This window comes from Nycticebus coucang, chromosome 22 (assembly GCF_027406575.1).
Source record: "Nycticebus coucang isolate mNycCou1 chromosome 22, mNycCou1.pri, whole genome shotgun sequence".
Taxonomy (NCBI): domain Eukaryota; kingdom Metazoa; phylum Chordata; class Mammalia; order Primates; family Lorisidae; genus Nycticebus; species Nycticebus coucang.
In genome coordinates this window covers 20,946,420-21,015,631 of record NC_069801.1, presented here as the reverse complement: position 1 = coordinate 21,015,631, position 69,212 = coordinate 20,946,420, and the positions used below count along the sequence as shown (strand labels likewise).

Below are 69,212 nucleotides of genomic sequence, written 5' to 3'. Positions count from 1 at the left end.
AGATTATTTTCTTTTTATTTCTTTACATTTCAGCTGGATGTTGCTTTTTTTTTTTTCAAAATTAGGAGTATATAAGTAAGATATATTATCTATATCCTATAATGAATTGCATTCTATTACAGAAAAGAAGATTGCAAGGTATTTGTTATAAAGGAAGAATAAAATCTGCTAGGGCTAGGAGCCCACTGACAGCACCTACTCCTGTTTTCAGTCAGCAACATGGCTCTGAGGAGACACATGGTTGTTAGGCAGCACTCAAACCTGAGGAGCTTCAACTCTAGCAGGAGAGATGAGACAGAGACCAAATCACCTTCCTGAGCCTCAGTTTCCTCAAACATGAAATGCACTTGCTCACCACTCCAGGCAGAGTTGGATGGGTTGACGGGGCTTTTGGGCAGGCATGGCCTTTGTGAGCGACATCACACCTGAGGGAAGTGAGGTCAAAACACTTGTCCTGCGAGTATCACACAGCAGCAGGCAGCTCTGCCTTTGGTGCCTCTTCTGTCCTTCTGAGTCTAGCCTTCAGTCCTCCTGGTTTTCTCTCAGGGCCTTGTCTTCTCTGGTCTCCCTCTCTCTTCCTTACCCACACCCCTGCTCCCTAAAATACCCACACCTGTCTGAAGTTTGCACCAAGTTAGCAAATTGGCACTTGTCCCATGGAGGGCAAACAGGCCTTGAGTGCAGACCACATGCTGGACACTGCTCAAATCCTGGAGGTTTTATGCTAGCCTCGAGAGGTAGGTGATGATGTCCCAATGAACAGATGAAGACACCAAGGCTCAGCGAAGGAGAGAAATTTGCACCCAGGTCACCTAGCCAGGAAGAGGCCAAAATGGGAAAGAACCAGAGCTTTGGAGTCCCACTACACCAGCTTTCCTGGGCTGGGAAAACAGGAACCAACTTTCAATGATGTTGGGGAGGGCTTACTTCCAAGTCCCACCCCAGGAATCTAAGAGCACCCCTTCCTCTCTTCCTTAATCATCCCTTCACTCATCTTTTTTTATTTTTTGGAGACAGAGTCTCACTTTTTTGCCCTTAGTAGAGTGTCATGTTGTCATAGCTCACAGCAACCTCAAACTCTTGGGTTCAAGCGATCCTCTTGCCTCAGCCTCCCAAGGACCTAGGACTACAGGCACCCGCCTGGCTATTTTTAGAGATGGATCTCACTCTAGCTCAGGCTGGTCTCCAACTCCTGAGCTCAAGCAATCTACCCACCTTGGCCTCCCAGAGTGCTGGCATTATAGGTGTCAAGTAAATCACACACACCCCTTCACTCATTTTATGAATATTTATTGAGCAGCCACACATTTCACGGTGCTGGATTACACAGAAAACAAAAACAGACAAAATTGCTCCCCTCCTGGAACTTCTGTTCCAAGGTAGAAATAGGCAGTAAATGCGTAAATACTCAGCGTGGCAGAGGGTGTTAGGCACTATGGAAACAATAGAGAAGAGACTAGCTGCTGCCCTGGGAGTGGGGCTTCCCTGGAAGAGTGGCTGCCAGACAGAAGGCCTCCCCTGAGTATAGCACAGTGCTGAGAAAAAGACCTGGAGGAATGGAAGAAGCAGCCCTGAAGTGAAAGTGGGCCTGGCACATTTCAGGAACATCAGGGAGGCCAGTGTGACTGCCACCAGTAAGGGAGGGGAGTCTGGAGGTGACTGGAAGGACTTGGCTTCTACTCCAAGTGAGAGGGAGGCATTAAAAAATGGCATGATATGACTTGTGCTTTATAAGGATCTCTCTGGCTTGCAGGATTGAAAACAGACTGTAGGAGACATGCACAACAGCCAGGAGGCTTCAAAAATCCTAGAGAGATGGCCCCGGGCTCAGACCATGGAGGTGGCAGTAAGCTGGGGTTGGAGTGAGACCCAGTCAGATTCTATCTGTGTTCTGAAGGTAGAGCCCAAAGGTCTTGCTGACAAACCGGAAGGTGGAGCATGAGAGGAAAACAGAGTGGAAAGTGGCTTCAGGTTTTTGGCCCAAGATCTAGAAGTTGCTATTGCTAGGGGAGGAGTCATTGAGTTTGAGGAGTCAGCTTTGGAGACAACTATAAACAGGCAAGTAGAGAGGTTGAGTAAAATTAGATAAATGAGTCGAGCTTGGCGTTTGAGAGAGAGTTCTGGACTGGAATATATAAATTTGGGATTTGCCAGCACAGAGATGGTATTTAAAGCTTGAGACTGGATGAGATCACCAAGGGATAGAGCAAAGAGAAGGCAACCAGAGCGTGAATCCTGGAGCATTTCACTCTTGACAGGATCAGCAGATAAGTGGTAAACCACATAAAGCAGTCAATGAAATCAGAGAAAAACCAGGACGTGAGGTGTCTTAGCAACCAAGTGATTTAAGAATTTCTTTTCTTTCCTTTTTTTTTTTTTCTTTTTTCTTTTTTTGGTTCTCTGACCAGAAACAAACTCAGGCTGTGGCTGTAGCTGTGAGAACACCAAATCCTAACCACTAGACCACCAGGGAGAGAGTTTCAGAGAAAGAAGAGTCAGCTGTGTCACAGGCAATCTAGAGGTCAAGTAAAATATGAAGACTAAGAACTGCCATTTAGGACAGGAGAAAAATTTATAAATTGTATATCTGATAAGGGACTCATATCTAGAATATGTAAAGAACCCTTACGACTCAATAATAGTAAATAGCACAATTTTAAAATGGTAAAGGAGGCTGGGTGCGGTGGCTCATTCCTGTAATCCTAGTGCTCTGGGAGGCCAAGGTGAGAGGATCTCTTGAGCTCAGGAGTTCAAGAACATCACTAGCAAGAATGAGACCCCATCTCTACTAAAAATAGAAAAAAATTAGCCGGACGTCGTGGTACACACCTGGCTATTCAAGAGGCTGAGGTGGAAGGATTGCTTCAGCCCAAGAGTTTAAGGTTGCAGTGAGCTATGAAGACATTACTGCACTCTAGCTGGGGTGACAGACCAAAACTATGCCTAAAAAAAAAAATAAAAGTAAATAAATAATGCAAAATAGTCAAGAGATCTGAAGAGACATTTCTCCAAGGACATGAAAAGATATCAACATCATTAGTCCGCAGGAAAATGCAAGTCAGAAACCACAAGATACCATTTCACACCCACCAAGGTGGCTATAATCAAAAAGAACAGATAATAACGTGTGGTGAGGAGAAGCCGGAGTCTTCAAACACTGCTAGTCAGAATGTAAAATGGTGCAGCTTCATTGGGAAACTGTCTGACATTTCATCAAATGGTTAAACAAAAAATGTCCTAATGACCAGCAATTCTTCTCCTGAGTATATACCCTAGACAAATGAAAACATACATCCACACATAAATTTGCACATGAATGTTCACAGCAGCATTCTGCATAATAGCCAAAAAGTGGAAACAACCCAAACGTCCATCAGTTGGTGAATGGATAAAGTATGGTAATCATATACCCATAGACTATTATTTGGCAATAAAGAAAATAATGGCTCGATGCCTGTAACTCCGTGAAAAGGGCACATACATCGAAGGCGGCAGGTTCAAGCCAGGCCCAGGCTTGCTAAACAACAATGACAACTGCAACCAAAAAATAGCTGGGCATTGTGGCGGGCACCTATAGTCCCCGCTACTTGGGAGGCTGAGACAAAAGAATCGCTTAAGCCCAAGAGTTTCAAGTTGCTGTGAGCTGTGACGCCATAGCATTTTACTGAGGGTGACATAGTGAGACTCTGTCTCAAAAAAAAAAGAAGGCCACGTGTTGTATGATTTCATTTATATGAAATGCTCAGAATAGGGGCGGCGCCTGTGGCTCAGTCGGTAGGGCGCCGGCCCCATATACCGAGGGTGGCGGGTTCAAACCTGGCCCTGGCCAAACTGCAACCAAAAAAAATAGCCGGGCGTTGTGGCAGGCGCCTGTAGTCCCAGCTACTCAGGAGGCTGAGGCAAGAGAATCACTTAAGCCCTGGAGTTGGAGGTTGCTGTGAGCTGTGTGAGGCCACGGCACTCTACCGAGGGCCATAAAGTGAGACTCTGTCACTTAAATGGGTGAATTGTACGTTAGGTGAATGCTATCTCAGTAAAGGTGTTAAAAAGAATTGATAATTATATTTAGCAATGTGAAGGTCACTGGTGACCTTGACTAAAGCAGTTTTGGCAAAGTGGTGGGAACAGACGCTTCATTGAAGTTTGGGCAGGAGAGAGCAGGAGAGCTCTGAAGGCAGCAAGTGTAGGGAGTTTTGCTTTCAGAGAGTTTTGCTATGTCAGTGGTTCTCAACCTTCCTAATGCTGCGACCCTTTAATGGAATTCCTCATGTTGTGGTGACCCCCAACCATAAAATTATTTTCGTTACTACTTGGTAACTGTAATTTTGCTACTGTTATGAATCGCAATGTAAATATCCGATATGCAGGATGGTCTTAGGTGACCCCTGTGAAAGGGTCCTTAGACCCCCCAAAAGGGGTCTCGACCCCCAGGTTGAGAACCACTGTGCTATATAGACAAGTGGGGGAGGAGTGAATGGAGATTTGGGGTCAAGAGAGGCTTTTTGGTTTGTTGTTTTTTTTAAGAGTCCAGAGTCTCACTTTCTTGCCCCTGGTCGAGTGCTGTGATGTCATAGCTCACAGCAACCTCAAACTCATGGGCTCAAGCGACCCTCTTGCCTCAGCCTCCCAAGTAGCTGGGACTTTAGGCGCCCACCACAATGCCCAGCTATTTTTTTTAGAGACGGGAGTCTCACTCTGGCTCAGGCTGGTCTTGAAATTGTGAGCTCAAGGGATCCACCTGCTTCAGCCTCCCAGAGTATTGTGATTACAGACATGGGCTTGTTGGTTTTATTGTGTTTTTCTTGAGATCCAAGAAATGGTGGGGGGTTTTTTTGTTTTGTTTTGTTTTGTTTTTTGAGACAGAGTCTCACTCTGTCCCCCTGGGTAGAGTGCTGTGCTGTCATAGTTCACAGCAACCTCAAACTCTTGGGCTCAGGTGATCCTCTTGTCTCAGCCTCCCTTGTAGCTGGGACTACATGCACCTGCCACAACACCCAGCTAGTTTTTCAATTTTTCGTAGAGATGGGGTCCCATGCTTGCTCAGGCTGGTCTTGAACTCCTGAGCTCATGTAATCCACCCACCTTGGCCTCCCAGAATGCTAGGATTACAGGCGTGAGTCATTACGCCCAGCCCAAGAAATTATGTTTTAATGCTGATTAGAATGATCTAGTCAGTGAGAGAGGGAAACTTGCTGGAGTGAGGTCCTTGAACAGGTGAGGACAGGGTCTCTTGTATAAATGGAGGGGCAGCTCCAAAGAGGAACAAACAGGTTCATATCCAGTAACAGGAAGGGAGGCTGAAAATGGAGCCCAGGCCCAGGTAAATGGGTTGAGGGGGTCTTGAGATCCAAGGAAAAACCCTCCTGATGATTTATATTTGCTTGGTGAAGTAGGAAGCAGAGTCTTCAGCTGAGAGGATGGGAAAGAGCCATTGTGATGGAGGAAGGATTCATGCAGACATGGGAAGGTGAAAAGCCCGGGTCATAGGGTAGAACTGGGAGACAGCAAATACCAAGGGACCCTAGAGGCCAGGACGTTCAGGTGAGACCAGTCAGCAGGGCTGGGTCTATCTCCAGCCTCAGTCAGCCATGTGGGATTAACCAGAGCGTGGTTTCTACAGGTGCCTACAATTTAATGAGAGCAGCGCAAGGGGGTTAGTGAGCAAGGAAGTAATTATAGCAATGGTCCATGGAATCTAAGCTAGTTAAGGAGGAAAGTAAGGACTTGAAGGACACAAGGAACAGTGACCAAAAAAATGGAAAAATCAATTCTTAGTGGGTGAAAGAACTATTGGAATTGGGTCTACGAGACTGGGGTCATGTTAGGACAGGATACTTGGTATTGAAATTATGTGGGGTAGGGGTACAGTTATTGGTAATGACAAGCTCCATTACCTTAGTCGTGAGGACCTGAGGTGGGGTGGAGGACAAGAGCCATAGAAGGAGGGAATAGGTGATCCTCTGTGGAAGAGGATCATCTGTGTATAACTGAACTCACTAAGTCACCCTCAGAGGCAAGGCCTTCGATAGGGCATGGCCCTGGGATTCAGCCAGACCTGGGTATGAAGTCTCTCTTTCCAACTGTGGGGACTTGCACAAATTACTGACCTTCTCCGAGTCTGTTTCCACTCCTGCAAAGTAAAAGATCTTCCTTTGTCATAAGATTATGTTCTGAAAATTGAGAGATTGTGTGGACATGCCTAGGACAGTTCCAGGCATAGATAGAAGCCACTCAGTCACGTGGGCTGGTAGTATAGCTACACAGCAGTTCCCAGAATGCTCATCTGGGGTTCCCAAGCTGAGGAGGGGCCAGTGTAGGGACCAAGAGTCTCCCCAGGACCTCCTCTCCCTTCCCACCACCTCAAATAGGTGTGAATGGAAGAGTCTGACTTCAGTCCCATTTACATTATAGAAAACTGGGCTCTTGGCAGTGCCTGTGGCTCAAAGGGATAGTGCGTCAGCCCCATATGCCGGAGGTGGCAGGTTCAAACCCAGCCTCAGCCAAAAACTACCAAAAAAAAAGAAAACTGGGGTTCAGATAGAGAAAGTGACTATATCAGGAAGATTCAACTACCATAGACGCTAAGTTCCCTTTTTTCCCCTTGAATTTTGTATTTAATTGTCTTTTAGTTTGAAGTGTTTTTTTGTTTGTTTCTTTGGGGTTTTTTTTGAGACAGTCTCACTTTGGTGCCCTCGGTATAGTGCCATGACATCACAGCTCACAGCAACCTCCAACTCGTGGGCTCAAGTGATTCTCTTGCTTCAGCCTCCCAAGTAGCTGGGACTATAGGTGCCCACCACAACACCTGGCTTTTTTTTTTTTTTTTTTTAAGGTCTCTCTCTGGCTCAAGCTTGTCTCTAACTCCTGAGCTCAGGCAATCCGCCCACCTCGGCCTCCCAGAGTGCTGGGGTTACAGGTGTGAGCCACTGTGCCCCGCCTAAGTTTCCTTTTAAAACCAGTTGGATCTGTAATGAAAAAGGTGATTAAAGTAAAAAAAAAAAAAAAAAAGTAAAATCAGTTAGAGTCATAATTAAGATGGAAAACTTGTAGGACAGAGAGAAGAAAGCTCATATCTGAAAGCCAAATGGACCCTTCAGGATATATCCCAGTTGATGTTCCCCATTATTCACAGGACAATTATAGGCTGGTCTTGGGCCAGGCACAGTAGATTGTAATCCTAGCACTCTGGGAACCCAAGGCAGGTGTATGGCTTGAGCTCAGGAGTTGGAGACCAGGCTGAGCAAAAGTGAGACCCTGTCTTTATTTAAAAAACAGAAAAACTAGCTGGGTAACTCAGGAGGCTGAGCCCAAGGAACTCTTAAGCCAAGAGACTGAAGTTGCTGTGAGCTCTGACGCCATGGCATTCTACCCAGGGCACAGAGTAAGACATCATCTCAAAAAAAAAAAAAAGCAGGTCTTGGTGAAAATGAAAGACCCGACTGGGGGGTCTTTCCCTGCTATATCCCTGCTCTCTCTCAGGTTCCTACATCCCCAAGTCACAATGATGTTTAGGTCCTGGGATTGGGCAAACATTTAAACAATGGACTTTGGGAATGGAACTGTCAACAGTTGTGAAGAGTGATTCACAACTTGACAACCCATAAATTTTTTCATTGCTCTTCCTAACCCAGAGTAAGAAAGAAGGGAGGAAAAGGATCTCAGAGTTTCCTTTCTTAGAAAACTTGATTCAAATATAACATATGAGGACAGCACCAGTGGTCCCCATAAGACCCTGCCCCCTGCCAAATTTCCAGTCTATCAAGTGCTCCTGAGATAAATCCCTCTTACAATTTCCACATCTATAAGGTGCAAAGAGAGTGAATAAAATCATTGACAAAGGCTCTTCTAGCTTGGTCCTTCGGAATTCTAGGAATATGTGAACCCAGTACCTTCTCTGCTGCTCTGATCCATCTCTGGGGCAGAAATGGATCCCTGAGACTCAATAGAAATGTCACCTCATTAGGGAGGCTTTTCATAATCATACCATCTAACAATGTCCAACTGATATTTCTAGTCCTCCCTCTCTTGCTGTCTCTCTCTCACATTTGTACATATTGTTTTCTCTCCCATTACCCTATTATATTTACTTCTTAGCATAAACAGAAATGTCAAAATTTATTCATTTACTTGACTATTATCTTTCAACATTAGAAAGTTCTAGAAGGGTAGGAACTTTGCCTATTGTTTCTCAAGGCCTAGCCCAGCACCTGGTACACAGTAGGTGCTCAGTGTATATATGTTGGCTGATAAAGGAATGAATGGATGGATCTTATGGGTGGTGCCAGGGCTGTGCCAAGCATAACTGATGTGCCAACTCTTCTAAGAGAAGTGGTTGAAATATAGGAGTCTGGAGTCAGAAGACCTGGATTTGAGTCCCATACTGCCAATTAGTGGTTATATGACCTTAGGCATATCACTTGACCTCTCTAAACCTCAGTTTCTTCATCTGTAAATTGGGGATAATGATCCCCCATCTTCAAGTGTATCTTTAAGAATTAGAGGTTACGTATGTAAAGTGACTTAGTATTCAGTTAATGTTAGTTTCCTTTTTTCCCCTTCCTCTGCCAGGACATGGAGGTGTGGGTGAGACCCAGCCCTGTGGTTGAGCTTCAAGCTCTTTCATCAGCAGCTTTGGGGAGACTTTGTAGGTCAAGCATTTGGAGACTCTGGACTCAGTCTCTTTCTTATCTTTCAAGAGAAGGTAAAACAAAGCAAGCAACTGAACTGAGGACAGTGGAAGAGACTTGCCCAAGGTCACATGGCCAAAGAGTAGAACAAGGAATGGGGCTCCTCCCTGAGATCCAGAGGAAGCCCCTGATCCCAGACAAGATGGGGGAAGAGGACTCAGTCAAGTCTTATTTGGACTGGCCTCCAGAAAGAGGAAGTGGCTGCTATGTTCTGAGAGTAGGTTCCTGGGTTCTAGCCTCAGGTCTCTCAGAGTCAAGCTGGTGACCTTGGGATGTGGCTGACCATTTCTAGGTCTTGGTTTCTTCTTCTGTAAATTGGTATATTATCCTTCCCAGCCTGCCTTATGAGAGAACAGGAGAATGTTAGGAGAATTATATTTGAGATAAAATATTGCAGTGATAAATCAGACTCAATTCTGACCTTTTGCCATAGCACATATATTTAAAACCAGAAAAAAAATGAGTTTAAAATTAACAATAATAAGCTGCCTTCTCTAAGTTCTGTAAATGTGAGAGAAAAACATGTAAACATATCATCTATCCACTAGCCCCATAAAGAGTATGCCACACATTCTACAGCCCTGGTTTGGGACCAGGCTAGACTAGTTTGCTTTGTGATATTGGAACAATCACAACCCCTCTCTGAGAAGATTTTCTCCTTCCTAAATTGGTACATTAATGCTGGTCATAATGTGGTTTGCAAGGACCAATCAAGAGAGTGATCAGAAAGTATATACCTCAGTAAACAGTTTGCTACCCTTTCCTCAATTCTAGAAGCCAGCAGCGTATGAGCGCTGCGCAGAATTGAGCAGTTGCGCTATCACTTTGGGCTTCTGAAAATAACAGATTATCAAGACTAGAGCAGATAATTTCTTAATTTCTTTTAGCGCAAAACCACAACAACAAAAACAAACAAACAAAAGATCTAGAATTTCTCAGTGGTCTGACTCCGCTGCAAATTCCACAGGTCACTTCCCTCCCACCTGCCCTCGGAGGGCTCTGCGCCTTTAAGTTTAGGCCCGCTTGGGCCAATCACAGCGTGCAGAAGTTCTTCAAGGACCAAAGGTGGGAATTCAGCTAGAGGAGGAGGGCGGGGCAGGGGTGTGCGTTCCAGCCAATCGGAACCTTCCTAGAGAGCAAGGACTCACGTGCAAAGCTCTGCCGACCAATGGCAGGGGTGTTGAGAGGCGGGGCGGCTCCCGCTGTGTGACAGTTGCCTGGACCAATAGGCATGTCGCCCGCGGCCTATAAGAGTCTGCGGGACCCAGGGCTACAGGCTCTAGGGTCGGTTAGTCGTTGTCTTCAGTGGTGTGCCCTGGGTTTACCTCTCCGTCGCTGCCGTTCGGTCCTTGCATCAGCGCCCCCCTCCTTGGCTCCTGCCCAACCGCCCCTCTTGCCCTCCTCCCCTCAGCTACCCCCCCGGTTTCTGCCGTCGGGGCTCTGGGGTTCGGGCTAATGATGCGGTCGGAGAGCGGAGCTGAGCGCCGGGACCCGGCAGCTGCGCAAGTGGCGACGGCTGCGGCCTCGGCGGTGACCAGGGCCACCCCAGCGGGCGGCGGCCCCGACCCAGAGGCCTCGTCGGCCTTCCCCGGACGTCACCTGAGCGGGCTGAGCTGGCCACAGGTGAAGCGGCTGGACGCGCTGCTGAGCGAGCCGATTCCCATTCACGGGCGCGGCAACTTCCCCACGCTGAGCGTGCAACCCCAGCAGATTGTGCAGGTGACGGGCCGCTGGGCGGAAGATGTGGGGAAATCTGGAGGTCCTTGGAGCCTGTGATTCTCTGGACAGCTAGGGAAACTGAGGAACGGGATCAGGGATTGTAACAATTGCACAGCGCATTAATGTTACAACAGAACTCTTCCCCCTGCATCTAACAATCCGTCCCCACTTGGCTTTTCTTTTCTTTCCCCTTACCTGGGAAACCCTGACTCCCTGCGGACCACTCACCCAGATTCTGGCTGAGAGAGGGGAGGAGAATGGAGTAAGCTTCCTAGGAAAAACAGCCCTGCCTGCTAGGACAAAAGATGCTGTGCAGCCCCAGATAGATAGGTGTGCATCCTTGGGTCCAAAATAACTTTTTGGACTCATCCCCAACTTTTCATCCCTGGATTTCACCCCACCTCTCCTCTTTCAAGGTTCTAGGGGCAGTCTGTCCTTGTGCTCCCACAGCCTTTGGCTCAAGAACCTCCCTATACACCATCACCACCACACCAGGAAAAGCCCAGAAATCCTGGCAGGGACTCCCACTCCAAGATTGGAAATGAAGGCCAACCCAGGCCACAAGCTCCACCTCTCCCTGAGAAACAGAAGAGAATTCTAGCAGCCCCTCCCTCCTCCTTCAGCCTTCACCTCCTCCCTTTACCTAATCCTTAATGATCCCCAAAGTGCTCTTTCGTCAGTATAGCTCAGGTGCTGTCATTTTCTGAAATATTAGAAGATGGTAATGATTGTATATTTTCTAGCTGAAGAAGCTGAGGCCTCAAGAGGGACAGTAACTACCTAAGATTACCTAATAAGGTGAAAATCAAACCCAGGGAATCTTGGGTCTTCCCAGGAGCAAGTTACTACAGTAGGTTCAAGGTTTTCTTTCCCCTTCTCTGATTCCCAAGCTCAACTGATAGGTCTTTGGGGAGTCCCCAGATAAAAGAAATCAGTAAATCCAGGGACAAATCGTGTGGATTCCTGCCAACTGACGTATTTTCTTTCTGGGGAAGCAGGCCTTCCCCTGCCTCCTGCTACCTTAGCTTCCAGGAGAGGGGGAAGGGTGCTTGCTGAGGGATTACCTCTCCCTCCCTCCAGAGAAACAAGGAAGTTGGGGGGCAGGCAGATTCTCCTGGGCTGACTCACCCACAGCCCAATGCTATTCACTGAGGCATTCCTGGGCTGCTCTGCTCACTGTCAACTGGGTGATTAGGAAACTAGTTGAGGCTTTTCTCCCCAGGACAGTGAGGTCAACCCTGGGGTCCCAGCTGTCGCACCTCCAAGATGGTGGCCCCAAGCATGGGAAGAGGGGAAAGTGGGGCCAAGTATAGCAGCTCCCCTCTGCAGGGACAAGGGGTATCTTGGAGGAGAAGTCCTTGCCCCTGTCAAAAAGGTCCAAACTGCCTTTAGTGGTACCTGCCCTGTGCTAGGCCCTGTCAGAATACTAGGGACACAGATGTGACTAGGACCTAGCCTCCTTGCCTTCAGGTACTCCCAGCCAAGTGGGGTGACTAAAGTCAATAAGAGCTGTCTTTACAATGTGATGGTACTACCATGTCCTTCTAAGACCATCCTTGTTCTGAGATATCACAGAACAAGGATGGCTATGATGGGGAAGGGTGGCAGAGACTTCAGAGCTAGACTGAGTAGTTGGACATCTGGGTTCAGGGCCTGGACTGTTGTCTATTCCCTTTGCTGGACTTAATGTCCTCATTTGTTCAGTTGGGATAGATTGGGTTGCTCTCCAACACCCTTCTGGTTCAGAATCCAAAAGGAACAGGTGCCTTCACCCAGCCTGCACAGCTGCCTCCACGGGGAAGAGAGTCTTGGAGGGAATCTGCAGCAGGCAGCTTCAAAAGCTGTTGAAATAAGTGCCATTGTGGGGGGCTGGGAGGAGAAGGAGGGCAGTGCTGTTTGTTGCCTTTGGACTTTTCAACAGTGCTGAGTTGTCCTATGGCTCAAGAACTGGAACCTTTCTCTCTCTCCACCCCCACAAGGCTTTGCCTACAGCAATAATCAAGTAGCTGGAGATGTTCTTGTTTGTACCTTGACCCACCCTTTTTTTTTTTTTTTTGTAGAGACAGAGTCTCACTTTATGGCCCTCGGTAGAGTGCCGTGGCCTCACACAGCTCACAGCAACCTCCAACTCCTGGGCTTAAGCGATTCTCTTGCCTCAGCCTCCCGAGCAGCTGGGACCACAGGCACCCGCCACAACGCCCAGCTAGACCCACCCTTTTGTAGGCACCCCCCACTCCCTAGCCTGCAGCTCTTGGAGGGATGGTTCTAACTAAGCTCAGCCATATATTGGCTGTGTGACCTTGGACAAGTCCCTTGCCTTCTCTGGGCTGAGGGGATTGTCTAAAGCAGTGGTTCTCAACCTTCCTAATGCCATGACACTTTAATATAGTTCCTGTGGGTCACGACCCACAGGTTGAGAACTGCTGGTCTAAACAGTCTGATCTCTCCAACTGCAGCCAGAGGGCTTGCATTAGGTGGTGCTGGCTGACAGGTCCTATCAGTCTCCCTGCAGGTTGAGGTAACAACCTGGAGCAGATTGTTACTGGGGAAGGGCAGATACAGGAAAAAGGAGGGTGCAGTCACTGCCCCCTTCATGGCTGGAAAGTCTGATTCAGGAAACTTCAAGCTGCCCTGCAGTCCTTGGGTGTGGCAGTATCTGGAGACCGCCTGCCAAATTGGCTATAGTCACACCTGGGAAAGAGGCAACAGCCGCTGGCTGGCTGACACAGCTGGTCCCATGGCCCTGACACAGGGGATTAACAAGGGTACTGCTACCTACTCACCGAGCCAGATGCCATGCCCTGGGTTGGGCACCAGTCTGGAAGCAAGCTGATACTAAGTAAGGCTCAGTCAGCTCTAATGGGACTTGGAGAGGGGGCTGGTCTACACTGCAGATCTTCATCCCATGTAGGCACAGCTGCCAACTGACAGGGAGTGCATTGGTAATGCCACTCTGGCAACCAGCCCTCTCTGTCTGGCCAAGGCATCCCCGACCTTCACCTTCCTGCTCCCCAGCTACTCTGGCTCTAGGCTTCAGTGACTTGAGAGCTGCCCTCACTTTGAAATTTTGAAAGGGAAGGAGTATTAGTCTCTGGTCTCTGCTCCTTCTGAATCCTAGGGCTGTAATGTTGTAGAAAGAGGGCAGGCTTTGGAGTCAACCATACCTGGGCTTGAAGACACCTTTACATGATCTTGGGCAGGTGACTTCACTCCTGTGAGCCTTAGTCTCCCCATCTGTAGCATGGAGATCATAAGATCCATCCCTCATAGATTCTGGTGAGAAGGCCCAGTGCCTGCCACTCATTAGGTGCTTAACCTCCCCTACTCCTCACCCCCATCCCCTCCATGTTCCTAAGGGCCAGTTGCTTACCCCTATTGCCATGGCAATATCTTCTCCTGGTACAAGTCCTCCTCCCGGAAGTCTTCCTAGAGGGAGTCATCCACCTCCAATTGCCCCACCACGCTTGCCTCCTCAGCACTTAGTGCATTCTTTGCAGTAATTCCCTGGGAGGCAAGGACAGCCCAGCTAGTAGCTGGGTGCTGACTTAGCAGCAAGGTGGGGTAGCAGAAGCACTCAGGGCAGGAATGCTGCCTGGTCACTTTGGGGACAACTTTGGGTTGCTGAGAAAGCTGAATGTCTGACCCTCAGCTTCACTCTTCTCCCCCATCTGGTGCCTCAGCCCAGGGAGATGCCTCTATCTAAAAGAACAGGTCCAAGAAGACTTGTAGATTTACCTGCCATGTTTCTGTACCATCAGACCTGGGGGCTGTCTGCAGGCAGCCCTCAGACAGAGTCTTTCATCTCTTCCCTCTTGGCCTGGGTGGCTTCCTCAGATCTCAACCCATCCCCTCTCCTAACAGCACAAAGGGTCTGGCGTTTGACCTGTAGCCTTGCCACTTCTGAATGGCTTCTACCCTGAGCCTTAGTTATTTCCTCATTTGCAAAGTGAGTATATTTATTTGCCTCACTGGGTCCTTGTAAGAGTGAATTAGGATGACTGCATCACAGTCAGAAGGACATGTGTAGACTTGAATCCATCTAACCAGGGTTCTCGTCTCAACCTGGCTGTTCTCTGACCCTGGGCATGTTTCTTAACCTCTCAGTGCCTCAGGTCCCCCATCTGTCAATTGGAATAATAATACTACAACACAGAATTATTTTGAGGATTAATGTGGTAATTAATGTGAATTGCCAAATATATTCCTAACACATTTGAGCAGTTAGCACAATGCCTGGCACAAAACTATCATACTTGCAGTTTTAAGGAGGGAGAATAGCATAGTGGTTAAGATCTGGACTCTGAGTTTAATTCCCACCTCTGCATTCACCAGCTGGGTGCCTTTGGGCTCATTCCTCAGCCCTTCTGTACTTTCATCTGTAAAGTGGGAATAATAGGGTTACTGTAAGGAGGAAGTGTGTTTATATCTTTATGTCCTGATGCTTAGATCAGGACTTGGTGCTTAGAAAATTCTAGGCATGGGTTTGCTATTATTAATGCTGTTCTTTCTGAGTCATTGCTCCAGCTGGGTCATTGTCCAGATTAGGAAATCAAGGCTTAAAGAGTTAAATGACTTTCCAAAGGCTCAACAGCTGGTTAGTGGCCAACAGTGGTTGATGTTACTGTGATGACTGCAAGTCTTGAGTGGGCCTCCAGGCCCCAGGCTCCTGACATCACTCCCTCCACCCCTCCCCTCTGCAGGTAGTCCGCAGCAGCCTGGAAGAACAGGGACTACGTGTGCATAGTGTGAGGCTTCATGGCTCTGCTGCCAGCCACGTACTGCATCCTGAGAGCGGCCTGGGCTACAAGGACCTGGACCTGGTGTTCCAGGTGGACCTGCGTAGCGAGGAGTCCTTCCAGCTGACCAAGGCAGTGGTGCTGGCCTGCCTGTTAGACTTCCTGCCGGCCGGTGTGAACCGAGCCAAGATCACACCACTGACTCTCAAGGAGGCATATGTGCAGAAGCTGGTAAAAGTGTGCACAGACACAGACCGCTGGAGCCTCATCTCACTGTCTAACAAGAGCGGCAAGAATGTAGAGCTCAAGTTTGTGGACTCAGTGAGACGCCAGTTCGAGTTCAGCGTAGACTCCTTCCAGATTATCCTTGACTCCCTGCTGCTCTTTGGCCAATGCTCACCCACACCCATGTCTGAGGCCTTCCACCCAACAGTGACAGGTGAGAGCTTGTATGGGGACTTCAGTGAGGCCCTGGAACACCTGCAACACCGTGTCATCGCCACACGCAACCCCGAGGAGATCCGTGGTGGTGGCCTTCTCAAGTACTGCCACCTCCTGGTGCGGGGCTTCCGGCCACGGCCCAGCACTGATGTGAGTGCCCTGCAGCGCTACATGTGTTCCCGCTTCTTCATCGACTTCCCGGACCTGGTGGAGCAGCAGCGTACCCTGGAGCGCTACCTGGAGGCCCACTTCAGTGGGGCAGACACTGCCCGCCGTTATGCCTGTCTGGTGACGCTGCACCGGGTTGTCAACGAGAGCACCGTGTGCCTCATGAACCACGAGCGCCGCCAGACACTGGACCTCATTGCCACGATGGCACTCCAGGCACTCGCTGAGCAGGGTCCAGCCGCCACCGCTGCCCTGGCCTGGTGTCCTCTAGGCTCCGACCGGGTTGTGCCAGCCACTGTCAATTACTACGTGACCCCCGTGCAGCCTCTGCTGGCTCGGGCCCACTCCTATCCCACGTGGTTACCTTGTAACTGACTCAGACCCTGGCCAGAGGGGTGGGGACTGGGCCTCACAGGGTGGGGTAGGACCTCTAGGAGTGTGTGGAGGACATAACCAGAGATAGGCAGCCTGTGTCAGGTAGCCCAGCACTGCTGCAGGGTTGGGCCTTCAGTGGAACAGACCAGACCTCCCTGAGTGGGGCCCCTGTGGGATTAAGGGCAAGTTGGGATTCTTGACAAGAGATCCTTTGGTGGTTGCACCACACTTTTGGACCAGCATGATTATGGGGTACAGAGACATTTGAGGATCAATTGTGGAAACTTCAGTGCCCAACACCTTGGGTTGATTTCCATGGTCTGCAAGGGCCATGCACAGTGATCCCAGCAGCCTCTGAGGGCCTAAAGCCCACACACTGGCTAAAATATGGTATGTTATAGGGACTATTCACTTTGAGTCAGGCTGGACCACTAACAGGGCCTGGTGGTCCAACCTTGCTAGTCACTGGGAGGAGGGGAGTAGAGGCATGAGGCAGAGACCTGGGTTTGGGGAAGGATAGGTTTATTTAGCCTGGTCTCCTAAAACCCACATCACAAGCTGTGAAGCCTTCCTCTCAAGGGGTTAAGATATGCCATGTATAGGAGCCAAGCCCAGGCCCCTTCCAGTGTGTTGCTCCCTTCCTTATATTGTAGACAGCCCTCTTTCTGGGAGTTTGGAGGGTTCTGGGCCTAAATTTGCCACAGTAAAGTCAAGTGCTCCCACCATACTGGGCTGGTTACAAGCTCTCACATAAGGGAAGGGAGCCATCCCCCACCTCCTTCTCTATCCTTCTAGATGTGTTGCTATTTTGCACTCTTTAACACCTGCCAATAAAGATGGTCTACACTGGCACCTGCCTGGCACCATGCTTTCTCCCAGGAGAAGGACCTTCCATGGCTGTGGGAGCTGCAATTGCCTCCCCCAGTCTGAATATGTGGCTTGTATTGTAGGAGGGGACATTTGTGGAGGTGGGGGAGTGGCCCTCCTTCCCTCAATACTTAGCACCAACCTGACAACTGGGGCTTATGTCTACATGTGTGACCTGCACCTGCATGTTACCTCAGCAGGTCTAGGACTCTTGTCAAAGAGTAAATGCTTCAGTGTCTTCTACCTGGAGTCCTGTTAGGTCTGGACTTGGCCTCATTCTCCAGTACTCAGGGGTCTACCCCATCTCTGTCCAGGGGGTAGCTGGAGAACAAACTAGGTGAATCTGGACTGGAGGCCTTGCTAGTAATGACAGCTGAGACTTGGGGACTTCTAGGGTCCCCCAGAGCCTGAGCCCAGGTAGGGCCATTCTACCTGGCAGTAAGTCCCTCCCTCACCCACAAGCCAGGTGTTCTGTGGCTTAATCTAAGCCAGTGGTTCTCAACCAGTGGGTCGCGACCCCTTTGGGGGTCAAACAACCCTTTCACAGAGGTCGCCTAAGACCATCCTACATATCAGATATTTACATTATGATTCATAACAGTAGCAAAATTATAGTTATGAAGTAGCAATGAAAATAATTTTATGGTTGGGGTCACCACAACATGAGGAACTGTATTAAAGGGTCACCATATTAGGAAGGTTGAGAACCACTGCTCTAAACAGATCTCCTGGAGGGGCAAGGTCTCTTCAAACCCAGTTGGAGCCATGCTACTCCCAGGCTATCTGGGAGTGTCAGCTGCAGAGTTCCTAAGGAGCCGTTGCCTCAGGGCATCAGCCAGTCATGGCCTGGACGCTGCCCACTGTTTACCCAGTCTCTTTGATCCAGAGACTGCAAAGCCCTTAACAGATTCAGACTCATTAGGGTCCTCTGAAGTGGTGACTTTGATGGTTCCAGGCAGGGTGGAAAAAATGAGGCTGCAGAGCAGGCCCTAGGTCACCAGGGTGAATCCAGCCACTTCATCTGCTCTGTGGGTCCCTGCTGGGTGCTTCTGGTGCTGAGCTCACAATGGCTAGAAGGGCTGGTGGAAAGACTTCCTTTGCCTAGCGACTGAAAACAGCCTCCCACCCCATCTCAGCTATGCCCGCCCAACTAGGTCCTGAGAAGGACTAAGTCTGTCCTACAACCAGAGCTGACCATCCGAGCCTTGGCACGAGGGCATTCTCAACAGCATCAACACACAGTCTTAGCTATTGGGCTGGGGAGTGGGTTCACCTGGAAATGCTTGTTTTAGGGGGTGAAAAAGTCAGAAACCCATGTGGTACGTGTATACATACACTGCATTTAGTCCACCATGGGCCTGACACTATTCTGGGATTGGAAATACATCAACAAACAGAAGTCAACTGATCTCTTTCCTTGTGAAGATTACATTCCAGTGGGGTAGACAGAAAAACCAAAAGTTATAGTCTTAGAAGGTCAGTGATATGTACAAATATATACAGCAGGGTAAAAGAAGTGCTGGGCTTTGCACATTGAAAGAGAAATCAGAGTGCACCTCACTGAAAGGTGACATTTGATTGAACAAAGCCTTAGGGAAGTGAACCATGCAGGCATCTAGGGAAGGAGCTTGCCAGGCCTTGCCTGTGAATGTACACGTGCTCTGGCATGTGCACCTGAGGGTGCCCGGCTGGCCTTGTGTGTGGGTAAATGTGTTCGCTGCTGCTGGTACACAACACAGGCATGAGGAAGTAGGGGTATGTGAGACTGGAGCACACCATAACAGCCACCATTCCTGGAACGCTTAACTCCAGACCAGCCACCATGCCAAAGTCCCCTGGATCATGATCTCTCATTTCATTCCCACAACAACTCCATACGAGAGAAGCGTTATTTCCATCTTACATAGAAACAGTCCAGAGAGGTTGAAGAGATTTGTATAATCCCAGAGCCATTTGCTGTTGGCCTCTGAACTGTTCTGCCCCTACACTGATTTCACAGGATTGTGACAGTACCTCTCCTGTACACATATGAGACAACAGGGTATGTTTGACATTACTGTGACATGTGTCATTCTATGTATGACTATGGCAGGGTGTAACAGTGTGTCAAGATGTACATTTTCTTGATGTACATGTGACACTAGCTGTGGCTCGTGGTGACTAGAGCCCACGGTAGCAAGAGCATGCCTCTGAGTGTGTTTGGGAGTGGAGTAGTGTTTCCAGGTGTGAGAAAGACGTTGACTCAGTGGCTGACATTTTGCCTCCTAGGGACAATTCCTGCAGCCATCTAAGTCACCAGGAGAGGTAGAAATCAGAAACTAGGAATCAGAACCCGCAAGAGGAAGGCTGGGAGGAAAATTGTCTTCTACCTTCCAACCTCATGGTGCTCTCCAAGCAACCCATCTCTTGCTGTGGTTGGAGTTCCCAAAGGGGTGGAGGGAGTTCCCAAAGGGGATGCAGCATTGCTGTGGACATGGGGGGAAAGACACACCCCCAGGGAGTTGCATGATATGCTGGCCCCTCCCATCCATTCTCCCCTTCTCTCTGGCCCTGGCAAGGCTAACATTTTGGGACTCTGCATCAATGGCTCCCTTGTTCCATGGCTTCCTGTTGGGTTTGCCAATGAAAGGCCCCAGCTGGAGACTGAAGGGAGGGGAGGTGGTGTTTATTCCCTTTGTCCTTTCCCCTTCAGGCTGTCATGGTTGGCCACATACCTCACCCAAAGGCCACTGTACCTCTCAGGGGCCCTCACCACAAACTGCCTACCCAACCCTTTAAGCTCGGGATTTGTGAAGGCTTCCCACTGTTCCCAGCCCCAGATAGCTGCACCATATCAGCCCACACTTTTTTTTTTTTTTTAGAAAGAGTCTCATTATGTGGCCCTTGGTAGAGTGCCATGACGTTCACAACTCACACCAACGTCAAACTCTTGGCCTCAAGTGATTCTCTTGCCTTAGCCTCCCAAGTAGCTGGACTACAAACGCCTACCACAACGCCTGGCTAACAGCCCACACTTTTAGAAGTAGTCCCCTTTGTAGCTCAGTGGGTAGGGCGCTGGCCCCATATGCCGAGGGTGGCAGGTTCAAACCCAGCCCCAGCCAAACTGCAACAAAAAAATAGCCGGGTGTTGTGGCGGGCGCCTGTAGTCCCAGCTGCTCGGGAGGCTGAGGCAAGAGAATCGGGTAAGCCCAAGAGTTAGAGGTTGCTGTGAGCCGTGTGACGCCACGGCGCTCTACCCCAGGGCAGTACAGTGAGACTCTTGTCTCTACAAAAAAAAAAAAAAAAAAATAGCCGGGCGTTATGGCAGACCCCTGTAGTCCCAGGTACTTGGGAGGCTGAGGCAAGAGAATCGCCTAAGCCCCGGAATTGGAGGTTGCTGAGAGCTGTGTGACGCCACGGCACTCTACCAAAGGAGAAAAAGTGAGACTCTGTCTCTACAAAAAAAAAAAAAAAAATAGTCCCCTTTAAAAACTTCCAGTTTGAGTGTGCCAGGCCTCCTGCTGGGACCTTGACTGACAAACAGTTCTGTACAGTCACAACACAGTCACACACAATCCCCACTGCCTACTGTGCTGCCATGTTGTCACCAATGTGTATAACCTCCCTCAGCATCACACAGTCTCAGTCTCCCTGAGTTTCCTCATCACATTCTTTAATAGAGAAGACTTCATGGGGTGGGGGATCAGCTGTGAGCCAGGTCAAGGGAGAAATCACTCCGCACTCCAGTCAACCGCGTCCAGACTGCCAAACAAAACTAACCAGAAGTCACTGGAGGAAATGCCAACTTAAAGAGCTGTGACAGACATAAAAGGCAGCAAGGACACTTGCAAAGTCAACCTCACTACCACAGGCATTTGCCTCACATTACTGAAATTTACTGATTCAATATACAGTCACCTTGCAGAATTCTCCAAGTTCTGGGTTGTGTCTGAGTAAATGTGCCCCTTTCCCTCTATTATCAGGATATTTGATTAAATGTGTATCTTTTATTTATTTAAAACTTTCCTTAGATGTTTTATGTTACCACTACCTTTTCCTGGAAAAGAGGTGTGTTCCCCCGCCAGGAGCCAGCAGCTGATTGTTTTTCTGAAGCGCCACAGGAACGCTTCCACATGGGGGGAACAGGACAGTGGAAGAGGGGAACTGAGGGACTTCTCAAACCACTGTTTTTCCTCAAACGGGCCTCCCATAAACTTCACAACAATGATGTCTACCAAAATGGGAACCCCAGCTATGCCGTGACTTAAAAATGAATCCTTTTCATTTCACATTGGCAACGCTTGCTGCACTCTTAAATAATCTGATTGTATCTCAGGGACCTGTAGTAACATCTCCAATTGTAGAGCATAAGCCAAAGTCAAATGTGGTGCATATACACAAATTCATAGTACAGACACATTTCCCCATGACCCAGCTCCTTGCCACTATGAAGTGAAAGGCTCCCGTAAGGAGGGCACTGAGGTTGTGTAGGGTTAATTCTCAAAGTCTTCCTGAAGGAGGTGCCCAGAGAAGAAGTGAATCCAGGAGTCCAGTTCCATAGAGAAGAGGCTCTGAAGAGCGGGGAGGAGCTGAAAAGAATAATTCCAAGAACTTTAATTACCTCTTTCCCACAGCCACCCCACCCCACCCTTCAATATCTCCTCAAGTGAGGTCATTATGGGAAGAAGGTACAAGAGGCAATATCATGAAATGGGGCTCCACTGGCTGCAGAAGCAGAGGTTCCCTTGGGCCTCTGTCTTTGGCTGGGATCCCCATTGGTCTGAGCAGCTAGAATGGAATGTTCTTGGGATGAAAAGCCTGCCCCCTCCTCCACCCCTCCCCCTTATGGAGTTCCCTAGGGCCTGTTTCAGGGATTCCTGATATGGGGATGCTCTAGAGGAGCATAAGGCCCACACTGCCGGGCCGGGGGTGGGGTGTTGGGGGCTGTTTGTCCTGGCAGTCTCTCCTCCCCTAGGCAGGTTGGCTCTATTATTTACAAATCTCCACTATGTGCTAGGCGATTCCTGCGACTTCTCATTTAATTCTCAAAAGTTATCTCCTCCCTAACTCTTCTCAAAAATTCAAAACAAATAGAAGAAACTGGTTCAGAAAAGGGAAGCTGAGAGGTTCCAAGCTAGGCTTGTCATGGTCTACCTGGAGCCCTTTCTACTCCTACCATGGAGCATGTCACCCTCCTCCTCCATCCCAGGCTCTTTGCTCTCCTTGGCACCAAACTTTCCAGCCCAGATCTGCAGGGAGAGGAGACAGCCCTCCAAAGCAGACCCTTGGGAGGGCTGAGCCCTGAGCTTCTTTGACCCACCCTCACCAGAAGCCAAGAGTGTTAACTCAGACTGACACATACTCTCCCTCCAGGGCCCAATCAGGCTGAGCTGTGCCCAGATAGGAGCAGGAGGAGGGTTCTGCCAACCTACTGGCATCTCATCACATCCCTCCCCAGAATTGAGGACTAGAGGTCACTATACACAATCTTGAAGATGGAAGCCCAGAAATCTCCCCAAATGGAGCCTTTATGAGCCTGATGAATGAATCACCATATAGCCTAATATTTAAGGGATCTCCCACCTACAGGTTCTGTCTTTGGGCAAGTCACCTGCCTTCCCAGACTTTGTTTCCTTATCTGAGGATATGGGGATAATAACCCTTACTTCATAGAGTGGTTGGGAGGGCTGAACCAGACCAGATAATGGGTGTAAAGTGCTTAGCATAGGTGGTTAATACATTATGCCAGAACCAAGGGTTCCCTTACACCATAACTCCTGGCTAGGGCATAGTCAAGGACTACGTGGGGCAAGAAATAGGTTGGCTTTCCCAAATACTACTTCCCTTCCTGACCATAGGGCAGGGAGCCTCTCCTTCAGCTCTGAGAAGCCTGGGCACCCAAGTTAGTCTACAAACTCATCTGAAAGGGTCAGGGAAGGGGATCTTCCCAGATAATGCCGACTTAGAGCACCTAAGCAGTGTCCTGTCACTTCAGCCTAATCTTTAGGAGGCAACCTTGGTCACCACTAGCAGCAGGCCTGCTGTTCTGATCAGTTAGGTGTAACAAATCCGTGAATACAGAGCTTTACTGACAGTGACTACCCCAGGGACAACTTCTCTTTCCAGGAAGTCTTTCTTGATGGACCTTCTTGGGGTCCAGGGCTTGGACCAGCCAGACTGGTCCCCTTTCCAAGTGGACTTCCACCTCTAGAGAGCCAATGATGGGCGCATCTCAGGAGCCACATGCCCACCGTCGTACGGAATGACTCCCAGACCCCTAACAGCTCAAGGCCTAGAAAGCCCTGGGACAACAGGAAAGGAGGATGATTGGGGACAGGCACAATGGGGACCGAAATTGCTCCAGGCCCCGCCCTCAGGTCTTGAAAAGCAGCCCCACACTGCCCTCCGGTGGCCTACATGATGGTCACCCGGGTAAAGAGCAGGTCCCAGACCAGACCCTGAACTAGTCTCTCAGCCCCATGTGGCAGCCTGAAAAAAAGGCCCCTGTTCCCTTCATTTCCCTTTGTTGAGTTCCCAGATTCACTGGTAGTCATCAATGTTCTCAATGCACAAGTCCCCCTAAGATCCTCATACTCCGTCCTGTCCCCAGGACTGGGGGCCATCAAGAAAGTGTTCCACAATAAAAAAAAAAAGAAAAGAAAGTGTTCCAGAAGTCATGGAGAAAAGGGGGAGCATTCAGTCTCCTGCCCAGGGGCTAGGGTTATTAGTGAAAGCCTAAAAATAAAAATAGCCCTCCAACGGCCCCCAGAGTGTTCCCTGAGATGGTGGAGGACTGGGAGAGATAAACCCTTAAAATACCAGTTCTCAACCTGTAGTACACGACCCACAGGAACTGTATTAAAGGGCTGTGGCATTAGGAAGATTGAGAACCATTGCCTTAACAGCAGAGGCCGTTTTTTTTTTTTTGTTTTTTTTTTTTTGAGACAGAGTCTCTCTCTGGCACCCTGATGTCATGGCATCATAGCTCACAGCAACCTCAAACTCTTGGGCCCAAGTTATCATCTTGCCTCAGTTTTTCTATTTTTAGTAGAGAAGGGGGTCTCACTATTGCACGAGCTGGTCTCAAACTCCTGAGCTCAAGCAATCCACCCACCTCAGCCTCCCAGAGTGCTAGGATTACAGGCATGAGCTACCGCGCCCAGCCCAGAGGCCCTGTTTCCTAAGCCTCTGGACTGAGTTGCTATCAATGTTTATTGATTGAAGAGAAAACGGAGCCAGGCTGGGGAGCTTCTAGAAGGGGCCCTGGGTGAGCCAGGGTGTGAGACAGGTGTGAAAAGGAAACTTTTGTTAGTTGGTTGAGGGGTAGTGCACAGAGCACTGACCAGAAGCTGGAGTTCACACACAGAGAATGTTGTGTGCCCTGGCCAAGGCCCTTGGTGAGGAGCAGTGGGCCACCTGGAAGTGAAAGGTACAGAGCTGCCACCAGGACCAATCTCCATTTGCCCCCACACATATACCACTTTCTGCAGCCAAAGTCATCTCTAATTCTCTACCTTCCAACCCCACCCCCAAATCAGGACAAAGCTGATTATCAATAAATCCTGGAGAAAGACAAACTATGATGGTGCAGAGCACTTTATACCATTAGCTAAAAGCTTCTCTGGACAAAGTGCCCTCTCCTGTGCAATCCAGAAAATAAACAGTTCTGGCTGCAGCCCAGTGCTGCAGCCTAAGCTCCTGTGTCACCTCTGGGAAGTCTCTGTCCTTCTGGGACTTAGACCCCAAATGACCTAAGTGGCTTTGGAAGGTCTTCACAGACTGGGCAGGCCATAGGATGCCAGACTCCTTCACACACACACATACACTGCTCCCCTGGTCCCCAAGCTTTCTCAGGGAGCCTGAGGCTTCCTCCTGGTCCCTTATCCAGCTAAGAATGGGTTCATGAAGGCCTGGATGTTAGCTGAGAAACCAGGTAAAAGTTTGGTACCTAGTGAGAGAAAGGGCTGAAGGGGGGAGATCAGGTGAGGGCCCTGGGATTAGCTTATCAGAGGAGTCCCCTCAGCACTCGTAGTATTAAATCAGATTCTTGTGACTCTGACGTTATCATCCTCCCCCCTCACCCCATTCCCCAAGCACTGATATAAGTAACTGAGGAAAAATGCCTAGAGAGGGGCTAGAATTGTTCTAGTCACACAGCATACAGGGGCCAAAGGCCAGTTCTCCCTAGCCCCCCACCTAGGACACTATGGGAAGCCCACACACAGGCCTGGGACCTGCTTCTGTCCTTTATGCTGGCATGTGACCTTGAGAAAATCCCTCTCTATTCTTTAAAATGAGAACTTTAAATTGCTCCTGGTTCCATTACCAAAAACAATACTTTTTTCTAAGTGTGATTTAAAAGAATAAAATATCTTTTTGACTTATGAGAGAAGACATATTCCCTATGTTAACCTTACCACAGCCCTGCTAGGAGGTGACAAGATCCACTTCACAGACTGACAGGGCTGCAGTCAACTCAGATGCTGAGCAGCCAGCTCATTCATAACTGAGTAGAGACAGAGGAAGGGGGGGCAAAGGGCATTTGTACAGGAAGAGAAACAGATCTCACCTCAGGTCTGGCCCTTTAAGGCCTCCCTTTCTGGAAAGCCAATACCATACCTGCCCTCCTGGGGCCTGTTAAAGGATGTCACCTGCTTCCATCCCTGGCAGAGCTATCTTAGAGACAAGTTGGGGGAGGAGGGTAGGTGATCAGGTGCCAAGCACTCCATCCTAGTTACCTGCATCAGTCTTAGTGAAGCTGCATGAGGGCATGAGAAAAGTCTGTCTCCTAAAAGCAGAAAAGTCTGACAGGAACAAACACATCCTCAATCTCTCTGGGATTCCCTCCTTCTGAGAAACAGGGACTTAGAGGAGGCAAACTCATAGAGCCCTGTGCCAGCCCCCACACCAAACTGGGACCTCATATTTCTGTCCTCCCAAAAGGTATGGAGCTGGGTGCTGCCAGAAAGCACCAGCCCTGAGCAACCCAGGAAAGGCAACGCAAGTCGGGGTAAGACTGGGGTTGCTGCATCAGTACAGCAGGCTCCAAGCGGTAAAAGTTTGCCACCAAACCCCTCGTGGACTTTGAGCACTCTCGGTTTGCCCAATTTTATAATGGAGACTTTATGCTAGCACCTTACTCCCCAGGTGGTCTGGGGGGAGGCCGGACAGCTTTATTAGGGACCTAGCAGACGCCAGAAGCCCTAGGGAAGAGAGGCCCCGTACCACCCTCCACCCCGCTCCTCTAATGCACCAGGCGTTAACACCGCACCTCAGCCTCCTTTCCTGGGCCCCTGGCACCCCCGACTGTCTCTTCCTGTAGGTCAGGCTGTCCATCCGGCTGGTATCCGCAATCTGTGGCACCTCGGCGATGGCCTGTCCGGGGTGGCCAGGGGTCCGGGCGTTGAGGTCAGCGCTGGGGGGAGGCGGGGCCGCGGGGCGGGCTGCGGCGGAAAGGCGAGTCGGGCTCGGGACCGTGGCCTCGCCGCAGGCGCCCCGCACCCCAGGGCACGCAGCTACCCAGGCCGAGAGCTGAAGCCAGCAGCGCGGGTGGGCGGCCGCGGCGACCACGGCGCTGGCCCTTCTTGAGGCGCGACCCGTGCGCCGCCAGGTAGAGCTCGGCCTGCGCCACGCCGCCGCTCAGGCGGCCCAGGCTCTCCGCGCGATGAGCCAGGCGCAGCTCGGCCGCCAGGAAAACTCGGTGCAGCTGCAACACGCGGCTCTCCAGCTCCGACACCAGACGCCGGCGGCCCTCCACCTCCAGCAGGCGCCGCCGCGCTTCGGCCAGCTCCAGCGCGCGGCCTCCAGCTCCCGCCGCTGCACCCGAGCCGCCGCCCGTGCCCCCACCGGGCCCCGTGCCCCCCGCACCACCGCTAGCGCCCTGGCGCCAGCGCTGCAGCTCCTGCCCTTCGGCCACACCTGCTGACTCCCCGGCCCCCTCGGGCAGCGGCGGGGCCTGAACCCGAGTCGGGGTCGGGGTCAAGGTCGGGGTTGGGGGAGGGGGCTGAGGGGATGACAGGGGCTCCCGGGGCAGCGGCGGCGGGGACCCGGGTTCTGCCGTCGCTTCCTGGGCCCCGGGGCCACAAGCGCTGATGCGGCAGCCCGGCATCCCCCGCCCCCCGGCGGTTTGCGGCTGTTGGTCAGCAGGGAGGACCGGCGCTGTACACCTGAGGAAAGATGCGGCCGCAGTCCCCACTCCAGAGCCGCACCCTCCGCCGCGCTTCTTATAGAACACGGGGCGGAGCGATGGGTGGCACAGCCAATCAGAGACTGGAAAGCCCTAAACCCGCCTCCCCGCCACGCTTGTTCAGACCCATTCCTCAAACCCCTTGGGTCTGTGTCCTTTGCCTGACTCTGCCCTGCTAGCGCATCCGTTCCCCATCTGCCTCTCCCAAAATTTTGAGACGAAAGCGGGCCACATCTCCCTTGGTCTGGCCCCTCGGAGTGATAAGCTCTGGTAGCTGGTGTAGAATCCAGTCTCCACCTGGGGGAGCGATTTGCTTGTGGCCCCTGTGTGTGACTGTGAAAGCCTGGCCTACAACTCAGGAGGCTTGACTCCTTGCTCAGTGCTCCTTCCCCTACCTCTCACTGGCCCGTGGTGGAATCAATTCTGCCTGGTGTCCTAGTCTACAGGACTCGCCAGGACCGCTTTCTCCCATGTCGCTGGAGCAAAGGGGTGACTGGCGTCCTGATGGGATGGGGATATGGCTGAGTTGATTCTACGCTAAGTAGACCCTTCGTTTGCAGGACAAAACACCACAGCGCTGCTGCTGAGCCTGAAAACCTAGTGGCCCCACAGAGGAACCCTGGACCCTATGGTGTGCAAAGTTCCCTCCCTGCCCCTGTGCCTGTTTGCATCTTCCAGCAGATGTTCTCACATCTTTTACTCGGAGGGAGAAACTGAGACCCAGATAGTCCAGTGGTGCCTTGCCCAAAATCTCATTGCCGATTGGTGGCTGAATCTGTACAGAAAGGCCCCCGTTCAGCCATTCGTGCCTTCTGGGGACTCAGATGCCTGGGTCTCCTCTCCATGGCAAAATGATAGGACTGAGCCCTGCCTGCTTTCCCCTCAACAGAAGTGACCCTGCCATACCCCTTCCAAACACTCGCCCACACACTGTGGCCCTGCTTGAGTTTCCCGATGTTCGAAGGTACCATTAGAAATGGGAGGTATAGGGCGGCGCCCGTGGCTCAATGAGTGGGGCTGGCGCCATATACCGAGGGTGGCGGGTTCCAACCCGGCCCTGGCCAAACAAAAAATAGCCGGGCGTTGTGGCAGGTGCCTGTAGTCCCAGCTACTCACAATGCTAAGGCAAGAGAATCGCCTAAGCCCAGGAGCTGGAGGTTGCTGTGAGCTGTGACGCTACAGCACTCTACCAAGGGCAAAAAGAGAGATTCTGTCTCTACAAAAAAGAAGAAAGAAAGAAATGGGAGGTATATGTGGGGGTCAGAGGCAAGAATGGGAGGGCCAGGAAGCACCCAGGAAGCCAACTGGGAAGGACTGCAGCAGACCCTGGGTTCCCAGGTACCTGCCAAAGGTGTGGCCAGTGTAACAACTGCCTGAAGTGGTGGCAGATGGTGAAGCTGCACTTGCTGGAGGAGGAGGCTGAGGAGGAGGAGGACTGTTCCTCATCTCTCTCGGTACATTCTCTAAACGCTTTCAGGTGCCCTAGTGAAATGGAATGATGAGGACTCATGGGTGAGACAACTCTGTTCCAGAGAAGCAGTTCAGAAGGACTCTGGGAGGAGGGCAGGTGGGTGAGGGGCTCAGTGAAGAAGAAAGGAGGAGGCTCAGGGACCAAGAGTAGTGTAGGCTCAGGGAGGGGGTGGAGAGGGAGTCGGGGGGTGACTGGGAGAGAGGTCAGTGAATGTTATAGAACTCAGTAAGGGGGAGGGGTTTAGTGGGTGCCAAGGAGATAGAGGCAGTTCATAGTGGGGGAAGGGAGGATCAAGGAGGGACATGAGGACTCAGGGGGCCAGAGGGGCTCACCACCACGACCACTATCACATGGGAGATTAGCAGGCATACTGACTGCTCTCAACTCCTGGGGGAATAAATCAACGGGAAAAGCAGCACTTACCATCAGCCAGATCCAGAGATCCAGTCAGGCCTCAGTTCAAAACCCACACACACTGCCCATCGGGGTGACCCTGGGCAAGTAATTTCTCTGAGTTGGAGGAGATGCTTAATATATATTTATTGAATGAATAAATAAATGTTCCATTTCCTCATATCATCTCTAAGAGAGGGAGATAAACAGCCTTTTCCTCCTAATGAGAAACGAAAGCCCAGAGAAGGTCACACAGCAAGTAAGTGGCCAACCAGGAATTCAGACCCAAATCTGACCCACCCCAAAGTCACCCCTCATTTCCCTGTTATCTTCTAAAAATGTTGCCTGTTTCTATCCTCTATGGCATTTCCCACAAGGCATTTCCCATATGTGTGTGTGTGTGTGCGCGCGCGTGTGCAAGCGAGCACACATTTGAGAGAATTTGTTTATTGCTTAGTTATTAATAGTCTCTCCTCTTTGACTAATTTTGCTTATCACTACAGGCCCCCAAAGTTAAGTGAGTGCCTGACTCCATAAATATTTATTTGTATTGAAAAATTATACAAGGATAGATAGAGCTCACTGAGGATGCAGAAGGCTCCTTCTCCATTCATTCTTTATTTCATTTATTCAACAACTGACCATCACCTTCTCTGCTGTGCTCACTGCTGCAGGTACAGCAATGATCAGATGGAACATGCCCTTGATGAGTCTAGAGAGGACACAGACAGGTGGTGGCAGTTCAGTGAGGTTTCTCCTGGCATGGGGGAAGCACAGACTGTGGGAACACAGAGCACTGAGCCCAGCCAGGTGGGGAGGGGATCAGGCAGGGTTTCCTACAGGAGGTGATATTTAAACTAAGACCTGAAAGATGGATCAAAGTGAGTGACACAGAGATGGTGGGTGGAAGGGATGATTCCAGATGGGAACACCATATACAAAGGCCACAGATGAGAGAGGTTTGGCATCTGCCAACTTTCTGCAGGCTTCTTTAACTGGCCTGACCCTCTACACTCCCAAAGAGGACAGAGGCCACAGCCAACCATCTACGAGGGCACAGCCAGCCCAGCAAACACAACATTTGGAGTGATGGAATACATTATTAAACTACAATGATTACTGTAGTTTTTTGATCTTTGTATTTTTTTAATTAATTTTTTCTGATCTTTATAAAGGTTATAAAGTACATACCTTTTGTAGAAAATCTAGAAAATCAAGACAGTAGTAAACTATAAAAATAGGAGGCTGGGCAATAGAGAGAGCAAAGGGGCCTGAAGAGGCTTGTGTTTCAATCCAAGTTCAGTCCTTTCCTAGCTATGCAAACCTGAGAAAGGCACCTTTCCTCATCTGAGAAATGGAACTGCTAATATCTATGGCACAGACGGATACTCATATGTGGAAGGATTTGCCTCCAAATCTCAAAAACTGGTCATATCTGTAGGTCAAAACCTGCGGTCTGAGTCTGAGACCCTGGAAGTGAGGAAGCAGCCCAGAAGGACCAGGTTGTGTATGTAGCTATCCCCTGCTGGTATAGCAGCCAGCAGAAAGAGAGAGCCTTGCAGAGGGGATGCTGAGAGTGGTTGTGGCCCCAAGCAGGATCTCCTCCATCTACTGAGTGAGGGATGGGACAGAGGGCTCAGGCCTAGGTGTCTACTTCCATCCCAACCTATATTTTAGGACTCTACTAAGAGATCTAACCCCTCCCTTTCGTTCTCTCCCTGGCAACCTGGCCTGGCACCCTCCAGGATGTGATCTCAGTTTAATAATTTAGCAGATGCAGACAAAGATAGCAACTCTGAAAATAACCTAGCCAGGCCCCAGCCTCCATCTCCCCTTTCCCCCAGTAGACACCCCTGCCCTCCCACCAAGGTCTCTGGTTGCCCTATACCTGTCCACGCCCGGCCTGCCGGTGAACCTCTATTCTACACCTCCTCATCCTCCTAGGCTTTCTCCTCCCTCTCCTTCCTCCTCTTCATCTTCCCTTTCTCTCTATTCTTATATTAAAAGGTTTTGCATCATTTCATCATTAGTGCTTAAAGGAATCTTACCTAGAAGCCAGAAGATTTGGGTCTAATTCACAATATGGAGTCCAGCAAGTCCTTCTCTCAGAACCTCTGTCCTAGCATTTGTAAAATAAGGACTCTGGATTCCTAAATGTGACAGGAACAAAACAGGGTGGGGGGGAGCACAATTACCTGGACAGGGTAATAGTCCAGGAAGGGACAACTGCGGTCTCAGTGTCATCTCAGTCTTTAGCACTAAAATCTATCCTGCTGCTCCATAGAGAGAGCTCAGGTTTTCTTTATTCTTAATTTCTATCGTGATGAAAATTTTGCCCTACTTATCATTCCTAGAATAAAAGGCTGTGACTTGTGCTCACAGTGGAGGTAGCAGGTTCCATGGGTTTTTGATGCCTCATCATGTTTGGGGTTTGTTTTCCTTCTTGCAGTTGTCATGGTTTGATTTAAACACTAATACAACATGCACGTGAATGGTCTATTCACTGTTTTCACTGCACAAGTTGGCCTTGGGATTGGTGCCTCTGGTTCTTTCCAGGATGGCTTTGTGCTTCTTGGAGGAAACGCTGTGAACAATCTCGGCACAGTAAGAGCTGTTGCATGTGGACAGTACTTCCGGCTACTTGACCTTGTGAACCAGGAACTTCCAGAAGCCACTGGGCAGCATGTGCTGTGTGTTCTTATTGTTCCCATAACCAGTATTAGGCACTAAGATCTGGCCCTTGAATCTTCTCCACACCCTATTGTCAGTACCTCTGGGTTTCTGCCAGTTAGGCTTTGTTTTGACATATCAGTCTGGCCAGCACCAGATGAACTCTTGGTCCTCTATTTGACAATCTTGGGCTTCACAGGGGTCCGAGAGCAGCCATGATGCTAAGCATGAGATGGTTGCCACCTCCATAGGCAGCACCAAAGAAGAGAGTTTCATCACACTTCTGACAAGTAGAAATTGTACCTGTCCCCGCACCCCCATGGGAAGCATTGCTCAAATCACCCCACATTTAAGGTCTCAGTTTTCACATCTCTAAAATAGCCAGGCGTTGGGCCGGGTGAGGTGGCCTATAATTATAATCCTAGCACTCTGGGAAGCCGAGGCCAGTGGACTGCTTGAGCCCAGGAGTTTAACACCAGCCTGAGCAAGAGTGAGACCCCTTCTCTCCTAAAAATAGAAAAACTAGCGAGGTGTTGTGGCAGGCACCTGTAGTCCCAGCTACTTGGGAGGCTGACACAAGAGGATCGCTTGAGCCCAAGAGTTTGAAGATGTTGTCTGTGAGCTGTGATGCCACGGCACTCTACCCAGGGCAACTGAGTGAGACTCTGTCTCAAAAAAAAATAAAATAGCCAGGGGTTGAAGGATAAGTAGGACAAGGTCAGCTCCATAAAGGCTCAGATCATGTGTGTTCAAGCATTCATCCAACAACATAAGTAAGCACCTCCTAGACACCAGCCACTGTGCTAGGGCCACAGCAGTAAATACGAGAGGCACGATCCCTGTTTCTGCAAGGCTTACATTTCAGAAATCAAAATAATTAAATCCCAAGAAATGTGCCATGATGGAATAGTAAAATACCTGTTATTATTTACTTAGCGCTTACTCTATGCTGGGTACTGATCCTACGAGGTAATATTATTAGCATACCCCATTTTACAGATGAGGAAACTGAAGGACAGAGAGATGAATGAGTAAGGTCATATGGTCACAGAGTGGTAGAACTAGCCAGTGTGCCTCCGAAGTGCTTACCCTAGAGATCATGACCAAGGAATAAACTAGTAATACATAGAAAAGGGAATCAGGGAGGGCTTCTCCTGAGGAGGTGACACGTAAGCTGAGACCTGAAAGATGAGCAGGAATCAGTCACATGGAATTGGGGAACGAAATTTCCTAGCAGAAAAAATAGCAAGTGCAAAGACCCTAAGAAGAGGAGATCATTGTGTTCAGTGCCCAGTGGACCAGCAGAAAAATGGGGAAGACTAGAGTTGAAATGCAATCTGGACCAGAAAGCTGGGGCGAGATTTCAGATTTTACTCTAAGTGCTGGGAAGCCTTTGAAAGGTTTAAATCTGGGATCAACATGATCTGATTAGTTTTAAAAGATCCTGCTGTTTGCCGTGTAGAGAATGGACTGAAAGGGAACAAGAGGGGAATGAGGGAGGCCAGTTAGGAGATTACTGCAATAATCCAGCCAAGAGAGCACAGTGCCAGGCATACAGGCAAGGGCTGGGAGGAGGGACAGATTTGAGGTTTATTTGGAGATGAACCAGGGGACTTGCAGATGGATTAGTGTGGGGATGAGGGAATGCCGTCTGGGTTTGTAGATGAAGCAGCAGATTATAGATTATGGTATCCTGGACTGAACATGAGGAAAACCAAGGAAGGAGCAATTTTGCCAAAATAATCAAGGTCCAGAATCTTTTTCCCTAAATGATAATTATTTTATTACAAAAACAATAAAAGTTGGTCCGAAGGCTGTGAGTTATCATTAAGTGCTTTAACAAAAACAAGAAAAGTGGGGGCCTACCTCAATAGCCCATTACATCTTCCTATTTTTTAGGACAACTAAGAAATATTATACCTTGAAGAAGGTGTATATTCATTTTGCTTGTTTTCAATTTTTTTTTTTTTTTTGCAGTTTTTGGCCAGGGCTAGGTTTGAACCCACCACCTGCATATGGGGCTGGTGCCCTACTCCTTTGAGCCACAGGCACTGTCTTGTTTCTAAATTTTTTTAGAGGCTGGGTCTCACTTTGTCACCCAGGCTGGAGTACTGTGGCTCAATCATAGCTCACTGCAGCATCAAACTCCTCCTGGACTCAAGTGATCCTCCCATTTCAGCCTCCTCAATAGCTTGGACTACGGCTGCATGCCACCATGCCCAGCTAATTTTTTTGTAGAGGTGGGTCTCACTGTGTTGCCCAAGCTTGTCTGGAACTCCTGACCTCGACCGATCCTCCTATATCATTTTCCCCAAGCCTAGGATTGCAGGCATGAGCCACCATACCTGGGCTACATTCAGCTTCAGAGGTGTAAAGATTCTTTGAAAAAACTGGTATAAAAATAGCATTCAGAGAAGAAACACAGTTTGAGTAACTGTGAGTTGGAAAATGAATGTCTATCTTGTAAAATCGTGTTCATTATGTACCAATCTAATGTGGAAAGGCAAAGCTCAATAAAAGATATCATATGGAGAGGAAAATATGTATCTCCGGTGAAGGTCTCCACACCCAGGAGACAGATAAACTTTTGGAAAGAATTTTGATTTGGACACTCAAGTTGGATAGCCAAGACGAGCAGTCAGATTATTTAGGTGGTTCTAGAAGTCAGTGTTTGAGAGTTAGGGCTAGCGATTTAAATTTGTTGAATTATCAATGTGCAGATGGTACTCAGAGCCATGGGACAGGATGAATGTCCTCAGGAGAAAGTGTAGGTAGAGGATTAGACAGAGGACAGCAGCCCAGGGCACCACCACATGTAGAAGATGATAATGGTCAGGAGCTGACAAAGGAGCCTGAGCAGGAGGGGCTCCTGGTAAGGGAGGAAAACAGGAAAGTGAGCTGAACGACACTGAAAGTTAGGAAACAATCACACAAGTGTAGACCACTCTTCTTTTTTTTTTTTTAGACTTGAGTCTCACTTTCTTGCCCTGGTAGAGTACTGTGGGATCATAGTTCACAGCAACCTCAAACTCTTGGATTTAAGTGATCCTCTTGCCTCAGCCTTCCAAGTAGCCGGGACTACAGGCACCCACCACAATGTCTGGCTATTTTTAGAAACGGAGTCTCCCTCTTGCTCAGGCTGGTCTCAGATTCCTGAGCTTCACCTGCCTCGGCCTCCCAGAGGGCTGGGATTATAGACATGAGCCACCGCACCCATCCCTAAACCACTCTTTTGTGCAGTTCTATTTTGAAAAGGAGCAGAGAGGGCGGCACCTGTGGCTCAGTGAGTAGGGCGTCGGCCCCATATACTGAGGGTGGCAGGTTCAAACCCAGCCCCAGCCAAACTGCAACAAAAAAATAACCGGGCATTGTGGGCATTGTGGCGGGCACCTGTAGTCCCAGCTGCTTGGGAGGCTGAGGCAAGAGAATCGCATAAGCCCAAGAGCTGGAGGTTGCTGTGAGTCCTGTGACGTAATGGCACTCTACCGAGGGCAGTAAAGTGAGACTCGGTCTCCACAAAAAAAAAAAAAGAAAGAAAGAAAAGGAGCAGAGAAATAAGGCGATAGCTGGTAAGACAGTGGGATCAAACAGGTTTTGAAACTGCTTAGATAACCTTTGTATTCTGACGGGATTGATCCTCATTGAGGGAAATATTGCTGCCTGGCATGTAACAACCTCAAGTGGGAGATTGTTTTTTGTTTTGTTTTTTGGGGTTGGTTTTTTTTGAGACAGAGTCTCAAGCTGTTGCCCTAGGCAGAGTGCTGTGGCATCATAGCTCACAGCAACCTCCAACTCTTAGACTCAAGCAATCCTCTTGCCTCAGTTTTTCTATTTTTAGTAGAGACAGGGTCTCACTTTTGCTCAGGCTGGTCTCGAACTCTAAGCTCAAGCTATCCACCCGCCTGGGCCTCCCCAGAATGCTAGGATTACAGGCGTGAACCACTGCACCCAGCCCAAGTGGGAGATTCTTAAGAAAGCAAAAGTGTCTGGCTCTCCAAGTAAATTCCTCCCACAAGCCTTTACAAAGCACTTACTGTATACAGGCACTGTTCTAAGTGCTGGGGATACAAATGTGATCAAAACAAGGCAAGGTGCCTGCGCTCTCAATCCAGAAGAGTACAAGGCTCTGAAGAGTTAACTCAATTAAGATCATTTATCCTATGAAGGAAGTAAACAGTGGTTTTGGGAGTAAGCGAGGGCACCTATGGTAGGTAGGGAAGATGAGGATGATGGGTGGGCAGCTGTGGTTTTGCCTTCCCATCATTCATTTGTCCTATTTGATAACAGTGCCTTTACACTTTGGGAGGAACCACCTCTCCTACATGTTCAGTGTATGTTTTTTGTGGGGCTGACCCTAGATCATCTCCCGGAACGGGCTCATGACCCTGGCCTGGACAATGAAACTTGATGCTAGGACATTTACTAGAATCAAGTTATCGGGAAAGAGAAACTGTCTATGCTTGGCAGCTGTTGACCTGATAGATTACAGACATGGAGCTGCAGGCAGCCATCTTGCCACCACAGGGAGGTGCCTGCCTGAGAATGAGCCTATCTGGCAGGAGAGCCCAGAAACAGAAACCTAAAGAATGGTGAATTCACTTGAGCACCAGGTGCCAACTGTACCCTTGGACTTTTCAGGTAAGTGATCCAGTAAATTCTGTAGGACACGAAGGAGCCAGGCTGGGAAACACCAGAAAGGAGTGATCGGGTGGGAGGAGCAGGAAAGGCAAAGACTTTGCAGGAGAGAGTTTGACACACTCAGGGGAACATGAAGGAGGCACAAGAAGCAGGAGCATAATGAGATGGGATAGAACAGGGAGAGAGTTCCCATTTCCAGTAAAACAACAGAAACGGGGTGCAGAGAACACCCTCCCCATACATAGCACTTTATTTTTTTCGTGGAGTACAGTGACATCATCATAGCTTATTGCAGTCCCCAACTCCTGGGCTCAAGCAATCCCCTTGCTCCTGAGTAGCTGGGACTACAGGCAGTGCCACCAGGTCCAGCTAATTTTTCTATTTTTGTAGAGACAAGGGTTTCACTATGTTGCCCAGGCTGGTCTCAGACTCTTGGACTCAAGTGATCCTCCTTTTTCAGCCTTCTGAAGTGCTGAAATTAGAGGCAGGAGCCATCACACCCAGCCAGATATACAGTACTTTAAAAAATGATGGCTATTTTATGAAATTATTTTTTTGTAATGTATTTCTGAACCGACTAGAAAGAAAGGACAATAAGTAACAGAGGCAAGAAACGATAAGAAAGGGCAATTCCTTTCCAGTAAATGAGCCTTCCAGTTGGCATTCATCCCAAGAGTACCTGCTGAACCCTGGGGCCTAGATCAGTCAAAACTATTTTACTTCAACTGATAATTAGACATTTTACAACAGGACCGACTACACAAATGTTTCACAGACCATACTTTCCCTATGAGTGAGGCACACTGATACTTCCTATTCTAGTCTATTCTATGCCATTCTATTTCCTTTAAAAAAAAATCCTGGTTGAGGCTGGTCACAATGGCTCAATCCTGCAAACCTAGCACTCTGGAAGACTGAGGCAGGAGGATCGTTTGAGCTCAGGAGTTCAAGACCAACCTGAGCAAGAGCAAGACCCCATCTCTACTAAAAACACAAAAATTAGCCAGGCATTGTGGCAGGCACCTGTAGTCTCAGCTACTTAGGAGGCTGAGGCAGGGGGATCACTTGAACACAGGAGTTTGAGGTTGCTGTGAGCAAGGCTGACACCATTGCAGTCTAGCCTGCAGCAACAGAGTGAGACTCTGTCTCAAAACAACAACAAAAAACTTTATCAGTTGACTTAGACAGATAAAGCTTTATCAATAAAAAAATGCTGGTTAAGATCCATAAGTGAAGAAGTTCTAGGAGTTGCAGAATGTTCTATTTGGGTGGGGAACCCAAGTTGCAATCAAGTGGCAAGTTGCAATCAGAAAGAATTCAGAAGAAGGGGACCATTTAGGGCTCCAGCATTTTGTTGGCTTTCTCTCATTTTCTAGTGAGTTCAATTTTAGACATGTTGAATTTGAAGCGCCTTTTAGATATTCAAGCAGCAATTTCAAATGGGCAATTGAATTCATGTTCCTGAGGTTCTGGAGAGAGGACTGAGCTATAAATATGAATTTGGAATGATCAGCACAGAGTGTTTTAACTGGATGAGATGAAGGGGGGATGGGAGAAGGCAGAGAAGAAGAGGGACCCAGCAGTAAGCCTCGGGCACGGGCACTCGGAGGTCAAGTGAGAAGTAGCTTGCTACCTTTGCCCTTTTCTTTACCCTTTGCCCCTTACTACTTTTCTCCATTCTGCTTTCAGGAACTTAGATGTGGTGGATGTCATGGAGAACCTTAAGGAAAAGCAAAATCTTCATTCCAGGGTTGATAGAACATTGAGCTGCTGGCCTTGGATTAGATTCCTGCTGAACCTGACTCCTCACTGATACACTAATAAAATTGAGAAACTCCTGGAGGACAGCGCCTGTGACTCAAAGGAGTAGGGTGACGGCCCTATATGCAAGAGGTGGCAGGTTCAAACCCAGCCCCGGTCAAAAACTGTAAAAAAAAAAAAAAAGTAAAAGAGAAACTCCTGAAAAATTTAAGAAAAAGAAAGGGAAGCGTTACAAATAAACAATAATAGGTTTGAGGAAAGGGGCATAACTATAGCTGTAGCAGAGATTTAAAAGATAATGGTATCGGCTCAGCACCTGTAGGTCAGTGGCTAGGGTGCCAGCCACATACACCAGAGCTGGCAGGTTCGAACTCAGCCCAGGCCTACCAAACAACAGTGACAACTGCAACTATAAAAAAAAAAAAAAAATAGCTGGGCATTGGGGCAGGTACCTGTAGTCCCAGCTACTTGGGAGGCTGAGGCAAAAGAATCGCTTAAGCCCAAGAGTTTGAGGTTGCTGTGAGCTGTGACACTACAGTACTCTACCAAGGGCAACATAGTAAGACTCTGTCTCAAAATAAATAAATATATAAATAAAACATAAAAAGATAAGGGTATCATAAACAATTTTATGACAATAAATCTAAAACAAAAGTACAAAGACAAGACCAGGCCCAGTAGCTCATGCCTGTAATCCTAGCACTCTGGGAGGCTGAGGCAGGTGAATTACCTGAACTCAAGAGTTTGAGACCAACAAGAATGAGATCCCATCTCTAAAACTAGCTGGGCATTGTGGCAGGTGCCTGTAGGCCCAGCTACTTGGGAGGCTGAGGCAAGAGGATCACTTGAGCCCAAGAGTTTGAGGTTGCTGTGAGCTATGACACTACAGCACTCTAGAGAGGGTAACAAGGTGAGACTCTGTCTCAAAAAAAAAAGTACAAAGACAAACTCCTAGAAAGATAAAAATTCATTATATGAAAAAGAAAAATTATAGCCAGGTAGAGTGGCTCACACCTATAATCCTAGCACTTGGGGGAGGCTGAAGCAGGTGGATTGCTTGAGCTCAGGAGTTGAGACCAGCCTGAACAAGAGAGAGACCCCATCTCTACTAAAAATAGAAAAACAAACAGGCATTGTGACAGGCATCTATATTCCCAGCTACTTGGGAATCACTTGAGCCCAAGAGTTTGAGGTTGCTGTGAGCTGTGATGACGCTACAGCACTCAACCCAGGGTGACAGAGTGAGACACTGTCTCAAAAATGAAATAAAATGAAATAAAAATTCTTGGGCTTGGTGCCCATAGCACAGGCTGTGCCAGCCTCGGTGCAGCCGGGTCCAACCCAGCCTGGGCCAGCTAAACAACAATGACAACTGCAAAAAAAAAAAAATATATATATATATATATATCCTAGTGTTGTGGCAGGTGCCTTTAGTCCCAGCTATTTGGGAGGCTGAGGCGAGAGAATTGCTTGAACCCAGGAGATTGAGGTTGCTGTGAGCCATGATGCCGCAGCTCTCTACCCAGGGTGACAAAGTGAGACTCTGTCTCAAAAATGAAAAAAAAATAAAAATTCTTAGCAGGCTAGGTGTGGAGGCTCACTCTTGTTATCTCAGCACATTGAGAGGCTGAGGCAGGCAGATCACTTCAGCCCAGGAATCTGAGGTTGCAGTGATCTGTGATGACACTGCTGCACTCTAGCCTGGGCTACAAAATGAGATCCTGTCTAAAAACAAGAAAAAAGAAATTCTAGGTTGGTGGAGTATCTCCATACCTGTAATCCTCGCACTCTAGGAGGCTGAGGCAGGAGGATCACTTGCGCCCAGGAGTTCAAGACTGGCCAGAGGAAAAAGGGGATCCCATCGCAACCAAAATTAGAATAAATTAGTCAGGCATGGTGGTGCACACCTGTAGTTCTACCACAAGAGGCTGAGTCGAGAGGATCATTTAAGCCCAAGAGTTTGAGGTTCCAGTGAGGTATAATGATGCCACTACCCTCTACCTGCCACAACATTTTTAGAAATAATATATTATTATTGTTTAAAGCTACTAAGATTTTGGAGTATTTTGTTTCTCTGAAATAAGGAACTTCCCTAGTCTTCTTTTTCCTTCCATATCCAGCTCTGTGGGATTCACCTCCAGAATATGTCATGGATCTGGCCACTTCTCACCATGTCTCTGGCTCCATCATCCCTCCCCTGGGTCACAGCTCAGCCTTCTCCCTGGACTCTGTGTCTCCAGCTTTAGCCTCCTGCAATCACCACACAGCAACGCAGAGAGCAGCTTTTGGGGACTGGTCGGATCAAGCCACTCCCCTCTTTAAGACCCTCCAGTCAGATTAAAAGAGAAACGCTCCAGAGCCTGAGCCTCTGACCATCCCCATCCCTCTGTCCTTGCTCACTGTCCTCTAGCAACACTGGTCTCCTCCCTGCTCCTTGACCATGACAGGCTGGCTCCTTCCCATCTCAGCTGTTCACTCTGCCTGGAAGACTCTTTAAATGCTCAGCTTAATGTGAAGATCATTTCCCAAATTCACACAGTCAGGAAGAACCTGGGTTAGGATTCCATCCTATGTCTATTTGATCCCGGCTCCAGGCCTCTTTCTGCCACCCCACTTGTTTGGGAGGTGAAGGTGGTGGTCATGGGCTGCTGAGAGAGGGGAATGGTCCACAAACCTTTGCATCCTGCTCTGGGCTAGAAGCTGGAGATGCAGGGATTCATCAGACCAGACCTTGCCTTCTGGACCTCCAGTCTGGAGATAGAAGCAGCATGGGAGGTTGAGACCACTCAGGCTCAGACAGCCTCCCAGCTGGGGGCTCTCTGGGAGGGCTTCAGAGAGGGTGAGAGGTTGGCTGAGGTAGGCAGAAAGTGATGGTGGTGTTCAGTGACCAGAGCTGCCTATAGCTGCCTTTGAGTGGACAGGCGACTTAGCACCAGCATGCATAGCCATGCCACTGTGTGTGTATGTGTGCAAGAGTGAGGGAGCAGTGTAGGAGGCATGTAGGCAAGAGAAGGGATGAATGAAACCAAGCCCAAGATCTTGTCACAGCTCACAAAGCCCCACACTGACTAGTGAAGAGGGGATTTGGATCACACAGAGCCTCATTTCCTCACCAGTAAATTAACGTGGTCAGGTAAAGTTTCTTTTAGTACAAGGAGTCTGTGGAATATACTTCTACTAGGGCTTGAAACCAAATTCAGAACCAAAGAAGCAGTCCCTGCCTCAATCCAGCTCAAGAATATTCCTCAGGACTCAGCACCTGTATCACAGTGGTTATGGGGCCAGCCACATACACCGAAGTTGGTGGGTTCAAACCCAGCCCGGGCCAGCTAAACAACAATGACAACCGCAACAAAAAATAGCTGGGCATTGTGGCAGGTGCCTGTAGTCCCAGCTACTTGGGAGGCTGAGGCAACAGAATTGCTTAAGCCCAAGAGTTTGAGGTTGCTGTGAGCTGTGACACCACGGCATTCTACCAAGGGCAACATAGTGAAACTCTGTCTCAAAAAAAAAAAGAATATTCCTCAGCTGGAGAGAAGAGAGGATAAGTAAGGAACCAAATAAATAATTTCAAAAAAAAGAAAGAAAGAAAAAGAAAGTTTCTCAACCTGCAGCTCCCTCCAGGCCCAGTAACTGGTGGACCTGGGGCCTCCCACCCAACAATACAACCTATAGTTCCAGACGCTCCTACATCCCAGCTCCTGAGGATTCCCAAGCTCCAGCTACATCTCTGTCCATGGCATCCACCCAGCTCATAGCCCAGCTCATCTACCCCTCATTTTCCAGGGTAACTCCCAGACCCCATTGTTTCTATCTAACCTCCAGAACACACCATCCTTTGCCAGTGAAAGAAAAGGGGGTGCTGGGTACACTGGCTCAGATCTGTAATCCCAGCACTTTGGAAAGCTGAAGCAGGAGGACCAGAGTTCAAAACCAGCCTGGGCAACATGAGACCCAGTGTCTAAAAAAAAAATTAAAAGTTAACTGGATAGGCCATAGCTCAGTGGGTAGGGCACCATCCACAAACACCAAGGCCAGTGGGTTCGACCCCAGCCTGGGCCTGCTAAACAACAATGACAACTGCAACAAAAAGATAACTGGGCGTTGTGGTTGGTGCCTACAGTCCCAGCTACTCGGAAGGCTGAAGCAAGAGAATCACTTAAGCCCAAGAGTTAGAGGTTGCTGTGAGCTTGTGACGCTATGGCACTCTACTGAGGGCAACAAAGTCAAACTGTCTGAAAAAAAAAAAAGTTAACTGGATAGAGTGTCACGTGCCTGTAGTCCCAGCTACACAGGAAGATTTCTTAGGCCCCGGAGTTCAAGGTTACAATGAGCTAAGATCATACCACTACACTCCAACCTGGGTGACAGAGAAAGAGACCCTGTCTCAGAAAAAAGAGAGAGAGAGAGGAAATACTCTGAAATGGTCTCTGGCCCATTCCATTGTCTGACCTACAACCTGACCAATCAGAGGAGGTGAGGCAGTGTCATCTCACACACTCCAATTCTACCCCATCCCACACCATTCTGCTCCCTTCCACCCTCCTGGATTCCCTTTCAATTGGTTCCATTCCACTTATTCCCTTGAGAATTCCAGGAAATTCTGTTTGGGGAAAGAAGGATAAGAGACAGAATTGGAACCAATTTATAACCAATCATAGCTGGGAGGCAGAGACAAAGGCTGGCTCCATACACCACCACCTACCACCATCTATGTTCCTCTGACCCACTGCTCCTCCCCAGCCCCAAATATTTTTTTAATTTCAAAATATTAAGGAAGTACAAATGTCTTAGGTTACATGGATTGCTTTATAATGCTTTAGTACCAGCTATAAGTGTGCCTGTCACACAAATAGTGTTCATAGTACCCATTAGGTAGGTTTTTCCCCCTCCCCACCCCACAACGTATAATTTTAGAAGGGAATTCTTTAGCAGAGAACCCTCTGTTCTGCTGGGGCTTGGGGCAACCTCCAAGGGTCCAGTTTCTGAGCTGCCCAGAGGAATACTGCAAAAAGCTCATCTCTGAGCCAGAATGAACTTGGCCTCTGCTCTGGGCTCTGCCACTTACTAGCTGTGTGACCTTGGGCGCATGGCTTAAATCGCTGAGCCTCTGTTTTCTTAGCTATAAAATGGGACTTTGGATCTATTTACTGAGTTATCATGAGGGTTAAATGGAATAAGGCACATAATACACCTAACACAGTAGGTAGTCATGGTCAGTTATAGTAATCTGTTCTGCTTATTCTCAGAGGGAGTGCTCTTGCCTTTGAGAGTCCTGGCCCCAGAATGGCAAGGGGCTGGCAGTAAGGGGAAGGGCTAAAATAAAATGGGGTGTTTCTTTTTTCTTTTCTTTTTTTTGAGACAGAGTTTTACTTTGGGTAGCCGTGGTGTGGTGTCATAGCTCACAGCAACCTCAAACTCCTGGGCTCAAGCAATTCACTTGCCTCAGCCTTCTGGGTAGCTGAGACTACACGCGCCTGCTAATTTATTTTTTTATTTTTTTGAGACAGAGTCTCAAGCTGTCGCCCCCGGTAGAGTGGTGTGGCATCACAACTCACAGTAACCTCAAACTCTTGGACTTAAGCGATTCTCTTGCCTCAGCCTCCCAAGTAGTGGGGACTACAGGTGCCCACCACAACATCTGGCTATTTTTTTTTATTATGTTTTTTTGTAGAGACAGAGTTTCACTTTATTGCCCTCAGTAGAGTCCTGTGGCATCACAGCTCACAGTAACCTCCAACTCCTGGGCTTAGGCGATTCCCTTGCCTCAGCCTCCCAAGTAGCTGGGACTACAGGTGCCTGCCATAACGCTGGGCTGTTTTTTTGTTGCAGTTTGGCTGGGGCCGGGTTTGAACCCACCACTGTTGGTATATGGGGCCACGAAACTCTGTCTCGTGAGTGCTGTGGCATCACAGCTCACAGCAACCTCCAACTCCTGGGCTTAGGCGATTCCCTTGCCTCAGCCTCCCAAGTACCTCAGACTACAGGTGCCTGCCACAACACGGGGCTATTTTTTTGTTGCAGTTTGGCTGGGGCTGGGTTTGAACCCATCGTTGTTGGTATATGGGGCCAGCACCCTGCCCACTGAGCCACAGGTGCCACCCCATCCAGCTATTTTTTGTTGTTGTTGTTGCAGTTGTCATTATTGTTTTAGCAGGCCCTGGCCAGGTGTGAACCCACCAGCCTTGGTGTATATGGCCAGTGCCCTACTCACTGAGCTACGGGCGCCACTTAGCCAGTCAATTTTTTGAGACAGGGTCTTGCTCTCAAACTAGTGAGCTCAAGCAATCCACCTGCCTCAGCCTCCCAGAGTGCTAGGATTACAGGCATAAGTGACTGCGTCCAGCCTTTGTTTGTTTATTTTTCAGACCAAGTCTCACTCTGTGGCCCTGGGTAGAATGCTGTGGTGTCATAGCTCACAGCAACCTCAATCTCTTGGACTCAAGAGATCCTCTTGCCTCTGCCTCCCAAGTAGCTGGAACTACAGACACCTGTCACAATACCTAGCTAGTTTTTCTATTTTTAGTAGAGACAGAGTCTCACTATTGCTCAAGCTGATCTCAAATTCCTGAGCTCAACCAATTACCTGCCTTGGCCTCCCAGAGTTCCAGGATTACAGGCGTGAGCTACCATGCCCAGCCCTAAAATACAATAGTTAACATCTATTTAGCACTTACCATGTACTGGTCTATGTTGTTATCACCACATGAAAAGAAACTATTGCTACCTACACTTTACAGATGAGAAATCTGAGGCACAGAGAAGTTCAATAACTTGGCCAAAGTCACACAGATGGGAAAAGTGTGTGCTGGGGCACAAATTTAGGCCACTGTGCTATCCTGCCTCACATTAAACCCATATTCGCATGAGCAATACTGAGGTTCAAAGAGGTGAAGTTCAGGTTAGCTGAACAGGGTAGCTTCTAGAATCCCAAGTCAGATCCTGTGACGTTCTGGTCCCTTCTATTGATGTGTGCTTCCCCCTAGTGCCTCTCTGGGAGAAGTACACCAGAGCTGAGCAGCAGATCCCTAAGGAAGGAAGAGAGGCAGAGACAAAGGCTGGCTCCATACACCACCACCTACCACCATCTACGTTCCCCTGACCCACTGCCCCTCCCCAGCTCCAAAGCTACAGATGTTGCAGCTTCAAATGTTGCAGTTCTATTTTTATTATTATTTTTTTAGACAAAGTCTCACTACGTCACCCTCAGTAGAGTGTTGTGGCATCACAGTTTACAGCAACCTCAAACTCTTGGGCTCAAGCAATTCTCTTGCCTCAGCCTCCCAAGTAGCTGGGACTACAGGTGCCCACCACAATGCCCAGCTTTTTTGTTGTTGTTGTTGTTGTTTAGCTGGCCCAGGCCGGGTTCAAACCCACCAGCCTCTATGTGGCTGGTGCCCTAACCACTGTACTACAGGCACTGAGCCAGCATCCCAAGTAGCTGGGATACTTGGCTACTTTTTTGTTGCAGTTGTCATTGTTGTTTAGCAGGCCTGGGCTGAGTTTGAACCTGCCAGCCTCCATGTATGTGGCCTGGCCGCTGCCATAACCACTGTGCAATGGGCACCAAGCCAAGGTTGTAGTTCTAAATAGCAACTTCTAAGACCAGGCAGGCTCAGTGATTTACGCCTGTAATCCCAACACTCTGGGAGGCAGAGGCAGGTGGATTGCTCGAATTCAGGAGTTCCAGAGCAACCTGAACAAGAGTGAGACCTCTGTCTCTACTAAAAATAGAAAAATTAGTGAGAGGTTGTGGTGGGAAAGGAAAGAAAAACCTTTTCTTTCCTTTTTCTCCTAAAAAGTAGCCAGGAGTTGTAGCAGGCGCCTGTAGTCCCAGCTACTTGGGAAGCTGGTGGGCACCTGTAGCCCAGCTGTTTGGAAGGCTGACGCCAAAGGATCGCTTGAGCCTAAGTTTGAGGTTGCTGTGAGCTGTGGCACTATGGTACTATTCTAAGGGCAACAAAGTAAAACTCTGTCTCAAAAATAAATAAATAGATAGATAGATAGCAACTTCTAACCAGCATCTGACTGGTATCCATATATGCAATGGTGCTAGTCTCACAAATCCTCAAATTCTACAGGTCTAACACTAAGTCTGCATTCTTACTTGTACTCCTAGTCATCTGCATCCGCCAGTAACACTGCCGGAGACCCAGACCCGAAGCTGTCATCAGCCCAGACGCCTAAATGGTGGCTGAGGAAAGGAACCAGAGAAGTAAAAACTGAACAGAGCAACCATTGAAAGCAAAGGAACAGGACAATAGCCCCAGGTCAAGGCCAAAAGGCAAAACAGAGCTCAGAAGACTGATTACAAAGGCAGTCCTCTGATCCACTTAGAAAGTAGCCCAGACACAGCTTGAAGGACTTGTAGGAGGGTACAGCACAGAGCACTGCGCAGAGAGCCAGAAGAATGGGGTTCCCACTCAGCTAGACTCTCCTTTCACAGGATGGCCTTGGACAAATGGCCTAACCTGGATAGGCCTCAGTTTCCCCATCTGTAAAATAAATACAACCTCACGGGGCTGTAGTAAGGATCAAATACGAATGTGTTTTGTTTTGTTTTGTTTTTTTAACTATAAAGGAAAACTTCACAGGAGAAGTAGATTGTTTTGCAAAAAATTCACCCCAGTAGATCTTTTAAAAGAAATTTTTTTTGGCTCGGCGCCAGTGGCTTAAGTGGCTAAGGCGCCAGCCACATACACCTGAGCTGGCGGGTTCAAATCCAGCCTGGGCCTGCCAAACAACGACGGCTGCAACCAAAAAATAGCTGGATGTTATGGCGGGCACCTGTGGTCCCAGCTACTTGGGAGGCAGAGGAGGAGAATCACGTGAGCCCAGGAGTTAGAGGTTGCTGTGAGCTGTGATGCCATAGCACTCTGCCCAGGGTGACAGCTTGAGGCTTCGTCTCAAAAAAAAAAAACAAAAAACTTTTGAGTGGTGCCTGTGGCTCAAGGAGTAGGGCACCGGCCCCATATACTGGAGGTGGTGGGTTCAAACCCAGCCCCAGCCAAAAACTGAAAAAAACAAATTTTTTTTTTTTTTTGGCTTGGCACCTGTAGTTCATTGGCTAGGGTGCCAGCCACATACACCGAGGCTGGCAGGTTCGAACCCGGCCCAGGCCTACCAAACAACAATAACAACTACAGCAAAAAAATAGCCAGGAGTTGTAGCAGGCGCCTGTAGTCCCAGCTACTTGGGAAGCTGAGGTAAGAGGATCTCTTGAGCCCAAGAGTTTGAGTGGCTGTGTGCTGTAACACCATGGCACTCTACTGCGGGTGACATAGTGAGACTTCTTTTTGGCCAACTTAATGTAACATCAACATGCAGGGAAAGACCTTTTCTTTCCTTTGTCAGGCTAAATGCTGGACCCATAAGGTACTCTGTTTTCAGAGTGTCACGTGGTGGTTTTTTAAAATATATTATTTTATTTTAGTTAGTTATTTTTCATTTTTTTCCTTTCTTTTTTAAATACCAACTCACTCTTTATTCAAACAATGTGCTGTTTTGCTTATGATTCCACGTCCTAAATTACATCAATGCCATTTCTGAGTGTCATCTCACCACCAACTGCTGCTATTGACTCCTGTGAATATAGTTTTTGAGATTGGTAGATAGACCATTGTTTATGACTAAAGACACTTGTTGCACATCAATCCCACGAGCCAATAGTCAGTAGTGATCAGAAAAGGGCTTGACCCTGGTCGGAACTCCCTCACAATGACATCTCTTTCCTTCTGGTCCATGTCACCATGCAGAGCAGACACTGTGAAATCCCTGGCATGCATTTTCTGTGAGCCAGTCCCCCGGCACTTTTTTTTTAGAGACAGAGTCTCACTTTTTCGCCTTCGGTAGAATACCGTGGCGTCACAGTAACCTCCAGCTCTTGGTAGAATGCCGTGGCATCACAGCAACCTCCAGCTCCTGGGCTTAGGCGATTCTCTTGCCTCAGCCTCATGAATAGCTGGAACTACAGGCACCCGCCACAATGCCCGGTTATTTTTTGTTTGGCCAGGGCGGGGTTCGAACCTGCCACCCTAGGTATGTGGGGCCAGTGCCCTACTCACTGAGCCACAGGCGCCACTTACCCCTTGCACTTTGTATTGAGAAAAATAATAGCCTGCGTAATGGGCAGTGTCTTGTTCAAGTCACAAAGTGTATCCAAATTCCACTCCTCTCTTTCAACATTAATATAAAAGTGTTTGATTCCTTCAAGGGTCAGTTCTTCCTTTTTCACCAAAATTCAAATTGGATCACTCATGAATTTTTTGGTCACTTCCAACACATCAGTTGGCATTGTGGCAGAAACAACACAATATAAATACATTTATTTGATTTTTGGAAAATCTCACAGATTTAATCCTTAAACCCTCAGCTCAGCATTTCATCTGTTTCATCCAAAACAAACATTTCTGATCCATTTTGGAGAGTGGTATCTTCTGTTTAACATATCAAGCACTCTTCCTGGTGTACCAACTACAATACGTGGTGCTTCAGTCTGAAGTTTTTGCATTTCATTTTGAACATTCGTTCCACCAATGCAAGCATGACAAGTTGCTCCCATCTAGTCTCCAAGTGGCAGAATTACCTTTTGGATCTGTGGAGGCAGTTCTCTTGGGAGGGGGGCAATACTAGTGCTTGGGTCTCCTTGAACCCAATCTCCAACTGTGGCAGGGTGGAAATAGCAAATGTGACTGTCTTGCCAGTACCTTACTGAGCTTGAGCAATCACATCATACTTTCTGCTGAATAGCAGAAGGCTTCTCAAAACCATTAGCATAGATGCCCTAAAGAAGAAACTCCTTTAAATTCATATCATCAAAGTTATCAACAATCTCATTCCAGTTGCTCTTGATGACACCATCAGGGTCCATTCCCTCTGGGCCGCCATGTTCTCTGTTATAATCCACAGACCCATGAGACAGGATCTGAAGAACCACTCAGCACCTGACTGAAAAGCTTTTTTTTTTTCTTTTTGAGGTAGAGTCTTACTCTTTCACCCTGGGTACAGTGCTGTGGCCTCATAGCTCACAGGAACCTCAAACTCTTAGGCTCAAAAGATCCTCTTGCTTTAGCCTCCTGAGTAGCTGGGACAACAGGCACCCGCCACAATGTCCAGCTAGTTTTTCTATTTTTAGTAGAGACGGAGGTCTCACTCTTGCGCAGACTGGTCTCAAACTTCTGAGCTCAAATGATCCACCTGCCTCAGTCTCCCAGAGTGCTGGGATTATAGGCAAGAGCCACCATACCTGGCCCCTTGGGAAGTTTTCAATTAGCAATAATCAAGCTTCAGATAAACATCACTGCGCAGCGCCTGTGGCTCAAAGGAGTAGGGCACCGGCCCCATATACCAGAGGTGGTGGGTTCAAACCCAGCCCCGGCCAAAAACTGAAAAAAAAAAAGATCTTCAGATAAACCTCATTGGCTATGATACTGTCACTGAGCAAATCTCTACTAACATTCTTCTACCACATTCCCTCCCAGTGCAAGAGCTTCTTGGCCTATACCCTAGGAATGGATTGGCTGAGTCTTAAAATACACAGATGTTCAGCTGTACACAATGTACACATATGGAGCTCAGCTCCATATGAGAAAACAATGTGTCACTTTCCCCAGGAAGGAATGCGGACAAGATATGATGGGAGGTGCTGTCGTGCAGGGTCTCTGGTGAAAACTGAGTATCTGTGCCTACCTCATGCCAATGCTCTCTTCCTACATCTTTTATCTCACTTTGCATCCATTATTTTTTTTTCTGTTTCTCTTTTTTATTTCTCCATTATCTTTTTTATTTTTAATTAATTAAAAAAAATTTTTTTGAGACATTCTCACTTCGTTGCCCCTGGTAAAGTGCTGTAGCACCAGCTAGCAGCAACCTCAGACTCTTGGGCTCAAGCGGTTCTCTTGCCTCAGCCCTCCCAAGTAGCTGGGACTACAGACACTCATCACAACACCTAGCTATTTTTAGAGACGAGGTCTTGCTCTCACTCAGGCTGGTCTGGAACTCCTGAGTTCAGGCAATCCATCTGCCTCAGCCTCCCAGAGTGCTAGGATTACAGGCATGAGCCACTGCACCCAGCCTCCATCATCTTTTTTAAATCCTCTCAGTTTAGGCTGGGTGCAGTGACTCACACCTGTAATCCTAGCACTCTGGGAGGCAGAGGCAGGAGGATCACTTGAGCTCAAGAGTTCAAGACCAACCTGAGCCAGAGTGAGTCCCCACCTCAACTAAAAATAGAAAAATTTTAGCCAGGCATCCTAGTGCACATGTGCAGTCCCAGCTACTCAGAAAGTTGGGCAGGAGGATCGCTTGAACCCAGGAGTTTGAGGTTGCTGTGAACTGGGCTGATGCCACTGAACTCAAGCTGGGGTGACAGGGTGAGACTCTGTCTCAAAAAAAAAAAAAAATCTTTCCTGTTGGGGCGGCGCCTATGGCTCACTGGGTAGGGCACCGGCCCCATATACCGAGTGTGGTGGGTTCGAACCCAATCCCAGCCAAACTGCCACAAAAGAATAGCTGGGCACTGTGGCAGGTGCCTGTAGTCCCAGCTACTCAGGAGGCTGAGGCAAGAAAATTGCCTAAGCCCAAGAGCTGGAGGTTGCTGTGAGCTGTGACACCACAGCAGAGGGTGACAAAGTGAGACTCTGTCTCTAAAATAAATAAATAAATAAAATTTTAAAATAATAATAATAAAATAAAATAAAACCATGTCTTCTCTCTAAGCTTTAGCTTCCTCATCTGTAGAATGGGAATACCTGACCCACCTCACATATTAGTGGAAGGATTAAGTAACACTATGCAAGTAAGGGATTTAGCATGGATCCTGGAGATGATTACTAGTGTATTGGCACTATTATTAAGTTATTATTAAGTCATTAAGTTGTTACTAAAGAGCGGGAACCCAGGATAGTCTGAGCTCTGACTTCCTGCCATCCAATGGTGTTGCTTATTGCAGAGACCCCCTTAGGATACGGCGATCATAGACTGTTTTAGCCACCTCTGCTGATTCTGGGCTGCACAGCCTGGCCCTCTCCTCCACCCTATTCTGAACCCCAGTGGTGAGGTATTGTCTTCACCTGGAGATTTCCTCGAAGATGAGAAGGTGAACTGACCAGCAGGCAAAGGACTCAGGTACCCCCAGTTCTGCCTCAGGGCAAAGGAATAAATCAGAGCCTAGCTGCTCATTCAGTTGAAAATGTTTTTTGAGCATCCTGGATGTACCAGAACCTGTGCTGAGTACCAGGAACATAAGGGAAGAAGACCAGACCCTATCTTCAAGGTCAAAGGCTAAAGGTGGAAACAGAAGACATGAAAACAGCAGTGTGCTGGGAACTACGCAAGACAAAGAAGTATAATTGGGATCTTCTGGGGGATTAGTGCAGGGTGGGCCTGCTGTAAGTTGCCATTTCTTGGCATTTCCCATCGCCCCCTCTCCCTCAGACCCTCTCTGCTGTGGTCGCTGGCACTTGGTGTCTCCAATCCAGAGACAAAACTGCTGAACTTCTTCCATAGAACACTCTGGCATTGGTCAATTCATAAACATGCGGAGAAGGAACGACCACAAGAGGCAAAGCGAGATGCCACATGCTCTCCTGCAGCTAGAGATTCTATCATCACATGTTGAGTGTCCTATCTGCAGGGTACTGAGGTTAGAGTGGACTGGCCAACAAAAGCCAAAGGAAAGGAGTAGTTTGATCAGTTTATGTAGCACCTGGACCTCAGTGAAACCGACTATTTTGGTCTAAAATTTATGGATTTGGCATTGGTTGGATGGTACAAAAAGCATCAAAAAGCAAGTAAAGGGCTGGGTACGGTGGTTCACGCCTGTAATCCTAGCACTCTGGGAGTCCAAGGCAGGTGGATTGCCTGAGCTTATGAGTTGGAGACCAGCCTGAACCAGAGTGAGACCCCATCTCTAAAAATAGCCAGGCATTGTGGCAGGCACCTGTAGTCCCAGCTACTTGGGAGACTGAGATAAGAGAATCACTTAATCCCTACAGTTTGAGGTTGCTATGAGCGAAGATCTCACAGCACTCTACCAAGGGTGACAAATTGAGACTCTGTCTCAAAAAAAAAAAAAGCAAGTAAAAATCAGTTTGCCCTACTATCTACATTTTTGAGTTAAGTTTTATTCCTCAGAACCAAATAATCTTTGTTAAAAGCTGGGCGGCGCCCGTGGCTCAAAGGAGTAGGGCACTGGCCCCATATGCTGGAGGTGGCAGGTTCAAACCCAGCTCCAGCCAAAAACCGCAAAGAAAAAAAAAAAAAAGAAAAGCTAACCTGATATTTATTTGTTCTTCACTTAAAACAAGATATTCTCAGCGGAAAATTAGAACGTCTCTGTAAGCGCAGTTGGCAGCTTATAATCTGCAAACTCAGCTTGGTGACTGTGGTCTTGCTGAGCATAGTCCTGAACTTGTCTCTGAGTTCAGGTTTCTGCCCATCCAGACTGAAGAGATGGAACTATTTCTATTTCTATTTTTAGAAATAGAAGGAAGAAATAGAGGTCAGACACCCAAGTTGAAACCAGTCATCTGAATAAAGCCAAATGGCTAGAAATGTAAGGGGTTGGTATGCATATGGTCAAGACAAGAGACAGGAATGAGTATAGTTTGGTACTAACCCCAACAGGAGTCCTTGTCTTTGACGGAGAGGCCAAAAATTAATTATTTTGGCCCAAGATAACCAGATTGGATTTTAAGAAGAATAAATTAACCCTGGTGGTTGTAGAAGGTAATGGTCAGGGCAAAGAATAGGAACACGCATTTGTCTTGAGATTGGATCATTCAAAAGTAGGCAAACATTTATGGGAATGTGCTGTGAAGCATCATGCCTTCTTGTGCCTTCCAGACCCTGTCCAAAATAAATCTCTCATCTATCGAGATTTATTCAATAGGATCGCGATTTAGATATAGTGGAAAAATTGAGTATCAGACCACAAAAATCAATAAAGCAAGAAAATCAACATTTTTTGAAAAAGGGTCCAACAAACGATATTCTCAATGTACTTTACAAATGAAAGCAAGCATGTGTACAGCAACACCTAGAGAACTCAGTGTTCACAATAATGTTTCAACCCAGAGTAATGGTTCGCAACAGGCTTGGGGTATGATATCTACTCTGCCTGTGATTCTTTCTGTATCCTCTGGTCCTGTGCTGGTGGAGATAGAGAATCTTCCACACAATCCTGGAATAGACAAGTATGACAGGAAATGGATTTCTGCTGCCAGTGACTGCCATCAACATGGTGGAAACCAGTGGAACACAAGGGCCTTGCCCCCTACCCCAGGCTGCGGGTAGAAACTATACTGACTTTGTCTATGAGCACAGTATGAAGAATGTGGGAATCCATCATGATGTTCATTTTCCTGGCCATGCAGTCATGACTGAGATATGAGCGTTAAGCCTCTTAGGAATTGGAACTCTTTGTCATGCAAGTTAATGGTACACATTTTCTGATGTTTATAAAGGACCAGTCGAGTGTTTATAAAGGACCACTGGTCCTTTATAGCAGTATTTGGGAGAATTATACTGAGCCAATAGTTTTTTAGAGTTGTTTGTGATTGAATTCTTCAATGAAAGAGAAAAGGATCTAGAGAAGCTATATGCCATCAATGATAATGACAAATGTTTTTGTGTTGAAGAGTATGTATACTATTGTGCTTGTGGAAAGATCTTTCATGATTTTAAGATGTTAACACATCACTCAGGATATATCTTAGGGAAAGTTTTGTGTTTGTAAAGAAGCTGCCCATTATTACCCATCCAAACTGATTGAGGGTAAAAGAAGACATATTAAAAGCATGCCCCTGGTGGCATCTGTGGCTCAGTGAGTAGGGCGCCAGCCCCATATACTGAGGGTAGCGGGTTCAAACCCGGGCTCGGCCAAACTGCAACCAAAAAATAGCCGGGTATTGTGGCGGGCGCCTGTAGTCCCAGCTGCTTGAGAGTCTGAGGCAAAAGAATCGCTTAAGCCCAAGAGTTTGAGGTTGCTATGAGCCATGTGAAGTCATGGCACTCTACCCAGGGCGGTAAAGTGAGACTCTGTCTCTACAAAAAAATAAAAAAATAATAAAAGCACGCCCAAAAGGAAGTATGTCCAGGTGTGATATGTTACCAGCTTTTTTTTTTAGACAGTCTCAAGCTGTCGCCCTGGTAGAGTGCTATGGCATTATAGCTCACAGCAACCTCAAACTCTTGAGCTCAAGTGACTCTCACCTCAGTTTTTCTTTTTTTTTTTTTTTTTAGTAGAGACAGAGTCTCACTTTATGGCCCTCGGTAGAGTGCCATGGCATCACACAGCTCACAGCAACCTCCAACTCCTGGGCTTAAGCGATTCTCTTGCCTCAGCCTCCCAAGTAGCTGGGACTACAGGCGCCCGCCACAACGCCCAGCTATTTTTTGGTTGCAGTTCAGCTGGGGCCGGGTTTGAACCCGCCACCCTCAGTATATGGGGCCGGCGCCTTACCGACTGAGCCACAGGCGCCGCCCAGTTTTTCTATTTTTAGTAGGGACAATGTCTCACTTTTGCTCAGGCTGGTCTCGAACTCGTGAGCTCAAGCAATCCACCTGCCTCGGCCTCCCAAAGTGCTAGGATTACAGGAATGAGCCCCCGTGCCTAGCCTTGTATTACCCTTTTGGGATTACTTTTATAAAATTTCTTCTTATAGGGGCGGTGCCTGTGGCTCAGTTGGTAAGGCGCCGGCCCCATATACCGAGGGTGGCGGGTTCAAACCCTGCCCAGGCCAAACTGCAAGCAAAAAATAGCCGGGCGTTGTGGTGGGCGCCTGTAGTCCCAGCTACTCTGGAGGCTGAGGCAAGAGAATCGCTTAAGCCCAGGAGTTGGAGGTTGCTGTGAGCTGTGTGAGGCCACGGCACTCTACCGAGGGCCATAAAGTGAGACTATGTCTCTACAAAAAAAAAATAATAATAAATAAATAAATTTCTTCTTATATACTATTTTCATACTTCTAAAGTGGCTCATGCCTTAATTTCAGTTAAGTGCCTAAGATATTTTTCATTCTTGCTTGCTTTTCTTTTTTTTTTTTCTTTTTAAGAAACTGGATCTTGGCTTGGCACCTATGGCTCAGCAGTTAGGGCGCCAGCCACATGAATGGGGCCGGTGGGTTCTAACCCGGCCAGAGCTAGCTAAACAAAAAAATAGCCCAGCATTGCGGAGGGCGCCTGCAGTCCCAGCTACTCGGGAGGCTGAGGCAAGAAAATCACTTGAGCCCAAGAGTTTAAGGTTGCTGTGAGCTGTGATGCAACAGCACTCTACTGAGGGTGATATATGGGACTCTGTCTCAAAAAGGAAAGGAAAGAAAAGAAAAGAGAAAGAAGGAAGTGAGGAAGGGAGGGAGGGAAGGAGGGAAGGAAGGAGAGAGAAAGAGAGAGAGAGAGAAAGAAACAACAAACAAACCAGATCTTGCTCTGCTGCTCAGCTGAACTTGAACTTTTGGGTTCAAGTGAATCTCCCATCTCAGCCTTCAGTGTACATGAGGCTACAGGTGCCATGCCACTGCACCTGGCTCTAAGTGCCTAAAATTGAAGTAATTTTTTTCTTTTTTTCTAATTTTTTTTATGTAAACAAAATTGTCCAGGTTTATTCACCAATAGGTCTTCCCTCTTCTCCCTGCCTGCTATTATGTGCCATTCTACAGTCTCAGTCAGGGGAGGGCTTCTCTGGCCTCCTCAGCTATAATCTCCTGGGAGTAGAGGTCAGTGAAGAGAATTGGCAGCCAGTAGTGGGCCTCTCCTGGGGCCTGCAAGTCCAGCCAGGCCAGCCCTTCCTTCAGCAGGTGTTCCAGCACTTGCCGTGCTCGCTCAGTCTCCCATTTAAGATTAGCTTTGATTCCACTGACAGTCACGGAGCCATTTTTCTCTGCCAGCTGCAGCACAACGGTGTGATCCATATTGAGCCCAGCTGGAACAGACTGAATGAGGTAAATACCGCCCACAGGGATGATGCTGAAGCCAGTGCCAAGTGCCTTTAGTTTCTTGATGGCCCTGATCAGGTCGTCCTGGCTGACATCCTGGGTGAATTTGCCCCTTCCTTTCAACACTTGTTGATGTAGTTCCTCCAGAGTTATCAGACCTCCATTCCGGTGCGTTAGCGCCAGGCAGACTTCGATAATCTGGACACTCAATTCATAATAGAAGTCCCCCACACCCAGCATCTCAGACCAAAATCCTTTTCCAGAGGCCAGAGGATCCACCCCAATGCTTGCACACATGTCCTGGAACTGCACATGGAACTCAGGATTCTTCAGGATCTCCTGCTTGTGCTTGCTGGCAAATTCCTCCAGGTTGGTCTTGAACATGTCCAACTGCTTTGACATCTGGGCCAACTGATCCTCCGCTAAGACAGTCCCTCTCTCCTTATATTTGGCCTCGGCAAGCTTCTTCTTGGCGATGGCGCGGGCTCCCACCCGTCGGGTGCATCGCGGCCCTGGGCCCGTGGGCCGCCCAGCTGCTGGGACCCCAGCCTTCCGCGTCCGGGGTTCCACTGCCTCTTGAAGTAATTTTTAATTACAACTATTTTTTAATATTCACAAACATTTTAAGTTACTGAAAGGTCGAGGAATCATATTAATGATGTGATTTATGTAAAAAGAGAAATCTGAGTGGTTACTTTTGAATGGTTAACTGATTAACCAATGGTTACCTGAATGGTTATGTTACTACTGAATGGTTATATAAAACGGGGGTGGGGGGAAGACTAAAAAAAATTGAGAAAAGAAAAAAAGTACGTTCTGGCATGGTGGCAGGCACCTGTAGTCCTAGCTGCTCAGGAGGATCGCTTGAGGCCAGAAGTTCGGGCTGAAGTGCCCCTATGATTGTGCCTGTGTCTAGCCACTGCACTCCTGCCTGGGCAACATAGCAAGACCTGTCTTTAAAATATAAATAAATGAATACATAAAAGAGGTACAGGGAATTGTTCCATTAACAGAAAAGCCAGGGGTAGAGGGCAGGGAGAGCTTCCCTTTGAACTAGAGTTTTAAGGTCTGGCAGGCACTCCCTAGACGCCCCGAGGCTACTGGGACCCCCAGCCCGTTTAAAAGAGGAGACGGGGCGTCGGCGCCTCCCTGCGGTTCCCGCCAGGCCTCATTGACCCGAACTAGGCCCAGACAAGCCAGGCGGTCCTCGCCCAGAGTCCAGGGGCGGGGCCTTAGTCCAGGTGCGCCGCAGCTGCGCTTCGCGGAGGCAGGAAGTGTGTCCCCAGCGGCGGCCCGTGCGGCGCTCCCGCGAGACGCTTACCTGCGCCCCAGGTGAGTGCCGAGGGGGGCGGGGAAGGGGCTGAGCCGGAGGCGGCTCACCTGGCGGGACAGGTAAGGCCCGCGCGGGCCCGAGGGGGCGCAAATCTGGGTAGCACCAGTGTGGAGAGTCCCCCGAGGCTGCGCCCGGACGGGGGAGGGTCCGGGGCCCGGTTCCTCGCGGACCACCCTGCCACTTCCGGGGTGCGCGGGCCGGGCCGGGGAACGGCCTGAGCGGGCTCTGGGACTGGGCGGGCACAGTGGGGTGAGGGGGGCCGCGTTCGCCCTTAGGGCTGCACTGGCTGGGGCGGGAGCCGCTCTCAGTCGGCGGACAGTGTCGGCCTGGGAGAGAGGCCGAGCTCACCCTGAGGAACCGTGTCAGGACGGAGACCGGCTGTGTCCGTCCGCGGGCGGAGGGCCCTTGCAGCTGGAGAGGGTGGTGCTCGCCCCGACGGTGGCGCCGGTGTAAGGGCTATGCTAGTCCAGGGGCAGTCCCGGGGTCTGGTTCTCCCTTGCCTCCGGGACTAGGTGCTTAGGCTGATGGGGGAGACTCGGGCTGCGCGTCTGCCCTGCGCCCAAACCGACCGCTCTTTCCAGGGCTGGAGTGCTCCTCCCGGCCGGGTGTGCAAAGCTTGGCCCTGGGCTGGAGCAGAGTCTGGTGGGGCCGGGCCGGTCCTGGGACTCTGGAAGGAGGGAACCGTACAGATACAGACCCCCGTGTATTTGTGTGTTCTGGAGAACTAAGGGAGAAGAAGGGAGCATCAGTGAGAAGTCCGGGGAGGATGGCCAGGACAGGGAAGATCGCTGCAGTACCTTACCGCTCCCAGTGACCAAGCCCCTTCCAGGTGCCAGGCACTATGCTAAGGCTTCTGCATGCAATATTTCACTTAAACTATTTAACCTGTCTGTGCCTCAGTATAGTAATACAGGTAATAATACTAGAAAAAAGGTTGTGAGGAGCCATTGGTTTATTATATCTAAAGCACTTAGAACAATGTAAGCCGTCAATTGAGTGAATGAATAAATGCATACCCAACCCCCAGTTCTCAAAGCCAGGCAGATTTTTAACCACTTGCCTCTGAGTTGGAAGGGACCTTAAAGTCACTTAATACAATTTCAGTTTGCATACCTCTGCAGATACCCCTCATAAGATCACTGTGGTCAGCCTGGAACCTAAGTCTTTTTCTTTCCACCCAATGGTCCTGGTTCTACTCTGAGGTCACATAAAATGTGTCAGTCCCCTGAAGCACCTAGTGTTCCAAGCCTTGTTCCAGACACTGAGGCAGAAAGGAATCAGACATAGTCCCTGTACCTTGGTGCTATGGTCCTTGGGGACACAGGCTTACCTACAATGAGTGCAAAGCCAACCCAGCTGACAGAGACCACTGCAGAAGGTCATGGGGAGAGAGTCTCCCATCTGACTAGGAGTTCCAGAAGGTCCCTGAAGAAGGAGTTCTGAGTAGGGTTGAAGAATTGTAGAAATAAAGAACTATATCATTTGCATCCCCATTCACCAGTGGCCCTCCCTTTCTTTCTTTACACACACCTTCATTCTGATTTTTGTGTATTTGAACCATCTGATATTAGGTTGCAGACATCATGCCCCTTTACCCCTAAATGCTTCAGTGTATATTTCCTAAGAATACAACATTATCTTATAAAATCTTAGTAATCAAGGGCAGTGCCTGTGGCTCAGTGAGTAGGGCACCGGCCCGCATACCAAGGGTGGAGAGTTCAAACCCGGCTTCAGCCAAACTGCAACAAAAAAAAAATAGCTGGGCATTGTGGTGGGTGCCTGTAGTCCCAGCTACTCAGGAGGCTGAGGCAAGAGAATCTCATAAGCCCAGTAGTTGGAGGTTGCTGTGAGCTGTGACGCTACAGCACTCTACTGAGGGCGATAAAGTGAGACTCTGTCTCTTAAAATTAAAAAAAAAAAATAGTCTTGGGCGGCGCCTGTGGCTCAAGGAGTAGGGCGCCGGTCCCATATGCCGGAGGTGGTGGGTTCAAACCTAGCCCCTGCCAAAAAAAAAAAAAAAATAGTCTTAGTAATCAAATTCAAAAAATTTAACATTGATCATAATACTATTAAATAATATATATAGTCTGTTTCAAATTTTACAAATTATCCACATTATCCAATGTCTAACTTTTCCTCCTAGTCCTGGAAACATTCTAGGATCACATTTCATTTAGTTATTATTTTCCTCAGTTTGGGCTTGTCTGATTTTATTTCCTCATGATTATTTTCAGGTTATGCATTTTTGGCAGGCATAACTGATGATGTATCTTTCTTAGCACATGGTATCACGAGTAACATGATTATCATTTCACCCCATTATTGGTGATATTAACTTTGATCATCTGATTAGAGTGATATCTGTAAGTATTCAGTGGCTGCAGCAAGTAGGGAGGAATGGAGGTGGCCAGAATGGAGGCCTTGACAGGGTTTAGATGAGAAATGATGATGGCCCTGTTTAGGGAGGTGGTACTGATTTGCCCGAGGCACATAGCCTTTTAGGACCAGAATTGTTACTAGAACCTAAATATCCTGATGCCTTGTTCCATGTTCCTCACATACCTCCAGTTTAAGATTCCAGTGCCTAAATCTGGGATAAAAAGATAAAGGACCAGTGTCTTAGGAAATCCAGGCTAACGGCTGGACGTGGTGGCTCACACCTGTAATCCTAGCACTCTGGGAGGCCAAGGTGGGTGAATTGCCCTGAACTCACAGGTTTGAGCCCAGCCTAAGCAAGAGCAAGACCCTGTCTCTAAAAATAGACATGCGTTGTGATGGGTGCCTGTAGTCCCAGCTACCTGGGAGGCTGAGGCAAAAGAATCACTTGAGCCCAAGAGTTTGAGGTTGCTGTGAGCTATGAATGCCATGCACTCAACCCCAAGGTGACTGAGTGAGACTGTCTCTCAAAAAAATAAAAGGAAATCCAGGCTAAGTTACTGCCCACCAAACCCCTACATGTGATCAAAGACTCTTCAAATACATCACTGCATGATCTTGACTCCTGCAGGCAGGGTTATTTACTCCCACCATGCACCTGTTTTCCCTATTAAACCGTGTGTGAATCATCAAGAACAGGGTCTGTATTTCATTCATCTTTGATTCCACAGAACCCAACATAGGGCCAGGCTCAGTGTTTATGTAGTGAATGAAGTCTTAGCTGTGAGCGTCCTACCAACCAAGTTAGAAGAGGAAAGAAGATGTGTTTTGTTTTGTGGCTCAGGTTAATGCTAAAATATTGCTCATAGGAAAAATATGAGTTAGCCTGAAATACTTACAGGGTACCTGTTACATTCTCCTGTCTGATCTGAAGGACAAGGAGAAGGAAAAGGAAATGATAATGATCAGGTTCCATAGCAAGTCTTGTGGAAATGAGTTTTTCGTGAGAGCTTACCAACAGCAGGAAGAAACTGGGGGATGCCATTCTGTGGTAAAATATGGTTTAAAAAGGGCAAAATATATTTATATGTATATTTTAACCTTTTTAAACCATATTTAAGCATACATTCTGTGACATTAAATACATTCACATTGTTGTACACCTATAACCATCATCAATTTCCAAAACTTTTTCATCTTCCCCAGCTGAAGCTCTCAACTCATTCAATACTCACTCCCCATTCCCTGCCTGCCCCCAGCTGCTGGCAACCACCATTCTACTTTCTGTCTCTATGAATTTGTTCTAGAAATTGCATGTAAGAGGGACCACACAATATTTGTTCTTTTGTGTCTGGTTTATTTAACTTAGCATAAGGTTTTCACAGTTCACTCATGTTGTAGCATGTATCAGAATTTCATTCCTTTTCAAGACTGAATAATATTTTATTGTATGTATATACCACACTTTGTATAGTCATTCATCCATTGATGGACATTTGGGTTGTCTCCACCTTTTATGAATAATGCTACTATAAACATTTGTGTAAAAACATCAGTTTGAATCCCTGCTTTCATTTATTTTGGGGATATACCCAAACATAGAATTACCCCATGACCTAGCAATTCCAGGGGTAATTTTATGTTTAATGCTTTGAGGAATTGCCATACTGTTTTCCATAGCAGCTAACCATTTTACATTCCTGCCAGCAGTGCAAGTGTTCAATTTCTCCATATTCTTGCCAACACTTATTATTTTCTGTTTGTTTTTTTTGTGTGTGTGTGCAGGTTGAGTATCTCTAATCTGAAAATCTCAAATCCAAAATGCTTCAAAATTTGAAACTTTTTTTTTTTTGGAGACTTTGTCACCCTCGGTAGAGTGCCTTGACATCACAGCTCACAGCAAACTCAAACCCTTGGACTCAAGTGATTCTCTTGCCTCAGCCTCTCGAGTAGCTGGGACTACAAGCACCTGCCACAACGCCCCACTATTTTTTTTTTTTAGAGACGAGGTCTCACTCTTGCTCAGGCTGGTTTCGAACTCCTGAGCTCAGGCAATCCAACCCCCTCGGCCTTCTAAGTGGTGGAATTACAGGCATGTGCCACTGTGCCCAGCCAAAATTTGAAACTTTTTGAGCCCTGATATGACACTCAAATGAAATGCTTATTGGAGCATTTCCGATTTCAGATTTTTAGATTAGAATGTTCAGCTGATAAGTACAATGTGCAAAATCCAGAATCCAAAAAAATCTCAAACCCAAATCATTTCTAAACCCAAATCATTTCTGGACCCAAACATTGCAGATAAGGGATGTTTGGTCTGTTATACCTGGTGTTAAATGTTGCTCATAGGGAAAATCTGAGTCAGATGAAGTATTAACAGGGTAACTGTTACATTCCCAATGGGTGTGAAGTCCCAGGAGATTTTGAAATCTGGATTAGACCACAGACAGAACTTCCTCTTTGGGGAGGGAGAGGCACAATTGATGTGGGATTATGGGCCTATTTGGGCCTGTCCACATCACAAGCCTCTCAGAAACCAGAAGAGCAAAGCTCCTCAGGTCAGCCCAGGAACTTGTCCCTGACCTCTGATCCTGACTCCTTCCTGGCCTTCCTGCAGGTGCCTGGCTGCAGCAGACCATGCAGTGAACCATGCCACGCCCTGGACAGCCACGCCCATCATCTGGGCCTCCGCGCTTGGGACCCTGGGAGCGGCCAACGGAGTTATGTCTGGAAACATATGAGCCACCCCAACCGCCACCAAACCGTCGCACTCGTAGGCCAGACGCCAAGGACCCTGGTCACCATGGGCCAGAAAGCATTACCTTCATCTCTGGCTCTGCTGAGCCAGCTGCTGAGCCCCCTACCTGCTGTCTGCTCTGGCGACCCTGGGTGTGGGACTGGTGCCGAGCTGCCTTCTGCTTCCGCCGCTGCTGGGATTGTCTCCAGCGCTGTGGAGTCTGTGTGCGGGGCTGCAGCCCCTGCTTGTCTGCTGGGGACTCCACTGAAGGGGCTGCTGAAGCCAACTGGGCCAAGGAGCACAATGGAGTTCCTCCAAGTCCTGACCGTGCACCCCCCAGCCGGCGGGATGGCCAGCGGTTCAAGTCAACCATGGGCAGCAGCTTTAGCTACCCTGATGTCAAGCTCAAAGGCATCCCCGTATATCCCTACCGCCATGCCACCTCCCCAGTCCCAGACACAGACTCCTGCTGTAAGGAGCCACTGGCCGAGCCCCTACCCACACGACACAGCCTGCCAAGCACCTTTGCCAGCAGCCCCCGTGGCTCTGAGGAGTACTATTCCTTCCATGAGTCAGACCTGGACCTGCCTGAGATGGGCAGTGGCTCCATGTCGAGCAGAGAGATCGATGTGCTTATCTTCAAGAAGCTGACAGAGCTGTTCAGCGTACACCAGATTGATGAGCTGGCCAAGTGCACATCAGACACTGTGTTCCTGGAGAAGACCAGTAAGATCTCGGACCTTATCAGCAGTATCACACAGGACTACCACCTGGATGAGCAGGATGCTGAGGGCCGCCTGGTACGCGGCATCATTCGCATCAGTACTCGAAAGAGCCGTGCCCGCCCACAGACCTCAGAGGGACGTTCGACTAGGGCTGCTGCTGCCCCTGACAGTGGCCACGAGACCATGGTGGGCTCAGGTCTCAGCCAAGATGGTAGGTGGCGTCCTATAGGGCTGATGGGCAGAGTAGTAGTAGTTCTGGCCAAGGGAGGGTTAGACCAGGGTCCCTGGCCACCATGGGCCACCCCAAAGCTGGTCCTTACTCTTCCTTCTTTCCCTCAATTCTTTTAAATCCTCCACTCTAGCCCCCTCCCTGGCCCCTCCCAGTGAGGTCTAAGCAAGTCTGCGAGGCATGCAGACCCTAGGAGCTCTGGCCATTCCTACCATCCCCAGAAAAGACAAAGGTTCTCTCTACAGATTCCTACCATGTGCCAGCTTCTAGGCCTGGCCCAGTTAACAAGACCGGGAGACCCATATACATTTGGACCACTTGACATGATCTGGCCTAACCAACACACCTGCCTATCACAGCATGTGCACACGCACATTGTCTGTGTTTTTGTTTTATTTTCTTGAGACAGAATCTCAGTCACTCTGAGTGACTGAGAGGGCTGTGGCATCATAGCTCACAACCTCCTCAAATTCTTGGGCGTAAGTGATTCTCTTGCCTCAGCCTCCCAAATACCTGGGACTACAGGCACCCACCACAAAGCTTAGCTAATTTTTTTCTATTTTTAGTACAGAGGGGGTCTTGCTCTTGCTCAGTCTCAAACTCCTGAGTTTAAGCAATCCACCAGCCTCAGCCTCCCAGAGTGCTAAGATTACAGGTATGAGCTGCTACACCTGTATTGTCTTTGTCTTAAGCATTTTTCTAGCCCTGTCCAGTGACACCCCCCCTTCATTGGGCTGGGAGCAGAAATTGGGAATGGGGTTGAAAGGATGTGACAATGACCACTGCCCCCCCTATATTCCCTCCCTAGAACTGACAGTGCAGATCTCCCAGGAGACAACAGCAGATGCCATCGCCCGGAAGCTGAGGCCTTATGGAGCCCCAGGTGTGGTCCTAATCTGATGAGGAATACAGGGGGTGGAGGGGGGGTGTTGGAGGGAACTACCCCGGGGGACCCTCACATGCCACATGCCTCTCCCAGCTTCTTCCTGAGGTGGCATCAAAAAGGAACAAGGTACCTGAGCAGCCACAGACCCATCCCAATCCTGCAAACTGGCCTAAAGTGGAGGACAGGTGCCTAGAACAGACAAGCTGGAAGCAATCAGATCCCAACTTTTTTTTTTTTTTTTTGCAGTTTTTGGCCAGGGCTGGGTTTGAACCCACCACCTCCGGCATATGGGGCCAGCACCCTACTCCTTTGAGCCACAGGCGCTGCCCCAGATCCCAACTTTTAAGCCCAAAGAGAAAAGTGGCAAGCAGGAGGCCATCTAACCTGGTGTTGGAAAGGCACCCTGTGTGGCTTCTGCTGCTATCTTCTTGCCCTTCACAACAACCGAGAGCAAGGTCATTATCCTTTTACAGAAAGGGAGACTGGGGCTCAGAGAGGTCCAGAAACTGAGAGTCACCCAGCCAGGAGCAGAATGACCCAGGCTCAAGTCCCACTCTGCTCCTTCTCAGCAGGCCTCCTTGGCTGTGGAATCTGGATGAGCTCTATTTGAGCCTGTTTCCTCCTCTCCCTTCCCCCTCAGGGTACCCAGCCAGCCATGACTCATCCTTCCAGGGCACCGACACAGACTCATCAGGGGCCCCCCTGCTCCAGGTGTACTGCTAACCCCCGCTGGGCCCAGCAGCCACAACCCCTTCTAGGAGAAGCACAGCCTGCAGAATGAAGAAGGGGAGCAGGAGCTCCTTTGGGTGAGGCTGAGCCCTGAGTACAGAAGCACTGCCCACTCTGGATCCTCCTGCTTTGGCTGACTGGCTCCTGGACCATGCGCATTTCACTAACCTTAATGCCCACATCCCCGACTGGCCTGACCCCTGCCTGGGGCTATTCCTTTCTGCCCATGGTCTTCAAATGGCCTGATCATGGAAAGCACAGAGTTAGGAATTACCTCCTGGGACTGAATCCTGACTCTATCCCCATGATACCCACCAATCACGCAGATTCCAACCTCCTTAGGGTACCCAACAGTTAAAAGAAGCTTGTCTTAAAAGATTGCATCGGGCAGTGAACACTGCCCACTCTGTTCTGTTAAACAGTTCTTATTCTTGGCTGATTGTCTACGTGTTAACATGACCATAGTTTGTAAGCACAAAATAGACATCTGCCTGGTCATCTTAGCTGTGATACTGTTCTTTCTCATTTGTTATAACTTCTGCTCACAGGAGACAGGATCTGGCATCCAACCTGGCTTAGTGCTGTGGGGGTTGAAGTCGGGATAAAATGGGAGCAATGATGCCTATGTCTCAGGTTCACTGAGTTCCAGAAGATGGAAGAGCCAAATGGTGTCTACACTTGAGACAAGGTTTGATCAGTGGTTCTGTCCACCCATTTCCTCAGATCTCTGATCATTTTTCAGCCTGTACCCAACCTCGGGCCTACCCAACCTCCCTTCTTCCTCTCCATGGTGCTAACAGAGCACTGTAGTTTCCATTGCTACATTCTTGGCCCTTCCAACAACCCTGGAATGGGGTCATTATTCTTTCAGTAAGAGAACCTGGAGCTTAGAGGTCAGGGAACTTAGTGAGACAGGCAGTAAGTGGTTTGGGATCTCCTTGTTTGAACACCAGAGCCCAGACAGGTTGAGAGGGATCCTTTGGGTAAAAAGGCCAAGGCTTTGCCAAGGCAGGCCTACCAGTCCATTCCTGACTGATGAATAATCTGAAACATTAATGATCCCCCCACTGCCTCCACAGCTCATTTTATTGTTCCCACAGGCTCCCGTTAGTAAGTGACAACTTGTTTGTCCAGTTTTTTATCAGATGCACAAGATAGTCCCTTGGGGATATGACCGCAGACCTAGTTATAACTAATCTAGCAATAAAACTGGCCCCTTTCCTTAGGTTCTGCTGTCTCATCCAGGTCAAGGCCTCTATAAGAATGAAAAGACCCACAGGACAGAGTAGGAGAGCCACAGTCCTTGAGCTCTGGCCTTGGCCTAAACCATTTTCCAAACTCACCCTTTCAAACCACTACTTGCATTTCCAGCAAAAAGGATTTATCTTTATCAAGTCTGGGAAACGGACAAAGCTAGGTACTGCATGGACTCTGAAATCCTTAAGCTATTCTGAAATTCAAAAAAGGACACACTGTTCAGAAAATTCAGGGGTCCCATGAGCCACAGAACAAAGCACTCAGGGCAGGTCAACCTAGTCTTTCTGCAACCTCTGCAGCTCCTGCGCTCAGTGCTCACCCTCTGCACTACTCTAGTGCTGGCTTAGACACACAAACCACGGGGACCCATTTGCCTGCACATGGTCCTCCTGGCCAGGTCTCTGGACCACTCAAAGTAGATCTGAGGCCTGGGCTGGTCCCCCCGCCTCCCTGACCTAAGCTAGGTAGTGTCACCCCAGCCTTTGCTGCTCTTCTACTCTGGGAAACAAAATAGTTCAGTTTAAAAAACACTTGAGCAGGGCGGCGCCTGTGGCTCAGTGAGTAGGGCGCCGGCCCCATATGCCAAGGGTGGCGGGTTCAAACCCAACCCCGGCCAAACTGCAACAAAAAAAAAAAAAAATAGCCGGGCGTTGTGGCAGGCGCCTGTAGTCCCACCTGCTCGGGAGGCTGAGGCAAGAGAATCGGGTAAGCTCAAAAGTTAGAGGTTGCTGTGAGCCGTGTGACACCACGGCACTCTACCCAGGGCAGTACAGTGAGACTCTGTCTCTACAAAAAAAAAAAAAAAAAAACAGTTGAGCAGGACAGTGGCTCAGGCCTACAATCCTAGCTAGCACTCTGGGAGGCTGAAGCGGGTGGACTGTCTAAGCTCATAGGTTTGAGACCAGTCTGAGCCAGAGCGAGACCTCATCTCTAAAAATAGCTACGTGTGGCGGGTGCCTGTAGTCCCAGTTACTTGGGAGGCTGAGGTAAGAGAGTAACTTGAGCCCAAGAGTTTGAGGTTACTGTAAGCTGTGACACCACGGTACTCTACCGAGAGTGACAAAATGAGACTCTATCAAAAAAAAAATAAAAATAAAACACACTTGATTCAGGGTTGGAGGGCAGACCCACTGCAATGGGAAGCTGTCTTAGAAATCAAATCAAGTCCAGCTGGTCTTAAATTTTGCTGAGTCATGGGCTCCTTTGAGAATCTGACATATGTTCTGATTTCTGCAGCAGAAAAATTCACCTTTACTCAAAATCATACACAGACTACAAGCCTTGTTTCAATTATCTAAGTAGTGAAGAGAAACTGAAGCCCAAAGGGGCAAAAATTTGCCCTAGGTCACATGGCATTATTTGGGCTACAAACCATGCCGTAAGAGGCCATTCCCTGAGGCCAGAGGGAGAAGACACAATGGAGTTGGGTAAAGAGCTTTAATGTGTAACAGTAGGCCAACTAGGAAGGGTAAGACCCATAAGGCCTCAGCCCTTCTCCTGATGCCCTGGCACCTGTGTGTCTGGGCCAGTCCCATGTCTGCCCCAGCTCTGAGGCGCTCAAGTCCCAGGGAAGGGTGGGAAAGAAAGTTAGCTATCTGGGAGCTCAGTCCCAATAGTTCAGGAAGGTGAACACAGGCTAGTTGAATTTGGCCTTGGAAAAATCCATCTCCGGATGCTGATCCATGAACCTGGGGAAGAGGGAAGGTGAAACAAGGTTGTTCCTTTCCCCAAAAGCTGATCTGTTCAGCCCCCCATGTCAAGTCTAACTTATACAGCCTGGAACCAGCCCCAGGGTATCCGAGTCTCATTCAAATCCTGCAACTGGAAGCTGACGTGCCAACACTGGCACTGTATTCCTATAGGTAGCAATGACCGCCCATTACCCTTTCCCGCCTACCTTGCTGGCCTTGCCCTTAAGATGACCTGTGCTAGTGATAAGGATAGGCCAAAGGGATAGAGCCATAAACTCTGCTGGCTCATCTTGGAAGAGGACAGGGCAGCTCCTGAGTCCTTCTCAGTGATTGACTTGCTGCTGTCACCTAGCCCCCAGGCCCACACTCCCTTCACCCCCATCTCTGAATTGCTCACTTTTTCAAAATTTCCTGTTTCTTCTGTTCATCCGAGGTAGGCAGCCCCATGGACTTCTGTCTCTGATCATACATCATCTTTTCCACCATGCTGCGGGTCTCACCGTCCAGATCTGACAGCTGGGGGGAGGAAGTAACAGGGATAGGTGAAGCTCTGGGACCAGCTGGGCCCCTCACCTTCCTACGAAAGCTCTCCCAACTAGCCAGGGCTCACTTTGGAGTTTTCAGGGTTAATCTTCTTGGTATTGATCTCAGGGTCACTGGCCACCAAGCGGCTCCACCACTCCATCTTATTGATCTGAAAAGAGAAGGACAACCAGGGGATGGGAGGTGGTGCCCTCTGTGCCCCAGGAAATCATCCCTCAACCTTCCACATCTAAACTCTCTTCCATCAATCAACGTCGTGCACCTGGGACCCACACAGGCCTGTGTTAGACTCTGCCCTCCCAGCAGCTGGAGGAGATAGATGCAGATGCAGTTATAAATAAGTGATAAGGGAAAGAAAAAAGCATAAAGAGATATTCAGAATGGAGAGAGAGAAGTCAGAAAGTGACACTTGGGTTGGGTGCAGTGGCTCACCCTGTAATCTAGATTGCTTGAGCTCAGGAGCTCAAGAGTTTAAGACCATGGGCGGCGCCTGTGGCTCAGTGAGCAGGGCGCCGGCCCCATATGCCGAGGGTGGCGGGTTCAAACCCAGCCCCGGCCAAACTGCAACAAAAAAATAGCCGGGCGTTGTGGTGGGTGCCTGTAGTTCCAGCTGCTCGGGAGGCTGAGGCAAGAGAATCGCGTAAGCCCAAGAGTTAGAGGTTGCTGTTGAGTCGTGTGACGCCAT

General features: G+C 48.6%; 5 protein-coding genes and 2 pseudogenes across 7 annotated transcripts in view; 3 read left to right on the top strand and 4 right to left on the bottom strand.

Annotated features, from left to right (window-relative positions):
* The first annotated feature begins 9,955 nt into the window (after positions 1-9,955).
* Positions 9,956-16,976, top strand: TENT5B (terminal nucleotidyltransferase 5B). The gene is made up of 2 exons (XM_053577072.1): positions 9,956-10,406; positions 15,107-16,976. The coding sequence occupies exons 1-2, from the start codon at positions 10,143-10,145 to the stop codon at positions 16,124-16,126; spliced, it is 1,284 nt and encodes a 427-aa protein (XP_053433047.1). The 5' UTR covers positions 9,956-10,142; the 3' UTR covers positions 16,127-16,976.
* A 3,625-nt stretch (positions 16,977-20,601) lies between these two features.
* On the bottom strand, positions 20,602-27,173 carry TRNP1 (TMF1 regulated nuclear protein 1). Its single transcript, XM_053577097.1, has 2 exons — positions 26,244-27,173; positions 20,602-21,561 (listed from the first exon to the last, which is right to left on the bottom strand). Exon 1 carries the CDS (start codon positions 27,078-27,080, stop codon positions 26,382-26,384), a length of 699 nt encoding a protein of 232 aa, XP_053433072.1. The 5' UTR covers positions 27,081-27,173; the 3' UTR covers positions 20,602-21,561; positions 26,244-26,381.
* A 20,491-nt stretch (positions 27,174-47,664) lies between these two features.
* LOC128574672 (eukaryotic initiation factor 4A-II-like) lies at positions 47,665-48,867 on the bottom strand (annotated as a pseudogene).
* Positions 48,868-51,772: 2,905 nt separating this feature from the next.
* On the top strand, positions 51,773-53,482 carry LOC128575404 (band 4.1-like protein 5; annotated as a pseudogene).
* Positions 53,483-55,668: 2,186 nt separating this feature from the next.
* Positions 55,669-56,595, bottom strand: LOC128575411 (vacuolar-sorting protein SNF8-like). The gene has a single exon (XM_053577098.1). It carries the CDS (start codon positions 56,421-56,423, stop codon positions 55,752-55,754), a length of 672 nt encoding a protein of 223 aa, XP_053433073.1. The 5' UTR covers positions 56,424-56,595; the 3' UTR covers positions 55,669-55,751.
* A 698-nt stretch (positions 56,596-57,293) lies between these two features.
* KDF1 (keratinocyte differentiation factor 1) lies at positions 57,294-65,515 on the top strand. Of its 2 annotated transcripts, none has more exons than XM_053577079.1 (4): positions 57,294-57,413; positions 62,348-63,403; positions 64,230-64,304; positions 64,948-65,515. In XM_053577079.1, exons 2-4 carry the CDS (start codon positions 62,380-62,382, stop codon positions 65,028-65,030), a joined length of 1,182 nt encoding a protein of 393 aa, XP_053433054.1. In that variant the 5' UTR covers positions 57,294-57,413; positions 62,348-62,379; the 3' UTR covers positions 65,031-65,515. The 2 variants fall into 2 exon arrangements, with proteins under 2 accessions (XP_053433054.1, XP_053433055.1); XM_053577080.1 differs by having other exon boundaries at positions 57,308-57,353.
* Positions 65,516-67,713: 2,198 nt separating this feature from the next.
* The window catches only part of NUDC (nuclear distribution C, dynein complex regulator), a 16,550-nt gene continuing 15,051 nt past the window's right edge, over positions 67,714-69,212 (bottom strand). For both annotated transcript variants that reach the window (XM_053577090.1, XM_053577091.1), the window contains 3 exons: positions 68,595-68,678; positions 68,382-68,500; positions 67,714-67,981 (listed from right to left, as the gene is read on the bottom strand). In XM_053577090.1, the coding sequence (XP_053433065.1) occupies positions 67,930-67,981; positions 68,382-68,500; positions 68,595-68,678 (255 nt within the window). In that variant the 3' untranslated portion in view covers positions 67,714-67,929. The remainder of the gene's footprint in view (positions 67,982-68,381; positions 68,501-68,594; positions 68,679-69,212) is intronic.

Bases quoted from the DNA above. Each gene is read 5' to 3' on its own strand.
- KDF1 (XM_053577079.1), top strand. From the start codon at position 62,380: ATGCCACGCCCTGGACAGCCACGCCCATCATCTGGGCCTCCGCGCTTG. The intron at 63,404-64,229 runs GTAGGTGGCGTC...TTCCCTCCCTAG, and splicing joins CTCAGGTCTCAGCCAAGATG to AACTGACAGTGCAGATCTCC. The intron at 64,305-64,947 runs GTGTGGTCCTAA...CTTCCCCCTCAG, and splicing joins GAGGCCTTATGGAGCCCCAG to GGTACCCAGCCAGCCATGAC.
- TENT5B (XM_053577072.1), top strand. From the start codon at position 10,143: ATGATGCGGTCGGAGAGCGGAGCTGAGCGCCGGGACCCGGCAGCTGCG. The intron at 10,407-15,106 runs GTGACGGGCCGC...TCCCCTCTGCAG, and splicing joins AACCCCAGCAGATTGTGCAG to GTAGTCCGCAGCAGCCTGGA.
- LOC128575411 (XM_053577098.1), bottom strand. From the start codon at position 56,423: ATGTCAAAGCAGTTGGACATGTTCAAGACCAACCTGGAGGAATTTGCC.
- TRNP1 (XM_053577097.1), bottom strand. From the start codon at position 27,080: ATGCCGGGCTGCCGCATCAGCGCTTGTGGCCCCGGGGCCCAGGAAGCG.